The sequence below is a fragment of the Trachurus japonicus genome, chromosome 20 (assembly GCF_045865225.1).
Source record: "Trachurus japonicus isolate A0001 chromosome 20, Traja_1.0".
NCBI lineage: Eukaryota > Metazoa > Chordata > Actinopteri > Carangiformes > Carangidae > Trachurus > Trachurus japonicus.
The window spans coordinates 19089202-19161290 of NC_140926.1; the positions used below are offsets into that span (position 1 = coordinate 19089202).

At 40.0% G+C, this 72089-nt stretch overlaps 1 protein-coding gene across 2 annotated transcripts; it reads left to right on the top strand.

Annotated features, from left to right (window-relative positions):
* Positions 1-10150: 10150 nt before the first annotated feature.
* LOC146966811 (cadherin-10-like) lies at positions 10151-39971 on the top strand. Of its 2 annotated transcripts, XM_085763122.1 has the most exons (12): positions 10151-10363; positions 16147-16489; positions 23269-23563; positions 27477-27596; positions 28670-28837; positions 28988-29169; positions 30306-30559; positions 31687-31823; positions 31932-32053; positions 33604-33712; positions 34766-35017; positions 38668-39971. In XM_085763122.1, the coding sequence occupies exons 2-12, from the start codon at positions 16280-16282 to the stop codon at positions 39156-39158; spliced, it is 2340 nt and encodes a 779-aa protein (XP_085619248.1). In that variant the 5' UTR covers positions 10151-10363; positions 16147-16279; the 3' UTR covers positions 39159-39971. The 2 variants fall into 2 exon arrangements, with proteins under 2 accessions (XP_085619248.1, XP_085619249.1); XM_085763123.1 differs by lacking the exon at positions 10151-10363 and having other exon boundaries at positions 16106-16489.
* Positions 39972-72089: the final 32118 nt, after the last annotated feature.

Sequence of the window (72089 nt, forward strand, 5' to 3'; positions counted from 1 at the left end):
TGTAGATGTTCCTGTTGCATTACTGTAGAAGTCATTCTTAAGATCCAGAATTTCCCTGATATGAATAGAATCCATATATAAAACTACATCTACTCATGGGATTGTGGTGTTGAGAATAGTATCAGGATATGTGTTGCACTGTAATGGAGTGTAATGCTATGTCTCTACTTTGTTGTGAATGTTGCGAGGCATATGATGTTCAATTTTTGGTGAAATGTGTCAGAGAGCTATTGATCTTCCCACTTCCCAGCAGTTATCCAGGACCTTGCCGTGCCTTCTCCCCAGCCACCCTTCTAGCCCGTCTTGGAGATCCTGCTGTATTTGTGGGCTGGATGGGATATGCAATAAAATCCATCCAGTATGTTCTGGGCTTTTAACATCTCTTCCTATCCGGACACTTAGAATACCTCCACAGGGAGGTTGGCAGCTATTTCAACTGGCTCCTTCAAAGTGGAGGGATACCTATCAGAGGGAGAGCTCTTATTTTCCATTACAATTACAACTATATTGAGCTAGATCATAAAACACCCATTCACACCTTAAGATAAAACAAAACATTGGATGGGTAAAATTTATCTGAATAGTGTATCATAGTGTAATACATCATAGTATAGTAAAAGGACTCTCTAATATGTTAGACCTCATCCCAATTTACTGTAATGATGTCTCAATACAGAATAGTGAATAGCAGAACAGCATCTTACACTGGTGCATTCGAGCTGTCCCCCACTGCCTTACAAAGTATGTGTAATAAACTTATGTGCTATAGGACACCATCCACACCACTCTCCAGTTTACTGCATGTGTTACAACACTTGGCATGTTTATTCATGGTGGATGTGGAAGAGAAAAGAAAGCAGTCATGACGAGACCTCTGGGGAGCATGGAGTTGTCAGCCTGTAACAGTGACTCAAATACACCATGTATAGACACTCAGACAACACACTGCAACATTAGTCAGCCTCTCTACCACCAACTGATTGGTGCTAAAGACCTTTAGGGGGACTTGGGGCTCTCCGCTGGGATGGCTGAGGCAGTATTTCTTGCTGAGCTTACCCCTTAGGCCTACATGCTCAATTATAATTTGCTGCTTGAATGGTATTTGGATGTCTGTCTTTATGGTGTGTGAACCTGTAACCGACAACACTATCACACGGTGATGCTGGAAAGAAATTGAGCTTTTTTTGTGCTTTCCAATCACATAATGAGGCATTAAACCTTTACAGATAGACGCAAGTTACATGGCTGAAAACATTGTTTTTGTTTGTTACACTCATATCTTATGACCTGTTTCCAAGCAGTTCTCTTTATTATGTGTAGCAACAAGTGAACAACCAACTCTGACTCATATAAAGGAAGAAAAAAAACAAAAAACACATCATGATTGAGACAATTTTGCTGGTGGTCTTGGTGGAGACTGGGTCTCTTTTTAGTCCCTATTTTCAAGAATGACTGGTACACAGCTCACAGCTCAGAGACAGGCAAGGGGTGTGTGATGTAACAGCGGCACAGCTGGAAACACCGAGGAGGGATACATTATCAGTAGGTGCTGTAGAAGCTGGTATCAGTCATGACCAATTAAATCACCTCTTTCTCTTCCCTTTAAAAAAACACTACTTACAGCTTCAGCAATCTGACTCAATTTTGGTCGAGAGTGGATTTGCCACAAAGGCGTCTTCCAAGACAAAAACGCTGTGCTTGGTGGGAGGTGTAAAATCACTGCAACGATTACAAAGCACATTCCATTAAATTATATTGGAAGAAAGGATAACACATTTGTTTACCACTGCTCAACGCAAGGAACAGTTCAATAATGAAATAAGGCAAAGAGCCAGCAAAGGACTGGCGGTGGACTCCGCAGACAGTTTGGCTGGAGAAAGGTGGGTAATCGCCAGTATTTGTCACCTATCATTAGCGTCTATATGGGATGGAGCCGCCTCCATAGTCCCCTGTATGCATCATGACGCATATTAAAACCGAAACACCACAATTAATCCTACGCATAACCTGCAGACTTACCTTTCTCATTACACCTACAAAACCTCTGAAATCTTTGAAAAGCTATGCTTTCTGGAAACTCTGTTGGATATTGTGTTGCACAAGCAGTGGGTACTGTCGACTCATCTTTTTTCTGGTACGCATGTACTATTTACGAGGACTGATATAATATGCTTTATATATTCTAGCCTTGTTTTCACGATGAGGGCCTTTGGCTCTTTGTTTTTGCTGTCCTTTTTTTCTCCTGTTTTCTTACAGTACATATATGTGTTTAACATATTCAAAAAATAAAATAAATAAATGTAAAATAAATGTCTTCACAAAGGTCAGAAGATCAGACACAGCTTGAGGGCATCAATCAGGTACTTCCAATGAGTAGTTGATTAGCTCATGAAATGTGAATGGTATAAAAAGACCTGGAACAAAAATGCTGTTTAAAATGTATTGAGAGCTGCTGGTTGATCGAAATATTGGGGCAGCAGCTACTCCAGGGAGTAGAATTATGTTTGTGGGGGAGTATGTACTGTATGAATTTTGACAGCTTATTTGAGGGAGAACTCCAACAATTTTATACATGAAGTGGTGTTTACTCATCACAAGGAGTACTACTCTGCCTGTGAAAATAGTTGTATAATGCCTTTTTGTGGCTTTTGGAGGGAAAGTTCTAAATCTCTATCTTGGTTTGGTCTTTGGACCTGAAGCCTGAATTACAAACTGGACGTGTGGGCTTTGAAAGAGGTGGGCATTTTGGAGGAAGATGGTGTCTAATAGAAGACATCACCGTGTTGCAATATGGAAAATTCAGTGGTTTTTCTGGACATATCCCCTGCCGCGTTCCTCCCACTTCTCTTTGTTCGTCTTCAAACTAAACTGCACAAATAGGAATTGTTTGCAGGCAAGTAAAGAGACACAAGAGAGACGCCTCAAGAATATAGCAATAGTAGAAACAAACCTTCAAAATGTTCCCACATATTTAAAAAAAAAAAGACAAGTTTAACTCTCCACTCATTCTCAGGCAGCTTCTGTTGCTGCAGCAAGTTCACAGAGTCTTTTTCTAATGTAAACTTTAAGGCTTACCCTGCAAACTGTTAACGCGACCAGCAGATTTGTATATTTTGACAGGGAACTGTTTCCTCTCTTCTCGAGAAAAGTTACGTCCAGGCAAAGCAAGGCTCTGCTTTCTAGCACAAGGTGCTGCAGCAAACAAGAAGCAAGCAGCAAGTTAACAAAATCATGTTAACATGGTAAAGACATATTCCATTAACAGTACATCATCAAATGTTTCTCCACAACTGTTGCTCCCTGTTTTCATGTGTTTTATTAAAGTCATGCGAGTCCACTTTTCTTCACTACAATTTTATAATCCCAACATAATATTTTTGTTTTATTTAAGCACTTACTTTTCACTATTACATGTGCTGGAAAAAATATTAAAACAAAGATTTATTACTCAAACAGACAGACTCTCAGCATAATTATTTCTGTAGTAATAAATTGGTTATTTCCCCTGCTGAGTGCTGCGCTACAAAATCTGTTAAATGCCTGTGAGGGGTGGGGGTGGACTGTGAAATTTTTATGATGGTGGCAATTTAGTCAATAAAAGCAGATGTATCGCCTGCTGAGCACATCCATGAGTAAGTGTGCACAGACTGAGTGAGGTGTCATCACTTTGGTTGGGACAGGAGACAGGAGCATCCTTAGGGCTTTTCTTGTAAACCACCATCCAGCACTTCTTTCCACACCTTACTCCACACAAATGTCATTGTACATTACTGGGGATTCGTGCCCACCAGTGATGGAGGTTTGGTGCTACCTAACCTCCTGTTCAACAATTTTGCAGAGCAGTAATTGCAGCTGCAGACTTTTTGGTTAGTCACTCACCTTTGAAATAAATAAATGTTCTATCCAATGAAATGGAGAATGATTTTCTAACTGAGCAAGAGCAATTTAGTAAGCAACGGAGTCACAAGTAATCTGTACTACAGTAGCCCCTATAGACAAAGCACATATGAGACAGGACACACAAACATTAAGGAAAGCATGATTTGAGTATAGCAAGGCCATAAATACCAAAGCACATTCTTGAAATTCTCAAAACCAATTGAAATGCGTTTAAGATATTTTTTGGGGAGAAAAAGTAAACTTTCATTTGAAAATGTGGTTCAAGCAAATAACATCTGTTTGGAAACGTGTTAAGACAGTTTCAGATAGCTTTACCACTGGCTCTCTGGTCTGTAGCATTTTGAAATAAAACTCAGTTTTAAAAAATCAAATTTGGCATCTCCTAGTTGAAATACAACATTTGTTGCTGCTGGTTTGTCTGAAAAAAATAATAAAGGGGAAAAAAGAGGTTTTTTCATGCAGGCTACCACAGTCCTGTCACTGTGGATTTTGGCTCTTACTTGCACAGCTACTTTGCAGCACCCCAACAAAAATATGAGAATATTATATTTAATATTGCAACAAGATGGTTAAAATGTTCAGCTAAAGGTAAATAAACCAGATGGAAGCACAAAGAACCTCTTAAGTTTGTGTAGTCAGTCTTCTAGATAGCCAAACCATAGTAGATTAAGTCGACCTGCTTTGCTGCCACGCTAGCATGCCAACTGTGCTGAAGGAGGGACACCCTGCAACACATCCTCATCTGTTGCCTGAGGTTTATTGGTGGAAGGGTGGCACTGCTAGCACAAGTTCTAGTGGTCTACGTTCTATGGTCAAAACAGCAACCATAAGCATGCCCCTAAACCATCACCCTGAGAGACAACATCAAGCTGGGACCTCAAAAGGGCTGGTTGCCCTTGTACTGTATGATACTAGAAGCTTCAGGCCAACCCAGGAGGGAAACGTACATTTTCAGGGAACATTACAACCACTTTGCTCGGTGAAGTTTTTAGATCAGAACTTACTCGTGGGAAGGCTGATTGAAGAAGCCAACATACAGTTCAGCAGGAGCAATTGGTTGGAGAGCTCACTGCCAACCAGTGGAGGTTGTGTGCCAGGGCTTCCCCCTGCCACTCATTGGTCCAAACATGTAAACTCCCCAGGGTGCAATGACTGAAGCATACAAGAGCCATGGATAACATTCTGGAGGCTTCTGAGAAAGCCTTGTGGTGGCTGTGGATCCAGAGGGGGGATTGGTGGAGCAGCACACCACAACACAAGCTGGGTGCTGATCACCTCTGGCTAGATCATCACAACACTCACATTCAATCTGTCTTTTTTCTTTTTTCCTGGTAACATTGCTGCTTAAACAAATTACTCACCCTACGACTCTTGGCCACTTCTGGTATATCACATCTTGCATGTGTTTTATCCATCTGTGTCTATTGTTGTCGGTCAGTCAACCAGTTTCCCCTCTACTCTCGTATATAATTTGGAGTTTTTTTTATTTTACTTTATGTGGACCACATTGTCCTTTATGTTTGTGCTTTCTCTCCATGTGCTCTGTCTTTAGGGGCCACCTACTATGGTAATGCTGACTATTGACGTGTAGGGCCTATGTATTGACTATGGAAGACACCCTATAATGATTTTACTAAAAACCATGGCAAATGCTGCAGTGTCTGTGACCAGTAACACTGAAGAGGAATTGCAGTTCAGTGAATTTGGATCAAATTAAACATTTCTTTTTTCATCAGAGCTTGGTAGATAGTGAAATACTACGCACAAATCTAACACCTGCAGTGGTGATGACTTCTGAATAACCTCTATTAAAAAAGAAAGTACTGGGCTGGGATGGTGGTCAAAGACCCAGGATGCTTGCATGCTCAGTCCCTGTAATAGCTAACATGTGTCCATTATCAGCCATTGAAACTGTCAATGTGTCCTTGAGCAAGGACCTGAACCTTTAGCGTACACCCTCACCCAGAGGGTGTCAGTCTCGGTAAGAGCCTCAGCTGCAGTAAATGTGTGAAATGTATGTAAATGAAACTCAGTCATTATGGGTCAGACTCTACCCTCCAATTCTGCCAACCTTGTGAGTGTAATTATGGAATAATTTCAGGGAAAGAATCTTATGAAGAGACGGTCCACAGGTACTGGCCGATTCCTCAAACCTTTGATGTTGACGCTGACACACTGAATAACTACTTCTAATTCCAGCTCAAGATAAGATAGGTTTGACTCTTGAGTCAAATGTGAAATGCAGCTACAGAGGAACCACGGCACTGTGTTTGCTAAATCAAATGGTGGTCGAAGTTATAGTGTTTACATGCTCTGCAGATTGTAATCAGAGGAAATCTTTTGACATTTCCAATATAATAACCCTGAACACCACCATCAGAGAGCTTCTGAAACCGATGGAGCTCTATCAAACACTCGGCGTCATTATTAATTTACTGCTGTACTTTCTAGTGAGGTACAAGTTTTGTCAGAATATTCTACACCTGGAGTTATTAAACTGTAGAAACAAGACACCCACTGCACTCTACAATAAGCACAAGCATCTTCTAGAAAACAGGGTAATGCCACTTTATTCTCTATACACTCTATTATTTGATTTGTAAGACCAAAGAAAGCTAAGTCATTTGCCCACTCAGTTCTGCCCTTGACAAAGCTATTTTCTGCTGGCAGTCAATCTGTATTTGTCTCAGTGATTCCAACGATACGCTGCTTTTAAAGAGAATGATGCTATCAAAGATGAAGCGAACCCAAACCCACAGCTGGTATTCCTGGAATAGTGGTTCCAACTGCACAGATTGTCTTCACAGTTTGGGTTATTCAGCAGCATCCAGTGAACCTGCAGCAGCTTGCATCATTCAGCCAAGAACTGGGTGTATGTTGTCGAAGCTTCCATGTCCAGAAGTGGATTGGATTCATTCCCTAATATGCCTAATTCCACAGCAGCCACTTGAGCTTGAAAGTTTCCCATTAACTTTTCCGACTTTCTTACGGAATATTTTTAATTGATTTCCCTTGTAATTATTGGAGCTTGCATGCAAATTTATTTTATTATAGTTAGAATTTGAGTCAACATTTGGCTACAGTTTGAAAAAAAGTTAAAAACTAATGAAGACAGTTGGCTTCTGTATTTATGCAAGAATAACTTCATTTTTATTGGTAATGGTCAAATAAATTATGTTAAACAAAGATTAATTACACTGAAATTGAATGAACACCTGAAATGGAATTTTTGTGAAGGGAAATAGATAATATTCACACATAATGGAAACCAACCGGAAATTATAATTTAAATAAATAAAATCAACATTGGTAAACATAATGACTCATTGATTTGTGTGTTGATCCACCATGTGTTTTTCACTTCCATATATTATTTACAGCACGGAAGTCTAGGGGAATACATACTGAGTAAAACTGAAACATAAATTAATCAAAGAATGTATTAATACTTCAAAAGACAGCTGTAGAAAATCAAATCTGAAGCAATTTTGATTATTCATTTTCAAGTTAATATCAACCAGCTCTCCAGACACAAAGATTTTCCTGTGAGTAAAATATTCAGCTTGAGACTGTTGGTCCAACTAAACAACATGTTCAAAGATGTCACCTTGGATTATGAAGAACTGTGATGGGTGTACTACTTTTTGACATTTCATTTTAATCTCCTTTATTACTTATTATTCTTATCTTTTATTATCTATTTACTTATTTCTAGAGCCAATAACATCAAAATGAGACCAGAAAGTTATTTTAAAAACAAGTAATGTGAGCAGAGGAGATGAAAAAAAAAGTTACAATTGTAAATTTCCCCAGGGGATAAATAAAGTGCATCCATACATCTGTAAGTTTTTAGAAGTAAAAACTATTCCAAGTATCTAAAAGGAAATGAGTGAGTTTGATATTCTGGAGTTCATATTGAAGGGACAGGGTATTAGATTTTAGTCTGGCATTAGTTTTTAAATGTGCTGCCTATTATAAAAAAAAGGTTGACAACTGTCAGCCTGCACCTTCTGCTGCTCTGGAAAGCATCTACATGTGACTGCTAAAAGGATAGGATTTGGGTTTTCAGCAGTCAGCTAATGCGGTTTTGTCATTGCCATACGCAGGGCTATATCAATACCCTATCTCCAGCTGCAGTTGTTATGCTAGCACAGCAAACAGTGGGCAGACAGCCGCACTTGAGTGTTCCTTTGGGAAGGAAAGGGAAATCAGAGAACTAATCAGCAGCAGCTAGGACTGTGGAGGTGAATGCAAGTGCAACAAGCTAGTGATGCTGATGGGAGCTGACACTGAGAATTGGGAGAGGATCAAGAGACACCCTTACTTATGGAAGCTGTTTCCTCAGCCTGGAAAACTTTGATTTAATGTAATGGAGTCCTCATCAGTGAGGGGTGGGTGATGTAATAGGAATCTGGACACGGTTCGTCTTGAAGGCCTGTGACATGAAAATGAGAGGCTGGAAATTGTGTATATGAGGGGTATACGTGAACTTTGGCTCTGAAAACATGTTTCTATATTTCCAGAAACAGTTGGGAACAACGTTTGTTCTTGTTCTCTGATGTTTGCACAGAGTTGTTTGGGCTGCGTAACAACAGAGTAATTAACATCCCAGGGGTGTAAATAGCAAGTAAATTAATACTAATTCTATGCAGAGATGTACAAAATAGCCTTCTTTTTCTTTTTTTTTCCACAGTGGCTTATTAGTGAGGAACGCCACACACACATCTGCACGCGCACACAAACTCACACAGACACACATGCGCATCCATCCCCTACACACATGGGTATAAGTGAACATGACACACCTCTCCTCCCCCAGTCATACAAACAAATACACTACACACGCCAACATGCGCACACATGAGCAAATACAAACACACACCTACTTCTTAATCTCACAGCGCCATAAACACAACGAGGGAGTGAATTATGAAGTGTGAGGACTTGGCTTGGTATCAGAGGGAGGCTACCTCGCTGCTTGTTTGGATGTTAATTAGTTTGGCCTGTTTGCATTTTTATTTATCTGGTGCAAAGACTTTGAGCTGATAATCTATTCACACTGATATTGGAAGATAAAACTTGAGCACAGATGAGGTTGGCCAGTGAAACTGCCGCTTTTCTTCAATTATTCATCAACAGAGCAGCTCTGAGTGGCATCCCATGCATTTCAAAGTCACTTCATGCAACCATTTATCCGCTCAAGGTACATGTTGGGGACGAATATCGGCATCTAATGATGTATCGCTCCCCGTCCCTCTCTGTCTCACCCCTCAGCATCAAACACCTCTGTGATATATCACCCCCCTTCTCCATTCCCTTCACTTGGAATAAAATGTTATATCACCCTCAATACCGCACACTGTATGGAGACGTATGGATATGCATCCAACATGAGACATGTAATGAGAAGAGATGACAGAGTGCTTGGACTGCATGTGCACCTGCCACATACTGCCGGCCAAGTCAGCAGGACGAGAGGGAGACGAAGATGAAGATGAACAGAGCAAAAAAGCAGCCACCCCACACCCCTCGCTGCGTGGCTGATTTACAAGTTATGGCCTTTTTCTCCTTCATTCCACTGTCATTGAAAGAAGATTAGATGGGGCCGATTGCTTTAGACATCAAACATCATACAGTCGATCCATCAGAGCAGTCGCTTTCAGCGCAGCCTCTTATGTAGTGAGCTTTCTGGATGCATTCACAGTGAGGAGGGGGGAAGAAAAGGGAAAACACACTGTGTGCCTTCCCAGAGTCCACCCTCTTCTTCAGCCTCTAACCTCCCCAGTTTCTCCATTCCACAGTCAACTGATGCTCACTGGGATGTAAGGGCACTATTTTCTCACTAACCCCCTACCCCTCCTCCTCCCCTCTCTGCTTTTCTTCTCGTTTTTCTCCCTCCCTTTTCTTTATCGCTAACTTGTGAATGGCAGCCAATCAGGGGCAGAGTCGCCTCAGCTTCAGCCTGGGTGACATCCACCGCCAGAAGTGATGCACTGCTAGAGAAAGAGAGAGGAAGGGAGTGTGAGAGAGAGAGAGAGAGAGAGAGCAAAGGGAGAGAGGTGGAGGAGGAGGAGGGAGGAGGAAAGAGGGAGGGAGAAACAGAGACATAGAGAGAGAGAGAGGAGATGATAGAAAGAAAGTGTAGAGGAGGAAAGGGGAGAGAAGCCAGAGAGCAGGGAGGAGAAATGGAGCGAGGGAGGGCAGAGAGAAAGAGCGAAGCATAGAGCGAGGGAGGAAAGCAGGCGGGAGACTCACTCTCTCTCTCTCTCTCTCGCACACATACACACACACACACACACACACTCCCATACACATTCGCACCAGCTGTGCTGTTGTCAGTCTTGGAATGTAAGCTCTGCCGTGAGGAGTCAGATTCTCCACCGCTAAGCACTGCTCAGGAGTAGGGACACAGCAGCGTGCACTCAGTGACACAGATGGATGCTAAGCTGTGAAAATCACAAAGGTAAGGGCTTTTTCTTCTCTTTCTGATGAATGTTTAAGGATATATTTGTATTTTGTCTGCCTCCAGACCCCAGGGGATGATCTGCTCCTTACACTGTGACAGGGCTAGACTAATGCAGCAGCATCTCAAGAAAAGAAGTGTTGCAACTTCAAAGAGCTTGATAACAGCTAAAGCGACTCAAGTGTGGGATGATCAGATTTGTTTTTTTGTTTTTTATGTATTCTCTGATCTGAATTTATTTCTCATTTACTCCTGTCCGAGGTGTTTGCAATGAGAGAGAAACTGCACATAGTACCACCAGAGTAGATTCTCAATATCTTCTCCTCTGGCAAATTTGAACTTAAGCCCATTAATGATTCATGATGAATCAAACCTTAAAATTAATACCACTGAGTATTTTTAGAGTCGGTTCATTGCCTTTAAATGCTCTAATACTCATGACACCTGTCAGCGCATATGTAACTGAAAGGTAGGCGTTATAGCCCGGGGTCATACTGTGCTTTCATAAAGGCTAACATTAACTTTGTCACTCAATACAAAGTGCTACATTCAAGTAAGTGCTGTTCTGACTCCACACTGTGCACCAGTGTGTGCCCAAATGCCATATGTGTGTGTAGATTTGCACCATGGAGGTGCCTGCCTGTTACCATGACATATAATGTCGCAAAGTGTGTGTGTTCAGGGTCATTTGTGTGTGCACCTGTTCAAGTGTCCATGCCAAGCTCAATGTATGTGAGTGTGTGTGTGTGTGAGAGAGAGACAGAGAAAGAGTGTGTGTGTCTGTCTGCTGAGAGGCAGTGCGGGCGAATCATGGGCATGATGGAGAGGCACTGTGCCATTCATATCTCTAAAAAGAAAATAAAAAAAACCCATGGAGGTGTTTATCGTGGCGCTGGAGCGGTGCAACGAGAGCAGCCGACAGTGTTGCCGAGTACGTACATGTGCATATCCTCCACAGCACAAACTTAATCCACCCCTCACTCTCTTTTTTTCCGCTCTTTTCCCTGCCGCCCAGTCGACTGCATGCTGCCTCACGCGCAGACAGCCTTACAGTTTACCAAAGTGATATATTAGAGTATAGCGGTGTGCAGCAGGTCATCCATGTAATGCCATTATTGTTTAGTGCAAATTAGCCACTAACATGCTCCTTGAATTATTGTCAGATATGAAGTGACCTTTCAGTGTTGAAATGAAAAGAGGTGGAAATCTGTTCTCCCACACAGGCAGAGAGGCTCTCATGAGCTTTCACACAGCTGGTTTTAAAGGATTAAACATGAATATTTATTTGATAAACACTAGAAAATGTCAGCGAGGAAATGGTAAACTGGGGGAAGGAGATCAGGATATTTTCTTCTCAAAGTAGAGGAACTAATATGGTCATTTTAATCTGTTTTTATTAAATCTAAGCATTTTTAATCAGGATCATTTACTGGTGTGTATTTCCTTCTTTTCTATTTTTCTTGGCCCTAGACTCTCCTCCGTCGCAATTTATTCTTTAGCCAGACAGATTTTTATATGAATTGGTTACTATTGTTACTTTTAAAATACATACACCATTCTAAAGGCACCCCACAATAAGCAAGGTGCAGTTAGGTGAATTTATTAATTTATTTTATTTTAGCTAATAGTGCATTTTATATTGTTCTTTCACTGTCAACAGACCCTTTTCAAGAAAGAAGGCCCTCCCTCCCTTTCGGAGTAGTTTTTCAACGATGAAGTGTGCACTGTATCACAAAATTGCTTAGAGGATTTGAAAACATGAGTAAAGCTTGCTGAGGTTTGCCAAAGACTGCAGCCAGCCACGGCAGACTTGGGAAGGTCTAGGGCTCCACCAAGTGGAGGTTTGCACAGGTGCTGCGTCTTGGTGCATCAACGCCCCTCATGCTAGATTTACACTCTTGTCTGAGCTGCTCTGTCAATACCACCAAGCAATCACTGGAGCTACTCAAACTGACAATCACACGGCACTAGTTTCTTGCAGCATGACTCCCATATATGGTTAATATTGGTGTGCTGCTGCAAAAAATAAAAAAAATACTGCATCATTTACCAGCTGTAAATCTTGTAATTGGAGAAAAAAAAAGTGCTGGTACAAATAATCATAGAGATTAATCATGACACCAGTTTGATGACCTTGCAACCTTCCCCTGCCCTCTCTCCATCTTTGTCTTTCCCATCTCCAATCACTGGGTTTATTTATGGTTCTCATATATCGTCACTTGTTGAATCCCTTAATGATATAACCCATAACACAGAGCTATGATTTAAATGCTGTTTGAATGGCAGCAGTCTCAAATTCAGTTGATGTCACTGTAGTAGATAGGAGGTTTTGGTTGTTAGACATTTAATCATGTGGTCCCTCCCCCACGTAAATCTCTGTGTGTTCATTTGGCTGGTTCCAGGGCTGTGTGGTTATATGATAAGGTTCAGTACCAGACAAGTGAGATATGTATTTGTGGTTATGCACTGTGGCTCTGAATTAGCTTCTTTTTTACCCGTTGAAGCTTTATGGACATTTTTTTGAACTACTTCTCCAGGAAATTTCATCTCTCTTTAGTTGGCATATTCACTACTTTTGGATTTTGTAAGTGTCGTGATGAATAACAAGTGTTGTCATATGGAGGAGGAGCACAGTGTTAAAGTAAAACCACGCTGAGTGGTGTGTCGACATTATTCCTGGTAGCAAAGGTTGCAAGTAACAAACAGAGCAGATGGTCAATTTAGGGGTTTATATCCTCCCATGTATTGAGTAGTATCAATGTATTATGCATGCAAGACCTCTTAAAAAGGTTTAGCAACCAGACCTCTGCTGCACACTGCTGCACCTATGATTACTGTCCTACTGAAATCAGAGAAGCAGTAAAAATGCTTACTTGCAGGACTCGGTTTAATGTGTGTGGGGAAGCCTGCATGTTAAATTTTTGGGATGCATGTGCATACAAATTTATACAGACCAATGTGCAAGGCTGTGCTTTTCTAGGAAGCATATCCTGATGAACAGCTAGTTTATGTATCTGATCAAAGATATTCTTATTCAGCAAAACAAAAATGGATAATTTTGCAGATTACAGAAATGGGGCAGCATCAGAGCTCGAGCCAGAATCTGTCTTCGCCAAGATTAAGAATAACAACCCTAGACATCACTTTTAAAAGCACATTTTTGTCCCTTCACATCTCTGGGTTTTAATGCAAAGCCATAAGCTGCCTACATCTTAATCTAATCATAAACATTTTTTTTAATAAACCCACACTATTTAATAGGCTGGATAACTTGAGATAATTCAGCTTGAGTCTATAGGCTCTGGCATGGATTCAGCATGCTCACTCATCCTTTAATGGAGTGTTTGGAAGAATTCTGAAAAGATGCACTGGCCTAATGCTTAATAGGCGCACCACATCAAAGATTAATATCCAGAATGCTATTAAAACTCAAGGACAGGCTGGAATGATAATTAGAAAATGCAATCACAAGCATCAGACTAGATTAATTGCAAGGCGGCGTTTCCTGATTTCAGGAATGCATGTGTCACACTCCTGCCACATTATGGGCATGCACAAGAAAATAACATAAAGGCTCTATCAGCCGTTTGCAACACAATCTATATTTCATCTTTACTGCTGCAGCTATACATGTAGTTTGATAAAATCCCAATACTTCCAGCTCTTATTCATATTTACAGTGTCTGGTACAACATGTTTGCAGATGCTAATGCCAGTTCTACCTACAGTACAGTACAGTACAGTACAGAAGTCTTCCTGGCAGGCGTTCAACCACAATAATGTTTGAACACCACTCAAGTCTATTGTGGACTTGGGTGTTATTTGAACAGTATTTCTGATTAAACAAATTCAAGTGAATAATTAAGAATGGGCTTTTTTTTTTTTACATTGAGATCTCATTAGCTCAGTTATATGATTTTCTATTCACGGGATTACATTAATTCATTTATATTGCACACTTCAATATCATCAATGGAACCATAATACTAATTTGTTCATAGACAGTAACAGGGCTTTTGTTCATGTGAATACCCCCACTGACATCACACAGCTTATTTAAGAGCCTCAAACAAAAGCAAAGGAGTAGATAAACTAGCATGTGCTTTTATACAGCGGTCCCTGAGGTATCCAGTGAATGCCTGTCAGGATAACTCTAGTACTCTCGCCTTCATATGGGAACCCTGCTAAATGGGCTCTTTTAGAAAAGAGAGGCAAGATTTATTGGATTAACTTCCAAAAGACCATAAATTATGCATGCATATCCAAATTACCTATCAGGACCAGTCCTGGTGGGGACACTGCCTTGTAAAGTATCGAAGGTAGACTCCCCAATATCACAAAATACCTTATCACAGGCACAAAGCCTAACAGATACCTGGGCATAATTTAGGTGGTTTTGGCAATTCATCACATGTCCATATAGATTTTCTCCTTGTAGAGTAGTAGAGTACGTTGCAATGTCTTGGGGGAATAAAAAAATTAAGGCATTAACCATCACTAATGGATGCAAAGACAAAAAAGTGGAGTACAAATTTTGGAGATGGGGTGGGTAATAAGGCACAAGACAATTCATCTCTACGTGCGTTAGTGGAATTTGCCCTGTAGCTTTCGCAGTGTAACTGAATGAGCGTGAAGCCGAGCATGAGAATAAAAACTGAGTTTTTCAGTGCATTTTTACAGTGGCGGCTTTTGCTCGTGTCAGAAACGTTCTGCTCCCAGAGAAGCCTGTATAAAGCTATTCAAACATGCTCAGTGGCTTTGAAGCACTGTTTGCATTATCATCAGTAATGCAACTTATAATTAGAGAAGCGCGGCTCACCCCTTTACTCCCCAAACACAGGAAAAGGAGGAGATATGATAAGGGTGTTTGATTGAGAATTCCACTGGATTTACTAAACTACATGTAATTTCCATGCCAGTTTGGCATTGGAAATTGCCTGCCTGTAACAGACTGCACATTTCTATTGATAGATTATGCAGCTGCTGTGATCCAAGAAATAAGAGATAACTTATCAGTATTTATAAAGGACATTGATGTCAGTAAGTAAGAAAGAAAATGGGTCAGTGCCCCACATAAAAGAGTGTGCAGTACAATTTCACTATATATACACAACAATAAAGAAATAAAAGCTTTTTAGAAAACAAGGAAAGATGGGAGCAGAAAATGCTAATGCACAAATATGTCAGACTGACCAACTGTAACACAAAACAAAGAGCAGACAAGGATTTGATGTTGAATGCTTAAACCTAATTTGGATTTGCCATTCACTGAGTTGCTAATGCACTGGTATGATTGGTAAAACAATTGGCTGGATTCCCTTATGAGCAATCTGTCTTTTAATGTCAAATTCCAGTCGCTCTCAGCTCTCTAGAAGTTCACTGCATTCTTTTTGTCTATACTCTGCATATATATGAAAAAAAATCATCTTCTCAGATGGGGTACTTCTTCAATCAGCATTTCATCTTTTTAAAACTCATTTTAATTCACTGGTTTAAAACAGCTCTCACCACTGAATTATGACTTTTAAACTCTCCTTCATTCACATTGTACATAGAAGAAGTCCTGTGTGCACTGATTGCATAATTAGCTGCAGCCCTGGTGCAGCTCAAACTGAAAGAGACCAACAGCATAGACGAAATCTGCACTGAGCTTTTGTGCTGCATGAAGTGTTGCCCTCTTGTCGTGTGCATGCTATTTCAATGCTAGGATTTATAGTCTATTGTGAGAGAAATACATAAGTGCTATTAAAGTGCTTCTTGACTAAAGTTTCCTCTTTTCACAGGGATCTAAAGGACATCAAAGCAGAGGAATACAATGTCTGTTCTGATGACACTGCCTTCCAGTGTTCATCCCATCAGAAGCTTATTACCATAATTCAGAAGTCATCCAGGACATTTCCCAGCTGACTGGATACCATGATAACCAATCAGATCCTACTCCTCCTGATGCTCTCTATCCTGTGGCCCAGCACTGCCATGCCTTTCACACCTGGGAATATTGGGAATCTGTTTGGGATGGCAGAGAGTGATGGGAGGATTCTCCAGCGGTCCAAACGTGGATGGATGTGGAATCAATTCTTTCTGCTCGAGGAATACACAGGAAATGACTATCAATATGTCGGCAAGGTAACGTGCCCGAACACACTGTCTGCAGACTAATTATAGAAGGTTTAGCTTGTTGAAGTAGTGTTTGATGTAATTGGCTGAAGACGAATGGCCTGTCAGAAATCTGGCTGTTTCAGGCACAGCTAACTGGAGCTATCGGATACGCAGCGAGTGCACACAAACTGCTCGATTCCATCTAACTTGGAACTGTACTGTGTTTTATCACATTATTCTTTCTGTGAAAATATAGATTCCCTACTGCCAACAAATAATAATGTTTCATGAATGACGTCATTATTACTGTATGATGCCACAATACCAAATGTAAATGAGTCATTGTACTGCAACTTCCTGCTGGCCCAATTCAAAGCGACAGCAAACAAGACATTGGATTTTTTACTTATTTATTCCAGAGTGATCCCTCCAGAGGATTTATGGGCACTTGTGACAAACAAAAAATAAAGAAAGTATAGAAGTAGAAAGTGACACTCGCTGGTGGGTAATTGTTATGAAACACACTCAGAATGTAGATAAAAATGTTGTGTTTTTTTTTAGGACTGATATGTATTTGATTTTTTGGAGGGATCTCAGGGATATTATCTATGCACACTAGCATTTTTCTTCTTCCCATGAGTATCTTTCTTTTTTAAATACAGTACATCGACAGTATGCCTAGAAATTCAGTCCATCTTGTCAAGCACAGGCACACGACTGAATCCATCCTCAGAAGTCAGGAGAGTGCTTTGGAGACCAAATGCAAAGAAAAAAAAAAGAAGGCGGCTCTTGCAAGACACTTTTTCCTCCTGAGACTCACCCAAAAAAGTTGAGTTTCGGGACAATGCTGCTCCTCCCCACCCGCCCAGATCAGAGAGGTGCTTGTCAGCTCACCCGTGCTAGCACTATAAAGACAGGTGTGATGGGGAACGCTACAGTTATCAACTCGAGGGAGGGAAATGAGGTGACTGTCGACAGCCAATTTTCTCAGAGGAAGCTGGCTTTCATCACACACCTCATTCTCCGGAGTAAACAAGTGTCTTGTGCAAGGTTGAGTAGGGGGATATGACAACTTCTTTTGCAGAAACCATCATCCTGATGTAGGTGAAAAGAAGGAAACAGCAAAAATAAATTGAATAGAGGAATAAGGAAGAGGAAAACATATCAATCACAAAGGCCAATGAAATTCACCTTGCTGTGTTATATGATGAAGCAGCAAAGCAAATGCTAACTATAAATGGGGCCATCCGTTGATATATCAGTGACTGCTGGAATGTGGCTTTCTTCTCGTCTCTTTGATGCTTCCTAGCACCCAACTTCTGTGGTGTGACAGCAATCACATTCACCAGTTCTCCACTCTTTCTGTGTCCAATATCATTTGCTATTAAACTGTCAGAAAAACATGAGGCAGTAATAAATTACTGTGGGGGGGAGTGGTAGGGCAGCAACATACTGCCATTATGCCTTAGAGAAGAAGCTGTAGTGATCTGTCACTAATTCCATCAGTTTAAATTTGGAGTGTCACACATTGTCATATATTGATACAGAACAAGATACAGGATAGTTTTATAGTTGAAAACAAGTAGACCTGCCGCGATTAGTTGATTAATTAATTAGTTCATCATCAGAAACCTCACTGGTAACTATTTTAAATATATGCTTTGGGTCCAGCGTCTACATTTAAGCTGAATATCTTGAGGCTTTAGGAAAAAACAGAGGTTGTAAAAAAGGTGGATGAAGCCTGTATGACATGCTGCTCAGTTAGCTGCTCCACTGTCACCATCTTGTCTGTTCTCAACTGGCCTAACTCTACTCCACAAATGGGCAAAGAGGTGAGGTGTGTGTGGAGCCAAAATGCCATGTAAAATGGAAACGCCCTAATTTACAAAGACCTTTAGGATGAAAACATGAGTTAAGCCAGGTTCAGACTACACAATTTAGTAGGAGATGTCAGACTATTAAAACAATTCTAACATGCTAGACTTTACGTCGGGGTGTCGTACAGCGTGTTATAGCGTTGTAGACGCAAAACCGCTGGTCATCGATTATGTCACACTAAACATCTGTTTGTCGTTCCCGATGCTCATAATCTGGCACAATGCTGGAAATGTGTCTGCCATGACAAAATTGTGTCAAAATCGGCCAGAAACCGTGTAGTCTGAACCCGGCTTTAGTCACCTGCAGTCTGTCTTTTAAACTAGGCTGTCAACAAGTTTATATCTGCTGTAACAATTAGTATAGATGTCTGTAAGGATTGACTTGCTTTTGGAGCATTTGAAGAACTGCATTTTTTTTTTTTTTGGCACATCCATGTCGGTGTCATTTTTGTGGCACGGAGGTTGCAGCCTGGTAAGAAGCAAACTACATTTCACTGATCTAGTGGTGGAAAAAGAAAACAACTAAAAGAACAATAGGTTACAACAATTACAATTAATTGGCAGCTATTTTCGTAATTAAAAGAAAAAGGACAATCTTTGTTTGATTCCAGCTTCATTAATAGTAGGTGGCGGTGCTTGTTGCTGGTTCAAATATTTAGAAAACTCAACATCTTTGTGTTGTTGGCTGGTGGTCAGAAAAATAAATCTAGAAAAACATTGTGATGTTTTCCCAGACAAAAATATTCATTGATTCATCACCAACATAATTGGAATCAATAATGACAATTACTGTTATGTGCAGCCCCTATAGATAGAAAAACAGATAAACAGAGGGCAGACAGAACAAGATAGATTGATTGATAGACAGACGTAATGAAAGAGAGACATGTTCAGATGGAGATAGACGGTTGGAGATGCAGAGAGACAAACAGATAACGAAAAAGAGATAGAGGGAGACAGAAAGAGAGATGGCGAACCGAGACCAAATGCAAAAAAGCACTTTCATGCCCAGCACAAAGCCATCAAAGCCTTGATGGTCGCCCTCATAAAGATCATTTAATGGTCTTCACGGAGCACTGTGGGAGACCTTGTTTATTTCACATTCAATCAAACCTCTCCAATCAACCCACACACACTCACTAACTGTCACTTGAAGTTGATTTCTTGATTACGGCAATCAAATTTGATGTAAAGAACAGTCACACTCTGGTATGGCTCGCCTCTTAACTGCAAAGGAAGCGGCGCACAACTGCAGCTCCAATACATAATAAATGCAGCTCGTATTGCTTATCAAGGTGTTGAAAAGGCACGCTGCGCTGAGGTTTACATACTGAGTGCTGCTGACTGATACCTCACAGAATGATAAAAGAAATAACTGCACTAGTAAAAAGTAATGTTTGGAGCACTTATTCTGGCTCAGCAGCAATTGTCAACACTGAAAAAAAAGCCTAGTATACTTTATGACTGTAAATATACTATACAGTGGCTGTGCGTGTATGAAGCGTAAAACCCCCAAATCTCATTTTAACTGACTTTCACGGAGCCATTAATGAGTGTGAGCACTCAGTGTGTGCAGCTGTGGTGCCCTACTTCTTAAGCAGGGCTGTGAAGTGTGAACACTTGCAATGCTGAGCAATACAACCACAAACTTTGGATTCTGGAGCATTTGAGTGGTGTGTTTGAAGTGAACAAAATCCTATTAAATTTTTGGTACACTGCATTGTCTTGTGCCTTGTAAACAAAATGTGCTGCCCTAAATTTGAATATTCAAGGTAGCTCTCTTTGTTGTGTTAATATTTTTTGCCAATAAGTATCCTTGAGGTTTTTGCACAGCCTTGTTTTATACTTTCATGCATTAATTTTGTAGGACTTGAATGAGCCATAAAAATGTACAAAGTGCAAAACAGATAGTGTAAGCTGTAACTTTAACCTGCATAAGATATATTATGCTACATTGCTCCAATGGTAAAGAATTTCTGTCCATGTCTTAAGAGAAAGAGGGGGAGAGGGAGGAAGAGTAATTATTCTGTATCCGTTCTGCACTCTATTTTCCTATCTCCTCTTTGCAGCAGCGAGCAATGCTTACCAGAGACCTGACAAGAATTGCCAATGATTTTCCTGCTTTACTGACAATTCCTCAGTGTTTGTGCAAGGCGATTTAACTCATCAAGGCACTCTTCTGTGCTTCTGTTGTAAGGCCTTGAAAAGGCTGTGTTTGTGCTGCAAGGCCTTGGAAGGAGAGCCTCTAAATCTCTGCAAATATAGTGAGGTAGTGCTAACATTTGATTTTGTTAAGTCTGTGTGAAAAACACTTTGTGCCACACTTTTGAGTACACACAAGAGTATCAGTGCCATTTCTTTCCAGCTGGTAATACATGTACTGTGTTTACTCTGCCTGTCAGAAGCAGAGTTTAGTGAACTGCAGTGTAGGAGATCTCAAATGTAATGTTCCGTTTGGTTTATACAAATTGAAAATATATTTATATCATATCTGTCAGTATTTGCCTATACTTCATAATTATATACATGGAATTGGTGCTGTTTTCACTCCAGCTTAACTCAAATCCTAAACATTCATGTTGATGGCACAGTAATTAGTTAAAGCTAAGGGTTTGCAAGCTCATAAAGATCGACTGATTAAAAAATGTAAAGCACACAATTCTACAAAGACATGTGGACTTAGGCAGCTGGATACATAGGGTACAATCCCTTTTGATGACTCACTGTTATTTTTGTGTCCCGGTTCAGGTTTTTTTTCTTTTTGTCTCTCTTTTTGAGGATTAATAACCAAGACTGGGGAATTTGTTAATAACCATATAACCAAAAGGTTTAGATAAATGTCAATCCTGTGGTCTGGCATAATTTGAAATTGTGATGTCCTAATTATTACACCCTAAGCACAGTGGTGTGTTTGCACGGCCACAGTCCTGTAACGAAATACATTCCTCTTGTGTTGCAGGGGAGTTCAGTATCAAGTAGTGAGCATGTCCTAATGCACCCTACAGCTAACACGACACTACATAGACAATGCATTTCTAAGTAGAGGAAAGGTGACTGCGGCATTGAAGTTTTTTTCTTTTTTTTCTGAATAAATTGCACATACTGCAGATATAAAGCCCATTTCAATGCAAAAATGCACACAAACTCCCCCTTGCTTGCCAAAATTAGCCTGTCATTCATAGTCAATAGCAGTTGCAGCCTTCACATCCATAACATGTCATAAATCCTTGCTTCACTGGTCTCCAGCTCAGGAGAGAATTCATATTCACAAACAATGAATAGGCTGTCCCAGAACACAAATATATGTGAAAATTCAAGCTGACTGATATTCCTATTTAATAGACTTTGGATAATGGAGTTCATCTGCATGAAAATATTTTCAAACAACGCCAAATACTGTGCATATTGCTCATTTGAACTTGACAGCATCTTGTTTTCGCATGTGTCCCCGTTTTTTAATTCTGCCTGAGAATAGCTAGCACTCTGGCAATACATTTCTGATTTCCATCCAGAGTTGTACTGTTGACATCACTCTTCCAACTGCAGGAAAAATAATTAGTTTCCTCACAGCATGCAGACATTAATATTAATAAGTTACCGACGTATATTCTGTGTCCCTAACTACTTGTCATTTAAAATGTGAACCCATGAGATAGTGCTCTAAATATATCTGCTGACAGATCCAGTACAGTAATGAGCTTGAATCAAGTGTCTGTCACAGTACGCCACCATTACTCCTCCATGACACTTGGAGCCGCTTCAAGGTGATGGATAGGTCAGAGGTGACTAATTTTAGCAATTGTTGCTGTAGGTCAGGTTTTCATCATTTTTCAAAGGCACAATTTAGAAGAAAAATCTAAGACTAATTTGATCTGGAGTAATGGAGTATGTCACACTTGACACTACGGGTGCCAAGGCACTGCTCTGTACTGAGACAGAAGCAGATAGATTACTCAGTGGGTTTACACCATTATCTCACTGTTCACAAGAGTGTCAAATCTTTTCAGGCATCCAGACTGTGGTTTAAATGTATCTGAAGTCCTCTTAGCTGGGATGTGTATTTAATGTGTCTGTTCCCTGGAAACCCATGTGGCATGTAATGTTTATTTACTGCATGTTCAGCAAGTGAACTTGAGAAAATGTGTTGATAAGTTTGGTCCTTAGATATTTCAAATAAAATATGAAGCAAAACACAAGGCCAGTCAAGTCAAGTCAATTATGTTTTCAGAGCTCACAAATTGGACTCTGAGGACTTCTCCGGAAAGCGTACAACATCTTCGATCCTCAGAGAGACAACATTAATAAATAAATAAAAGTAAAGAGAGAGCTTATCGGGCCAACCTCAGAGATGTGTACAGAGGGTAGGGACTTGAAGGTTCACAAATGTTACCTCTGCTTGTGCCGGTAATAGTTTATTTATCTATTCATTTATTCATTTGAATGAAAAAAAATAGGACAGAGAGGTGCAACCAGGTCATGAAGCTAAAACTGGGGAGTTGTGGAGAAGCAGTGCCTCAGAGAAATGCCCCCGAAGAAGGGGATCGTTTTACATGTATTTCATTCTATGTGTTTATACTGTTCAAATTTTCAGCCACAGCCAAAAACAGCACAAAGGTACAGGAAACAGTGTTGTTGTTGGGAAGCAGTGTTTTGTTATTGTGTGGAGTGGTGCTCAAGGGCAATGATTAGTGCACGTAAATACTGCTTTTTTTTTCTTTCTGCCTTTTCTTTCAGTTGAATTTCACTTCAGAAATGCAGTGTTGCCAATGGTTACACGAAACATTGTAGCGCTGTGTTTTCTTAAAAGCCTGAAGTGGATAAGAGAAGAAGTGTGCATTATCTCTCGTAGCGTGCGTCATCATATTTCCGACAGGTTTCACTTATATGTATAAAATGCTAAAATATGTAATCCTTCTGTCTGATTTGCAGCTGCACTCCAACATGGACAAAGGTGAGGGCAACGTGAAGTACGTGCTGACTGGAGATGGGGCGGGCTCCCTGTTCCTGATTGATGAGAAGTCCGGGGATATTCACGCCACCAAGAGGCTGGACAGGGAAGAGAAAGCTATGTACACGCTGCACGCCAAGGTTCTCGATCGAAACACCAACGCCGAGCTGGAGCCAGACACTGAATTCAATATTAAAATTCATGACATCAATGACAATGAACCAAAGTTTGCAAAGGACATCTACTTTGCCAGTGTCCCTGAAATGTCTGAAGTTGGTAAGTTATGGTTTGCTTTTATTTTCCACCTGAACTGTTTTGTGGACTTATCAAGACTATTTTGGCCTCTATGTCAAATATGTGTTGCCTTTCAACATGAAGTGAGATTTTATACACTATTATATCATGCTAAACTATACAGCATTCAATTTGAAGAAGTTATTTGTTTCCCCTACATTGCTAGACATAAGGCTTTAACATTCAACTAAAGATAATGAGAAGAACGCTTGTTTCTCATATATTTACTTCTTTAAGAATTTGTGTAATTATATACTGAATGCAATTTTGCAAGACACACTTTCTGGGCAATGTAGTGAACACGCAACAGTGCCATTCATCAGTCAGCTGGGCTGGCCTAATGTGACACTGTATTCACTTCAAAGTTATTTGTTGCTTTTGTGATTATTATTCGTTCAGTCAGGCTCATTGGGCATTCATAAGGAGTAATGCCATTTGCCATTTTTAATAGGCGGTAGAAATATTGAAAGTTTAGATTGTCACAGTCTTTCCAATTAAGGATTTGCTTCATTGCACTCCACTTCATTCCATTCAAGTAATATAAATAAACCGATTGGCATGAATATAAACAAAGCTTATGAAAATAATGCATGCAACTCGAAATCAATCCTCAATTATGCAACCGCAAATTAATACACAGGAGCAATCAAGGGTAAATCAAAACCCAATTGTCTATATGACAAATAACAATGTCCTATTTGGAATTCATAATGCACTGCTCTTAGATTTTCTCAGCTGCATGGATAATGGCCAAAGGTGGGTCAGGGTCACCACTGCTCGTCTCCGGACTAATAAACTGCCTTATATGTTCAGACTGAACACATTGGTTAATCAAGCCAGCCAGCCATGAAGAATCAGCAGCTCCCTTTTATGCTATCAGTGCCGGGGCTAAGTGGGACAGATGTTCAAGGGTTCATTAGTATGCACGGAGAGAGTCATACGCAAACAGGACACAGCAGAGGTCCCCTGAATGCCAAGGACAGTATTTGCAATGTGGCATCATTGAAACGCTTGGGTTGATTGGGTTGCAGGACATAAAATGGGAGCGACTGAAATGACAGTGTAGAAGAAGAAAGCTCTTTCTAAGCTTAAATGTTTACTCATTTTACAAATGAAACACATCCAATAACACATTACCTAATTGTGAAAGCTGGGCATTTGTATTTTTTGCATACAGTATATGGAGTGCACAACATGTAATGTGTTGTTATGGTCTCTGTGATAGTTTTACAATGCAGAATATAATGTGGACATACAGACCACAGCATTCAGATAGGTACACATGCTCTTATTCTCCAGGCTCTGTGCTTCAACACATCTGATTTGTGGTAAATGTATACATGCTACAAGTGTCGGCTTTAGTTTGAGCAGGTTTTCATCATTATTAACTGGGTCCAAGGTGTAGCCTTTTGAACACATCATGCTCACACTGCACATTTGCTGTATGTAGAATTTTAAAAAAGAAATCGGACATTTGGCAACTAATGCCATGATACCAGCTCGACTCGACTAAACTCATCCTGTTTGCATTAAGTACCTGGAATCTAGTACCTGGTACTACTTTTCTGGTACCACCCCGGCCGAGGTCCCAAAACGGGAAAAGGTGATGTGAGAACATTGAAAGCCACTTATTGGTCGAGAACCATCAGTGTGTCACTGCATCATCAATGTGCTGCATGCAAGAATATCCTCCACGGATAAAAGCTGTTTTAATTCTTGCTGTAGGGCTGTTAATATGTCACTTTATTAAGTTTTACAGTAACTGTTTAGATCCCCAATATGTGGTCAGCCTATGGGACCAGCTGGCTGGGACCAGCGGCTCTATGTACAGACATTTCAATAAATTAACTGTTTTAAAATTAACAAATAAGTCTATAGTACATTTTATTTTATTCCATTAAGCAGCGCTGCTTTGACGACCAGCTACTCTAAAGGCTGTACTATCCTGTAATGGAAACAACCTCCAGAATAGTACCTGGTACCAAGCCGAGTTGAGTTAAGTCGAGTCGAGTCGAGTCGGTACCACATAGTGGAAACACAGCCTAAGTGCTTCATGGGAAGTTGTGTGGTGTTCAAATGTTAGCTTGTGCCCAAAACACTCCGATTTGGCTCGGGTTTGTCTGAGAGTTGCCATTCAGATTGAGACATTTGTCTGTCAATGAGGACTGAACAGGTGGCCATGTAATTGAAGACGATAATGAGGAGGCTTAAACCAAGGATCTATTTCAAAAGTAGCTTTTTTTTACAAAATCAAAAACTCGGTAAATTCTAAAGAGAAAAAAAGTGTGTATTGGAAAAGTATAAAAATGGCAACTGACCTTGTTGACTGTGGAGCAAATGTCTTGTGGCTGAGATGAAAACTATTTGCATGGTGCAGAAAAACAACCCTATGTCTGCACAGCATGTCAAGAACGCTCACCAGTAAGTAGGTGTACGTGTTTCTTTGTCAACAATAAAGAGAAGACTTTGTGACCGTCACCTCAGAGGAATCACCATGGGATGCAAACCACCGATAAACCTCAAAGACAGAAAGGCCAGGCATCAGTTCACAGAAACACACAAATAGAAACCAACACAAACATATGCACTGATGAAACAAAAATCAACCTATATCAAAATGATGGAGGGGGGAAATTGTGAAGAAAAAAAAAAGGAGTAGCCTGTGACCCAAAGCCACCATCTCATCTGTCAAACATGGCGGTGGTTCTGTTATAGTCTGGGCACAAACTGTATGACTCCAATGGAACAGACATTCTGGCATTTATTGATGATTCCACTGCAGTGGCAGGAAGCAGCAGGATGAATACAGAGGTGTACAGGAGCGTTCAGCCAAATGCATCAAAACTCATTGGACGGCATTTCATCATTCAGCACGACAACGATCCTAAACATACAGCCAAAACAACCAAAGAGCTTTTCAGACTGGCAGGGTCAACCGTCTGGTTTCAACCCGATGGAGCTTTATTCCTAAAAGCAGAGAGATCCCATAAAGCTGGCAGCAGCTGAAGGAGGCTGCTCATCAACAAGGGGTGTATACGGGTCAGAGAGTTCACACAGTGATAGACTCCAAATGATTTACCACAAAATAAAAATGTTTCACTTCAGATGCATCTCTTCAATTACTTTGGAAACCCTAAACTTTGAGCACTATTTGCTAAAAGCCCTATATCTGACACACTCTTACACACTCTCAAATTAAAGTTGAGTCTTGGCACTTTAACAATAGATTCCATCATTTCGTTTTCAATTCGATGTGCTGAAGCACTGAGCCTGAAGAATAAAGAAAGTATAACTGTCCAAACACTTGCAGGAGTATAATACAGCTACATGAGCTCAGTAATTATATTTCAGCTCCTCAGCTCATCAGCAGAAGCCTGTCAGTATTTGCCTAATGTTGCCACACCTCTGATTCTGACAACATATGTCAAAAAGAAGAGAAAACAAACAGGAGCTTTCAGTCTCACTGATATTTAAAAGAGATTCAACTGCTAAGACACTGTGGTTTAATGAAAGCTATAATTTTCACTGAGGTAGAGGCAGCTGTGGCAAGTACCTTGTTGTTTCTTTAAAGAAAGGTGAAAATGACAAGCGATCCTGGGTTCCTGATTGAGTTTAGTAGAGACGTCAGTAGTCCAATAATGTGACTTCCTCCTGAGGCCTGCGGTTTGACATGAATATTAGCTGGCTACCACTAAAAGACAAATACTATCAGGGCAGCTGGTATTAAAGCTGCCACCAGGATTGCATTGTGCAGGGAGCATTAGAACAGCATCTCTTCATATGACGAAGAAGCAAATAAAAATATGTTGAGTCAGTCATTTGATCATGCCTCAACTCGATGTGTGCGGCATCATTGCTTTGGCTTTAAAATTGACTCTGCATGTTCTATTTGCAGGTACATCTGTTGCCACTGTTACTGCCACTGATGCCGATGATCAAACATATGGGAACAGTGCCAAGCTTGTGTATAGCATCCTTCAGGGACAACCGTATTTCTCGGTGGATTCTGAAAATGGTAAGCCAAACCCGGCAGGATCAGGATGCAGTTTCTAATGTTATGCGAGTCTATAAACAGATCTTTCTCACGGCTCGGGTAAGTGTTTGTGAGAATTAAACAAGCTGAATAAGGATCTGCCTGTGTTACTAATGTTAAACATCAAATGTGAGATTTTAGTCTCAGCTACTACAGTAAATTCCCTTCAGTAAAAAGGAAAATCAATGAGATGACTCGTTTCGGCTTGAATTTAAAATCCAGTTGTTTCCCCCCACGTTTAACTAAATAAAATAAGACATAAAAGTAAGATATTATTAAAAAGTAATTCACTTTGATGACACTTTGGTGCCTAGGCTGAAAAAGGCAAACCCCTTCAGAGCCATTATTCACGTTATTTATTTACAGCACATCTTTGTAATATCTAACACATTTGTGAAATAAGATTACAGTATTTGCCAATTCACCAAGAGGTAAAGCTGATTCATAATGTCAGATTGATCCTGTTATACGAGTGATCAGAACAGAGGTGCTTCTGTTGCATTCTCGATACAACACTATACCATACTTGTACTACTAGTACTAGTAGTTTTCTCTGATTTCAACAGTGGTTGTTTAATTGGGAACCTCTTTTTTCACTCAGATGAGGTAAGTTTCTTAGTTTGATATGTAAAAAGAAAAAAAAGTGATTATATTCCTTTAAAAATGATACAGGCTTTATTTTATCAATATCAATTAGGTGCTTTTGTTGTTTAAACCTAACCAGACACAGGACTTAGGATGTCCTGCACTTTGTACATTCACCATCCACCCAGACCAACCCCCGACAGCATTCATGTTGTAACATTGTAGCACTTCTGACAGAAGAAAAACATTGCCAGGGAACATAAACCAGGCAGCTATTACATTTTCCCCCCAAAATACAATTGACAAACCAAATTTGTAGTATATAAATGTAATTTCCCACGAGATATGGTTGAGAACAGAGCTGGAACTGATCTTAATCTTATCAAATTTTCAGGAAGGCAGCAAATAAATTTTCCAGTTTTCCTGGCAAATGTGGTAGAAATAATGTTGTGTTGTTGTTTTTTTTCCAGGCACCATCAAAACAGCCCTGCCTGGCATGGACAGAGAAGTCAAGGAAAACTACCAGGTTGTGATCCAGGCAAAAGACATGGCTGGACAGATGGGCGGCCTTTCAGGAACCACTACAGTCAGCATCACTCTCTCTGATGTGAACGACAGCCCGCCACGCTTCGCTAACCGTAAGAGACCAGTCCTCCATATTTCACAGTGACTCTTGATAAGCTTCTAAATAATGAGTGAACTTTTGTTCAATCTTTGAGGTAAGATAAATCTCATGACACAACCATTATACAATATTTATTTATTTTTACACTGACTGTCATGTGCAGATTCCTTTCGGGTGACTGCTGTGGAGTCCACAGAGATCGGAGGCGCGGTTGGCCGTATTAAGGCTGATGATCCAGATATTGGGCGTAATGCTGAGATGGAGTACAGTATTGTTGGTGGTCATGACATATTCAACATCATCACTGACCAGACCACACAGGAGGGAGTCATCATAATCAAAAAGGTGAACTATTTTATTTATTCTTTCCGTCTTCCTTTTCCTCTGAGGTGCTTTATAACTTTTGTTTAATGCATTTAAAGGAGCTAATTGTTAGTTGTGCTAATGCTGCGTAACTAGTGTTAGCATTAACAGCTTTTTACAAACCAGTCTGGTGATAAGGATTAGTCATCATGGTGTTTACAACATAAGAAGTTATACAAAATACCCCCCCTCCCCCTTAGCAGAGCTAATCTTTCAGATGGTACTGTACACTGACTCGGTATTGGAAAGTGATAGGGTGTTGCTATGGTGTTGCTTTCCACCGCTGGTCACATTTCTTAGCGAGTGAAGCTTAATTCTGAACAACAACATTTCTGCTACACTGGTAAGCAGTTGTTAATGTTAGCATTAGCTTTGTAGCAAAATAACAAATGGCTCATCAAACCACTTCATGCTGCAACTGTAACAATTACTTGACTGATAATGGCTGTGCAATCAGATAAACACTTCTTCTGATAAGTGACATGTCACTTAGCTGTAATGACCAGCCTGGTCACCAAGAAATACACAACTGTTCATGGAAAACCTCATGTTACCACATCAGATAATAGCTACATGATCTGTTCCATATAGAACTTAGACAAAAAAGTAAAGATGTATATCCATCAGAAGATTGAAAGTTGAACTCCTAAAAGGTTAAAGAATTAGCTTTTACAAGCTTCTCTTGACTGTTCCAAGTTTAACGGTGTGTTTAATTTAAATTAAATTTGAGCTCTCTTTTTTTCATCTAATTTTAATATGTACGTTTCACTTCAGTGAAAAGACAGAAAAGTACAGTTTGAGATTAGAAACCACCCGATAACGTTTATTCATGTAAGAAAGACGACAGAATTTATTTTTGAACTGCAGTGTAAAATCAGATACCCTAAGCCTGTGAAATGAATAATATAAAACAGTCTTTTGCTAGAAACTCCTTTTAGTTTTCCCCTAAGACCTTCCAGATCAGTATTCCTCACATGGATTTGTAACTTAGAATTTAGAGTACGAAAAAGATAAAGGCAGACAAATGAAATGCAATAAATTGCCTATCAAAATCCTGGAGGCTGACTGTTTTTATGGAAAAGTCTACAGCTTGACTTCTGATGCTCTTTCATCTCCAGGCACTGGATTATGAAAGTAAGAGGGACTACGAGTTCAGAGTGGAGGTGAAAAATACCTACTTAGATGTAAAGTTCATCCACGGTTTGCAATTCAAAGACTACGCCACGGTCAAGGTAACCGTAGAGGACGTGGATGAGCCCCCGGTTTTCACCAGGAACCCTTACATCATCGAGGTGCATGAGGACACGGCTGCTGGCAGCTTCGTCGGTGTGGTGTCAGCCAGGGACCCCGATGCTGACAACAAGCCAGTCAGGTACGCAACAAGAGACAGCGAGACGTGTTTAGACCCCAAACAGAGTCAGACTGTTATAGCCACATGTCAGCTCCCTTTTCTACCTTCTCACAACAAGTTCATCCCCCTCTGGGATTGAAATACATGATTAAGTCAACTTAGAAATGAATCGATGGAGCTTTTAAGAAAATATTTCCTCACAAACCAAGTGAGTTCATCGCTTTATTGTGCTAATTTCATTACTTCAAAACTCATTGTTCCAGCTTTAATTAAACTAGCATAAAATCAATAAGAAAACAGGCAACACATGGTAGAAATACAAAGTCTCCTCTTATCACTTTCTCAGAGTGAGGATAAAAATGTGCCCACTTGGCTAAATCTAATCCATCAGCCTAGCCATGTGTCAGTGTGGAGGGGGGGAAGAAAAGAATATTATTCATGGGTCCCTCCTGGTGATTTCCCAGTGGAAAATGGCGGCGGCCCTGTGAAGTGAATACAGACACTGTTTATTTCCCAGAATTATGTAAGCCCTCTGTGGCACTGCACAAAGTCAAAGTGAAAGAGCCTAATTTGCTGTATCGATTCACACAGCTCAGCGCCGCCATTCCACACATATGGCGCCTGCTCGTCTCTGACACAGAGATATGCCACTCTCGGCCCATGCCACATGGCGTATTGTGTTGCATATTCAAATTTGAGTGGAATATGAAAGTTGACGATGACAAATGAGGATGCACGAGGACAGATGAATCATCTCTTTACAACAGAAAGAAAAGAATACATTGTCTGTACTGTGCAAAAAACATTTTTATGAAGTTAAGAAGTTCTGTGCAAGAAGAAAGAGTCAAAACTGCAGTCATGGTGTTGAGGCTACTAACAGTCCTCACTGCAGGTGGCCCCGGTTCGAATCCTGCATCGGGCAGCCCTTTCCTGCATGTCATTCCCCCTCTCTGCCTCCCCATGTCCTGTCTCTCTCTCTATGTGCTTTAAATTAAAGGCAATAAAAAGCCCCAAAAAATACTTAAAAAAAAAAAAAACTGCAGTCAATTTTTGAGCTATATAACATGTAATCAAATGCCCTAAGGTAGTCATGGATAAACCATGTGTGGTATCAATTAATATTTTGTTTGCTTTTTGTTTGCTTTCAGATACAATATTGATCGACACACAGATCTCGAGAGGTTGTTCAACGTCGACTCTGTAAATGGCACCATCACAACACTGAAAGCTCTGGACAGAGAGATGTCCAAATGGCACAACATTTCTGTGATGGCCACTGAAATAAGTAACTGAAGCTTCAATTCATATCATAGTTTTATACCTAGTTACAGTCAGTGATGTTGTGACTCATCATGCTTACTGCAACTATTTATTTTTCTTAATTCTTTTCCAGATAACCCAGGTCAGACGAACCGAGTGCCTGTGTTCATCAAGGTGTTAGATGTAAATGACAACGCCCCGGAGTTTGCGATGTCCTACGACACATTTGTCTGTGAGAATGTCAAAGCAGGACAGGTGCTTACGACTTATGATCACATGGCTTGAAATATCTCATTTACTAAATTAATAATTGCCATTGAAGCATACATTCAGTTTTATCTACATGACAAATCCACGCAGTGCGATACAGTTAATATTTGTCAACATATCTACACAGACCGTTACTTATCATGCTGATTAATTATAAGCCTGGAAAACATTTTGGTTATATTAAGATTTTATAGGCACTCTGTTTCATACACTAATTACACTAATGTTCTGCACAGTTATTCTTGTTGCAATAACAGTAATAATCATATATCTGTCAAGTGATGTTACATGAATCAATATAAATGATCCAAAGTAAAGTCAATTGCGTAGGGACTGTGTAAACAGGGTACATGCAGCACAGTGCCTGACATCGCCGTGTGCAATAAACCAGAAATGAATATGTACTGACATTTATGTATTTAACATGGCACATATGGTTCATGATACTCTGCTTCAGCAGGAGGCTTCTAGCAGATATGTCTGACATTTCCAGAGGTTCAGAAGTCCGTCTGTCCACAAAGCTCACACTCGTGTGCTCAGTGCAGACTTATAGTATAGGGAGCCATCACTCACACTACAGTATAGCCACACGTGTTTGTTGTAAAGTTTCAAGAGACAGCAAATCTTTTAATTATCTAAACACTTCATGCTAATTACTGATTAGTCTAGTATGTATCTGATTGGCCTGAATGAATGTTTCTTTTTTTGTTTTTTTCCTGTACCGTTGATGTTAAACTGTGAAGTCTTGCTTTGCAAAGAAATGAATTATGACGAAGAAAATTGATTTGAATGCAATCAGAAATACTACAGAAAACCAATGTGCTTCGTCAGCCCATTTGAAGAGAACATTTACAAACACTGAGTGAAGTGGTTTACAGAGGGATTACAGTATGGGATCATTTGACTGTTGATTACAATCAAAGAAACCATAGCAATGATCAAATATCAAAAATGAAAATGGATACAGGCTAAATCCAAAAGAACATAATATCTGAATAACATCATTAGAACAGCAGCATTGCACATAGAAAAGTCCGCCCCCCCCCAAAAAAAAAAAAAAAAAAAAGTGTGGTGAGTAACGTCTTCAGGATGACTCATTGAAAGGCTAAATATAACATATGGGTCTTTAGATGAGTTTCAAAGCCATTAGTGGAGGACGATCTAATAGTGAGTAGTAAACTGTTCCACACTTCAGGGCCAATAATATAAAATGCTCGTTCACCTTTGGATTTTAACTGGGAGCCTGAAAGGAGAGCAGTGATTGGTCAGCAGATGTGAGGGGTATGGAGGTGGAATAGAGGACAAACGGTTCACAGATGTAACCCGGTGCCACTCCATTCAAGGCTTTAAAAGAAAATCAAAAGGATCTGAACATCTTTTTCTGCACTTCACTGGTAACTGGTGGGAAGTGCAGGAGAGATATGGTCTCTCTTGTTGGAACCAGCATCATGTTTTTAGATCAGATACTTGATGTCTCCCCTACAAATAAGACTTATTAGCATTTTGTTTCTCATACTTTGTTCTCTCCTTTGCAGCTGATTCAGACAATAAGTGCTGTTGACACAGACGAGCCCCTTGTTGGACACAAGTTTTTGTTCAGTATAAGTGCCAGCAACCCAAACTTCACCATCGAGGACAGAGAAGGTAACCTGTGATTTTTATTTTACCCGACAAATAGAAGAAAATGCTTCTCTTTGTCTCCATGTTAAGATAAAACAGCCCTATTTCATTCGGTGTATTCAACAAATACGGAAATGCAGTTTGATAAGATGTAGGTAAGTGTTAAGGACTATAACCTTGATGTGACACAGAAGAGAATAGACTGGAGCAGAATGTATTCGACATTTGCAATATATGATTGTAGTCATCTTATTGAATTTGTCATGTTAGTATCCTTTCCTCTTGGGCTGTTTGGCAAATTTAATTTGCAGTAAAGCCGTTGTAAACGTGAGGCTTCAGGCAGTCATCCCACATCTATCATGTATTGTGTTACAGATGGATTTTTGTTTTTCTTTCATACAACAGAAAATATTTGTCATTGAAAAATGTGTTGTTGTTTTTTTCCTTTTTCTTTTTTGGTTTCTCAAAGATAGAAATAAATACAGTGGTAGCTTTAGAAGCTCGCAGTAACAGTTTGGACAACTTTGACTGCAGAGTCTGTTTATTCCTAACTGCAGCAGTGTGCCTGGTCCTCGTTTGAGCATTGACTGAGTAAATTGTGACTGAAACTCTTCAACGGCTGGGATGCATTGCAGTAGATAAAGTGAAAAGACTGCAGCAGAGACTTAAGATGGAGACTGAGGGGAATTATGACAAACAAACTTTGGACTTTAATTAGTTTATTGATAGAGTGTTGCCATGCGCAGCAATGCTATTGTTGTTTTTTTGTTGTATTTTTTTTCCAGAATGACGACTACTATATGATTACTAATCAAGCCATGTTTGTATTTATTTATTAAGAATGAAGATTTGTATTCAATGAATAGCAGTGATTATTATTAATGTGCTTGACGTTTTGTTTGAATTGCTGCTTAGACACCTTAGTCAATTTCAATAGGCCTGCAAAGTTATTATGAGCTGCCTGTCACTGGAGAGACAAAGAAGGAAATAAAGACTGCAGTTCTTTCCTGTAGGATCATCTAGCTAACTGAAATATCTCATCCCTGACAAGCTTTGCCCATTTGCATCTTTCCGCAGATAACACTGCCAATATCCTGACGCGTCGGGAAGGTTTCAGCCGACGTGAGATGAGCATGTACTTCCTGCCCGTAGTGATCTCCGACAACGACTACCCCATTCAGAGCAGCACCAGCACACTCATCGTGCGCGTGTGCGCCTGTGACAGCCGTGGAAACATGCAGACCTGTAACCCCGAGGTCCTGCCCTTCTCAGATGGTCTCACAACTGGAGCTCTGGTGGCCATACTGCTCTGTGTCATCATTCTCCTCAGTAAGTCCCCTCGTGTATGAACATGTGTATGTACAGTATCTTTTTTTGTGATTGCTGTGATGCTTGATTCTTTATTGAGCAACAGTTACAACTGTAGTTTCTCAGGTCTTCTGCTCAAGTCTTGTATATTTCATTTATGTAACCAGCAACAAAAAAAAAGATAGAAAGAAAAATCACAAACTGGCTTCAGAGTGCTTTAAAATCTACACAATTTACAGCACCCTCTATCCTGAAGACACCCCAATAAGCCTCTCACTATATCTCACCCCACTTAGTTTCTGTTGCTATGCCTGCCAAGCTTTTCATTCTAGCTTTGCTGTACAGTTTACAGTGATAACAACAAGAAATTCAAACACCTCCAGTTACTAATGAAATAATGGACCAGTGATTTCACACTGAAGTAAATAAAAGCAGTCGTCTCATTTCCAGGTAACACCTGTTCATCCCTGTGTCAACTCCATCTCCGACTGGTTTCTGTCTTACAACAACAACCCTGTAAAAAAGGTGTTAAGCTTCCACTTCAAGGGAAACAGTCAGCATCACCGCCTGCCGAGGTTCCACAAAGAAGGCATGTAAATAAGGAGCAGTGCCGTTCTTCTGTGGCATGGTAGCTGTAGTGTAAATAACACTGTGAGAAGCCAGTGGCCTGGTTATGGCCAGTTAGCAGATGGCAAACAGAGATAAGATAGAAGGTGTATTGTGCACATTTCCAGAAAGTTTGTGTTGTTTATAATACAATAACCTTCTGTATGAGCACTAAAAACTGCAAAACATAACCCTTGGTCAAGAAACAAGGCCATGGCTACAGTTCCCACCAAAGAGCAGGACACAGCATTACCCTAAACTTGGATATAATAGCTTCTAGTCTCCCACACAACAAATATGTCAGTCCTTTACAGGCTTTTTGTAACATAACCTGTGGCCTCACATAATAATGTGGTTCGATAAAAGATATGCTCTTTGGCTTCATGGGCAACAGTGGGTTTCTAATGTAGGTGGTAAATTAGGAAGCTGGACATGCTGATATTTGCAACTTACATAAGAGCCGACAAACTCAGTGTTGAAGCCATTTCTTGTACTTTTGCTGGTTGAGCTCCTGAGCTCTCAACAGGACAGGACTGAATGACCTTGCCACAGCATTAAGTGGTTGTCAAGCAAGTGGTTTGCAAGTGGGTCCATGGTGTGGGCACATGCCTCACAAAAAGGAGCCAGCCAGGCCTAATGTTCATATGCTCCACGCTGCAGCCAAGTCGGTGTCCTGAAGTCAATAACATTCCCAGAGTGAGTTGCTTGCTCAAGAACATGCTGCTGAGTGCCCATATGGAGGGAAAAAAGATCACATGGTCTATAGTTAGCAACATGACATGATCGATTGAAAGCTTGGACTCCCAACTCTCTTAAATCCATAATATGTTTCTGAAATTATGACATTCTGCCAGTGGTCCCCATTTCAGATGGCAGCATCCCAGCAGCTCAACATATTAGGACAACGGCCATGGCAACATTAATGACAGAAAAATATCTGATTTGCTTTTTTGAATGAAAGTGTCCTAATAGTATTATTACACTGACACAAATCATACTAATTTGAATCATATCAGCAACTGAACACCACATTTTGAAATCCACAATATTCATTTCCAATGTGTGTAATTAAAAAAATAAATATTTAATTAAGCATCAAAATCAAGAAAAAACAAAGAAAAAAAAAATCACCCGCCTAATGCCTAAGCTACAGGGAAGGGAACGCCGATCTAAAAATTAAAGTTGAGTAAAAAAAAATAAAAAAATTTAAAAAAAGGAAGAAAGAAAGAAAGAGTCCAAGAGAAAGTGATCAAGCCTGAGTGGGATTTTGGCAGGGCCTCCCACAATGATCCATATGGTCATTATAAAAAGACACAAATGAGCACTTAACACTTCATATTTGAAACATCATAATTATCATTAAAAGAAAACGGCTCTGGCTCTTGGTATAGGATGGGATGTAAACCTTAGACACCATCCACCTTGATGGACAGTCATTATTCACATGACCACATGAGGTCTTTTATCAGGAAACTGCAAGAGACCACTTAAGGCAACATTTTTTTTCTTAAATAATACAGCTTGGGGCGAAAAGCTATAGAGGAACCTGTTTAGTTCCTTTTTTTCCCCAAACGAATGAGTGCTCATTAGAAATTAAAGTTGGTCTAATCAATGACAGATTGCTTTGAATATTGTTTATATTCAGCTGTTCTCTCTCTATGTGCTCTATGTTCAAACCATTGGCAAATAAATACACCCAGCACTGTGTATGTCTCTGGTGATGCAGGTTGCATTTTGCTTCTTGACATTGTGAACCACTGCTGCTGCTGCTGATGCTGTATGTAATAGCATACAGGACCTGCAGCGACAGTGCCTATCGTTTTACCCAGCAAAAAGCAGAAATGTGTTGTGCTTATGGTCAAGGGCATATCAATAAGTAATGGGTTTCAACTGTCAATGAGTCTCACCTTGTTTGGCAGAGTACTTGATAGGAGCATTTCTGGCTGCACTTTGTGAGTGTTGAGGTCCTTGCAGACTCTTGTAGCCAATACAATCACTAGAAATTGACTAAGCTGCCCTGAATATGAGACCTTAACCAATTCCATGTGGTGAAGTTGAACCCTCTTCCTCCTGACATATTTTCTTGCTTTAGTGTCTGGTGTGTTGGTTGATCTGCACCCTGACTAAACTACTCTTACAAGCAAATTAGTGTTGACCAGCTTTTCTTCCATCTGCTTGTCTTCATTCCAAGTTTTAAATCCTGGTATCTGGTGGCGGGCAAATCTTCTCTCACATATCTTGCACACTGAAGGTTAAATTTCAAGCTCTCCTCTTGAGCAGAATATCATGACATCTGCTCATTATCTGACGCTTTTTCGCGCTTGAACCCTCCTGACAGACTGTCTCATTCACCTCTGCTTGACTCCGACAGCCAGGCGCTGAGCTGGAACGCCTCTCCCTATCTGGTCCTGCTCGTTGCGGTCGTCCACTGCCTATAAACGTGGCACTGGTCACTCACAAATGTCCGCAAAGAACCTTTTAAACAGCCACCCCCACCCAACCCATGTTGAAGGGATTGTAATTAACACCCAGGTGGGAGGCAAGCAGGCAACTACATTACCTGCTGATAGGACAAAAAAAGGCAAAGGGGAGAAGGATGGGAGCACAGGTGGAGGAGGATTTTGTGTTAGTCCTAAATGAAAGATTGCTTCCTCTTTTTCTGAAGACTTATGAGTTTATTTAAAAACTTGCTGCCACACACTGCCACTCTCTGGAAACATGCTCACTCTGCAATCTCTGATTGTCTTTTACTGCTGAAATAGAATGAGGGAGATGAGATATGAGGTTGTGTGCTGGAGAGCATAAAAAAGGATCTTCCAACCACAGTGCATTTTATACATGGAATATGCCGTGAAAGGGAAAAAGAAAGAAAAAGCTTTTTTCACTGAATCTTTAATAATAGGAGGTGAATGCCTGAGGCAGTGTTGGGGATTTATCACTGGTAGCAAATGTGTCTCCCCTCTGTGCTTTTGCTCCCCTGCGCTCTTTAATGCATGACACATGTTAGGAGGCACACTTCTTATGCTGAGCTTTATCTCTCTGTATTTCCCACTGTTTTTGTGTAGTGATCGTGGTGCTGTTTGCTGCCCTGAGGAGACAGAGGAAGAAGGAGCCTCTGATCATCTCCAAAGAGGATGTCAGAGACAACGTTGTCAGCTACAACGATGAAGGGGGTGGAGAGGAGGACACTCAGGCCTTTGATATTGGCACGCTGCGCAACCCAGAGGTGATGGATGCTAACAAGCTGCGTAGGGACATCATACCCGAAATGCTGTTTCCCTTTCGGAGGACATCACCTATAAAGGATAACACGGATGTCAGAGACTTCATTAATGGGAGGCTTCAGGAGAACGATTCAGATCCCACAGCGCCCCCCTATGACTCCCTGGCCACATATGCTTATGAGGGCAGTGGGTCACTGGCAGAATCCCTCAGTTCACTGGAGTCTGGAGCCACTGAGGGGGACCAGGATTACGATTACCTCAGCAACTGGGGACCACAATTCAAAAAGCTGGCAGAGATGTACATAGGGAAGAGCCCCGATCGAGAGACCTAGAAGAAGCCATGACAGTCTCTCTTTTATTCAAGCCCATTTTTTTTCTGTCTGTTTATCTAGCTAGCTAGCCAGACAGTTGTTTGTCTAGTTAGTTAGCTAGCTAGCTAGTTGACTGTCTGTCTACCTATCTATCAAGCTATCTATCTGTTTATCTGTCTAGTTTGCTAGCTAGTGTGCTAGTTAACTAGTTGTCTATTTGAATTCTCATACACATGCGTGCGTGCACACAGGCGCTCAAACTAAAATTCCTGCAATCCACGTGTGGATGCTGAAATGGAAATTAAGACTTGAACTGAGTTTTGCATTTTCTCATTGATGGAGATACAGTATAATTCTCAAAGTTTTACTGTTTTTGGTCATAATCAGTAACGATGCCTTTGACTTTTAGGATTTTTTGTGAACAATGGTGTGGACAATGTGTTTTGTAATTGACCTGAGAGATAGTAGTATTGTATACTATCAATGTTTAATGGCACTGGACTGGGTTTGGGTGGGGGAGGGGAAGGAGTCAAAGCGGCTTTTCCAGCCAAACTCCATTAAAATGCTGTAAATGTACAAAGTGTTTTTAATGATGGACATCCTATATACTATTTGCTATCCTTGTTTGACAAGCAATGTTCATGTGAATGGTTGGTGCAGTTAATTTGTCAAACTATGAATTCATTTCATCATATAGGTGTAATATGTAATGGAAAGTGTATGTTGTAGGAAAACCGTCATACACTGAATTCATGCTGTTTGAATGCTGAGTCATATTGTTTTATATTTATATTTTTATACTTATTTTCTTAATAAAATGATGTACAAAAGAAACAGATACATTTCCAGTACTTTGCCTGCTTTTTAAATGAAGTTTCTGGTTATGTAGAGTGTTGCTTCTTTTTTCCTTTTTTTTTCAAATTTTTGTTTTGTTTTCTTACACAAGCATACGTTCCCTCGTGGGAAGATGTGGTTCATTAAAACATATAATTATCTGTAAACAGGATGATAAAAGAGGCCAGTTTGAGAGCAAGCAAAACTCCATATAAAAGAATGTTATTCTCTAGTCAGAGTACTGGGTCAAGATTTCATAACAGGGTTGAATTTGTCTGTTGCTTCTTTGTTTCAAATGCTTCAAAAAGTTAGATCAATATCATGTGAAGAGGTGTTTTAAGTATTTCTCATAATAATACTCTGTTATGTATACTTGGGGACTTGGGGACAGTTGAATTATAAGTGCATGCAAATTCAGATGAATCTAATCTGTATTTCTGACAGTGTCTAAGGCACAGGACACGCTACATTGTTCCTGAAATCTCACTGACTTTCAATTACATGATGAAGCAAAAGTTAATTTTTATTATAATTCTAATGTTCTTCAAGGTTGTTTGATTTATTTCTTGATGACTTTTTCCCCCTTACTTCAAGAAGACGGCTTTCTTGAGTGTTTGTCGTTTTGCCTACTTATTTAGACATTATGAATGACAACTGAAGAGTGACAGTTAATTTGGAGAGGAGCAATGATTGAATAACTCTTGATGTTGCACCTTGCACAATGTTCTGCATATCCAACCAAACAAAACTAGTTACAAGATGAAAACAGTGTTTCCCAACTGACAGTAACTCCGAACTCCATGTGTTTAATTACGCACTCATCTGCAAATGTTCTGTTATTCGACAGTACTTGCTGATTAGTGGGCAGCTGTGGAGGGGACAATACCTCAAATCAATATCCTGCTCACGTTGATGCACTTGGTTCCAAATCTTAACAGCTGCCAGCACAGTCGCAGTGTATAGCTGCTCTAATATTTTCATGTATGATGTGTAGTATACCCAGAGGAGCTCTTTGCAAAGTTAAATTGTAGTTCTTTTGTTAAATGTACGTCTATATAGTGATTTCTCTCCCCCCTGTGTCCATGAAAGTTTTTAGCTTGGACCAATTATTTTTTTTCAGGGGGGAAAATTGTGGAAAACACATCACTTTGTGCTTTACAATGTTCACAGAGGACTGAAAACCAGAGAGGTTAAACCATAATGGCCAACTTCTCAAAGAGAAAATCAAAGGAGAGCTTCACTGAAAGAACTAATAGCAGTTATATTGCTGAATAAAGCGGAACAACCACGGTGGCTGAGACCACAATATAAATAATGCAGCAAGACACAGTTTTTTGTTAAGTTTGGTAAGTTTTGCAAAACCTAATGGCACATCTAACTCCTTCTCTACAAGAAATCCATCATTGTTAAAAAGGAGGTGGCACTTGATTTGCGAAGTTGAGTCAGAACTCACCAAATTGCAAATTAGTGAGTTAAGTGGTGATTAGGTACACCTGTACAATCTGATGTGAGCCAATGTAACAGCCAAGCAATAAATCCCATTTCTCTAGGCCTTTAATGCCCAGACATCACACTGAGCGGTGGACCAAACCCTGTAGTGAAGCCTCAGTGGGAGTGCACGGCGTGGATACAGTAGGTGTTTCTACTGTGTGGTTTCCAAACACTACAAGACTCATCTCTGAAACTAACAAAGTCCAACATTTGTTACAATCCAACGCAAGGTGTCACTATAGTTTTAATCACTTCACAATATCAATTTCGTTGTCAGCATCCGATCATAACATCCATCCTTAAAGAATATGGATTAACTAATCAATAATATAACCTCTGTCAGTCAATATTGTTTCCATTACAAGAGCTAAAATGAATGGAGTTTGATCCCTGGGGATATTTTTTTGAATGTGTATGATGGATTTATTTTGAAACAAATAATATTCTAATCTTAAACATATTGAATAAATAGATATAAAACATTAATGTGAAATAATTTTGTCATAAAATAATTTAGTTTTGTGTCTAGTGGGATGGATCAAAGGAAATGCTCTGTCTTTGACCTCCTGTCCAGGGATTCATGCGCCCAGTGAGAAGCGATTATTCCTCCATCATTTAATTAATGCCGTATTCCCATTACGGTCCATGTCTTGCAGCTGATTTGACCACAGTGACCTGTGTTGAGGCCGGAACACAGGACGGGGGCCTCTGTTCTTCTCCGGGGTCTCTAGTGGCTTTCTAGGCAGAAAGAGAGAATTTCCTCTGCTCACCCAACTCGCATGTGACTGCATGATTAGAGCTTAAGTAGAACATATCCTGTTTGATGTAAGAAAGGCATTTGCATGTCAGATGGAATAATACATGACTGATAACTCCTGACGGTAAACCAAGTGTGGGCTACTGCAACTTTATTAGTTCAAGTGAGGTCCATAAAAGGAGACAAGGCCTGCTGATATCTTCCTCAGCTGAACATGGTGCTGGGTGTGACTGCAGCTGCTTATGGTTCAGATTGTGTGCTGTTGTGCTACAGTTATTCATTTATATTTCTTTATGACATGGCTGATTTGGTGATGTTTTACTGACACAGGTCATGAAATAGTGACATTGGCGGCGATCGGACGATGTCCCAGCAGCAAAAGAGATGTGACCATGAGCTTCCTCCAGCTCTGCTATACTGTAGATGGTCCGTGTGCAGCTGCTGTGAGATCAGCACAGACACGACAGCAGACAGCAGGTTGATGCCATAACTTCAAGACTTTAATTTTTAGGATGTTTTTGTGCCCCCTGCAAGGCTCATAAGAAACAGGCCTCATGTCATTATTCATAATACATGATGTTTTTTATGGGTCTATTGTGGCTAGAGAAGACTAAAAGATGCAAAGTACTGCAATCAATAATGCAGGTGAAATATTGTTATGCAGACGAGATGTGACAGCACTGGTGGACCACCTGAGGCTTTTTTTTCCTGCTCTGTGCCTGGACTACTTAAAATAGTCCTTTCCCGTACACCGCTTTCCCAGAACAGGTTACACGCCAATACCCAATTTCTCTCATTCCCTGCTTAATGTGGCTAAAATGTAAGTGAAAGGCCGTTATTTTTAACACATATTGATTACATAAATGTCCATTTGACTACTTGTGAAGCCTCAGCTGCCCCACTTGAGTAGAGAATTGATTTTTCCATTAACTGACCTTTAGCGACTGAAACCCCGGTGCGCCAATAGAGGCAAGCTACAGAAATATGATGTAAAATAAAATCAGCTTTAAAATAAATCAAAGAGCATTGTTATTTGAAACCACACAGTTATAGTTATAGATGACAGAGAGCTATCAGGATATAGTACTTTTATTAATATGACCAAAAAGTTGGCAAGCTCTACTTGTTTCACAATTCTTCGTATATTCATTTGTTTTCTAATCACCCACAATCCACCTCTCAAGTGTGAAGCATTTCACCTTGAACCGTTTCATCTTAGATATGACTCAGTGACCGTCTGCGTTGGGCACAGCTTGGTCAGTTTTAACCAGGTTGTACACCTTAGGACAGACTGTCGCACGCTCATGAGCCAGACAAAGTCACAGCATGGCCAGGCGCGGGTTAATGAAGAGAGCAGAACATGGTGAAGCTTAGCTGAAACCTGGGGTCCTGACATGTGATGACACCTGCTTTGACTCATACACCTTGTATAATGAGATGGTTGCGTTTGAAGGAATGGGCAATTTACAAGGCATGAGAGTGCATTAGCCAGAATACCAACTAAATTCAAATTCATCTCTCACTGCTGCTCGGCCACACATCATATTAACATTGTGTGATATCACACCTCATGTAATTACACTAGTGATGTAAATATTATTTTCCTGTGGTGTAAATATTTTTTAATGATTGATTTATTTTTCTTTCTCTCTCAATTATGCTTGATAGGATACCTACCCTCATCTACATCCTGCTGCTGCTGTGACACAGATTTCATCTTATCTTATCTCAGAGACACAGACTGTCATCTATGATACTTTGGAGCTGCATCAGTCGGAATCAGCATGTTTAATCACGGTTTAAACAGTTTTCGCTATGTTTAATCACAGATACATTCAAGATCAGGATTCAAGCTGAGAGGGTCTGTTGTATATTTTTGGACCAACTGACTGAAATGATGAGCTGTTGTGACATTAAACAAAAGACTTGAATCAGCTGATGATAACTAAAGCACAATTGCATTTACATCATTACTTTTATGGTAGTTATTTTTTTCTTCTTTCAAACATTTCAATATTAGAAAATAGTTATTATCTTTTGTTTACAAAGACATTTGTAACACAAGAAATTCATCAATTTCATTCATGCTTTTTTTGTAGCTGTTGCAATATTGGAGCCAGGCTTCAGGTTTAAAGTGATTCCAGTGCTTTGCTGGCTAGTACTGTAGTTATGGACGTGGGTTGAACATTAAAAAAACACAAGACAGCTTTTTTCCCCTTAGGAAAAGAAAATTACTTCTGAGCACAAAGGGAATGCATCAGTGACATGGCATACTGCCTAGTTTGTTATAATTACAAGCAAAAGCAGTTCTGAATAGGCATCATAATGACGAAACAAATTATTGCGTATTTCAAACCCATCTGGATAATTTTCTTAGAGGGAATGTAATTGCCGTTCAGAAATGGTGAATAGTATCTTTGTTGTAGTGAGCGCATATGCACACATACAAATACACATACAACACCTGAGATGATGTATTATACCACTCAGTTCCCATGCTGCCAGAGGAATGTGATGCTGACAGGTTTCATATAACACAGGTGCACACGCCTGTCTGCTGCCTGTCTGTCAATTAGAGCTGTAATAGGCTTTTAGAGCAGGTTTGAGAGCTAACGTTACTTGTACGTGTAAAATGAACATTGTGCAGTTTTCCTATTGGGAATCAATGTAAAAATTATCAAAGTGTGTATGTTCAACATGTTTCAACACTACATTGAACTGTGGAGGTTTGTCAGCTGGCTACATCCAATATGTTATGTCATTGTGTGTTTCAAGTCTGTGAAACCCAGCCTCAGATTTCTTTCATGAGTATTTGGCTCCATCTTCTGGAAATCTAAAAGCACAGCAACAGGACAATGTAATATTTGATTTTTTATTTTGTTTTTTTGTTTTTTCTTCAGCATTCATCAGCATGATAAATGTTGGTCTTTAACAAACTACATTAAGATTTCTGGATAAAAAGAAATATAGAGATTGCAAGATCTAGGAATATATACATATTGTGTATGATACAAAATACAGAGTGCACATACTGTACACTTGTTTTATGTGCTGGCATCCTTTTCTAGATATAAGGAAACTTTATGGTATCTCAGCATGTGAGTTCTAGAGTATTTATGGATCGCAGCTTCAGTCCTGAGTGCTGACATAATGTGGGTTGTTGGGTTTGATATCTAGGGTGGATTGGCATCAGCAGAGGGCAGCAGAGGTCTTTGAACAGCTGCCTGGGAGCTCTATGAAATGTTTTGCTCATACACTCAGACTCCCAATGAAGCAACTTACAGCACATGTCAAATAGCAGCTCTTATCTAATTTCATAAAAAAACTGGCTTGGGCAGAGGTTGTGCTCTGCTGAACACCAAACACCCCATCACATGTCTGTCAGACTCAGATTGTCATCTGGATCTCCACCAACCTGGACAAACCTACAGATCTCAGCACCATATGATAATATGTTAGATTGTCTATATCAAAATGCACATTTACCTCTGAAATTGACTAAAAAAATGCCATATAAAAAAAGTACTGGCTCCAAAATGTAATGGGTCCTTTCCTGGTCCTTGTCCCATATACTCACTTAGTTTGATGAAAATGAGTTTAATACAACAACTAGTAATGCAGACCTCTCTAAAGAAGGTAATGATCTGAAAAATATATAGTATGCAACATAAAAAAAGGTCAAAATAAAATAGAAAAGAAATGCCACTGCATTCACAACTGTTTGGGAATTCAATTTGACAATTTTTGACACAAGGAAGCACCTGTCTTTTTCTAGAATCTAAGCCTGTGTAGAACAATAGTTAAAGGCTGTGGCAATATAGATTTTCATCTTAATCCACTCTGTCCCTGATGGGACATAAGCTTCGACAAAGCAATGTAGATCACTTATCTGTAATGAATGAATGGACTATGAATGAAATCCAGCCATTCCATTCATTGTCTGATGGTGAAAATGGTTGTATGTAGTGAAGAGTCACGCTGCAGCTCCACTCAGCTCGACGGGGTATTTTAGCTTCTTTCAACTCATCTTTTTGGTCTTAAAGCGCCAAAACTAGTCTGTAGCCTGAAGCAGGAACCTCCCGGTCCCATCCAAGAAACAAGCGTAAAATGGGTTCTTGTCATTTTTACACTTCAGTAATTGTACAGATTAAGCAGACGAGATACAGCATGTTAATTAGTGCGCTTTAAAGGTCCTGGTAAGCAGATTTTGCTACTCTCTGACAGAATCGGGCTGGCTGTTTCTCCCCGTTTCCACTCTATATGTTGAGCTTACTGTCTCCTGGAGGCAGCTACATAAAGTATATACATGGACGTGGAATTGATCTTCTTATCCAACTAAAAGCAAGACAGAAAATAGTCTTACTTTCTGCAGAAATTACAGCTTATTGGTCACACCAGGTAAGTGATGTTATTTTCATGTCTCACAGTTGAAAATGCCTACTTTTGCTTAACCCTGCCTGTGAAAATAAACAAAAAGACGTGTACCAGCTAGTGATTTCATAAATGCGGGACCTGCTGGTTGGAAAAAATCCCAGCCGTACATCACTAGTACCCGCCATCATCACAGAACATGTGCACGGTAATTTTAAGACATGTCAACTTTTTTCCAACTTCTCAACTGCCTGGAGAACAATCCCTGCCTACTGCTTGATTTAACTTTTAAAAAATCTAATCAGATTGAGTCAGATATTCAGTCTTTTCATCCAACATTCCCTGAAACTAGATAATATCATGAAAAATACAGTGGTTCTGCATAGAACATAGTATATTAAGAATGGCCACTGGGTTTCCTTAGTGTATTTTGCAGTGCCAGCACTTGACAGATTACAAAATGTTCATACCACCCCCTTTAAATAATCTCTGTGACTGCAGCTTCTGGCTTTTGTGTATGGAGTGTGTTCCAGAGGTCAGCTCTGATCTAATCTTCTATTTTCTACGTTCGTTAAGCTCCATTCTGCTAAGCGTGTCCAAATAGGGTAATTCTGTGTTCAATTAAGCAGGGCAGACACAGGACATTCAACACAATGTCAATGAGGTGCCACTATGAGTGAGCTATCAATTTGATAGACAGTCAGAGAGGTGGATAATAAGCTGTTGTATGTCCCCTGATTCTGCACCACCCAAGGCCATCCCTACAATTGAATTACACCGTTGCCGTGGTAAGTCACAGCTGATAGGGACTCATGCATTGCAAAGAGCCACCTTGCAGTGACTGACTGACTCACTGACTGCGTTGTATAATTGTGTGGTTGTCTGTAGCTATCATGGCACTGTCTTCCTACCAGCCATGGCCATGAAGCCAGTATAAAGAGACCCACTAGGCCACACAAAGCACTGCAGTTGTCCTTAGGCAAGTGGCCAGTGAGAGAGGGACAGAGACAGAGAAAGTGAGGGAGAGAGGGAGGGGGGGCAGGAGGGGTGGGGTGATTCTGCCATGCACAGCGAGCCAAATATCCCTGGGCTACAAGCCAAGTGGCCAGTCACAAGGATGGCGTGCCAAGAGAATGCCATCCGGCCGGGTTGCACAGCCAGATAAAAAGCTCTGCGGGTTGCCTGTAGCTCAACACAGACATCCCATAATACAACAGTCTCTTCACTTCTCACTAACTAGCATCTTTCCACAGGCCGGTTAAACATGTGCTGCGATCTCTGAAAGCAAATCAAGAAGAGAATATTCCAATGGTCTCGAGGTTACTCTGTCCAGGTGTAGAAAATGCAACTTTATCCCAAGTTTGGAAAAAAGAGAGGGAAGATTCAAGGCTTTGATTTTGTTTCGACACAAAGCCCAAAGCTGATGCTCTGACATTCCTGTTGTTGGGCTTAGCTCGTAAGCTTCTGAACAGAAGTTCCTTGGGGTGTATCTACCTGCTGTACTTTCTGAGATACAGTTGGAAGATGAAATACTTTGGAGAAAGTTTCAGTAGCGCTCAAGGTTCATGAGTCCATAGGCTGATGACTGCAGACTGCAGTCATTAGCAGTAATGGCGCGCAAGTTGTTTCCTCATCCAGCATCCCACTAGGATAAGTGTATGACTTCAGCTAACATTTTTAGTATTGATCAATGTGAAACTATCTGTGCTGTTTATTTAAGTAATTATTTAGTCTATTGAAAACCACATAATTTCTCAAAGCTAAAGATCATGTCCTCAAATTTCTTATTTGGGCGACCCACAGTGCAAAACCTACAGAAATGTCCAAAGATTCCACCATTAGACATATTTTTAACCACTTATGTAATGAGTATAGATACTGCGAGTGACACTATACTATAACTATAGATTGTACCACATCCCACAGGTCTGACTCATTCAGATACTTCAGTCTTCAACTTTCATTACAGGGTTATATAAAAAATAAAAAAAACGGCAAGCTACAGTGAGCATTTTACAAGGACAACGTGAAGACAGTAGGGGATGTGTGAGTGTTTTAATTACTTTAATCAAAATAGTAATTATATGAAAAAGGTCTAATAAGATGATGGACCATCTCAAGACAGTGCTACCAGTATTACCATCATTGTGTCAGTATTACCATCATTGTGTCAAGGACTTTACCAACAGGTAGAAATTCATGTAATGAGCCTGATGTTTTGCAGAAACCTTGAGCACCCAATTTCCAAATAAGTCTGCCTTCTGTTTGACATTGCTTTTATTGTGCACTTTCAATTTAATGCAGACAAGTCCATTTACCTGCATTTACCCATTTACCAATATTATTACAGTGCTGACAGGGCTAACCTTGCAGCATTATGCCACAGCTCTGACCTCAAAGGATAAGAGTGATCACACAAGTACAATTAGATCTTGGTTTTTGTTACAGTAGTGTTTTTCCCATCTCTTTTTATCTTGCCGTCATGCAGTCAAAAGGGCAAACATGTTTAATCTTTTTCACCACCGATTAATCTTTTGCACCACCGATTTAAAAGGCTGTTCCTCTAGCCAGGATATTTAGCCAGGTCATTTACAAAAGAGCATTTTCCTTTTTTTCTTTTTTTTCATGCTTGGAGTCCTTGGAGTGAGAAAAGGTGGCGGATGAGTGCCAGAGCCATGTCAAGAAAGTAGCTGGAGGATAGCAAGAGAGCAGCAGGAGGGTGTGATGACAAAATTGGGGATGACAGAGAAGTGACAAAAGCTTGACAGCAGGGTCACAGAATTAGGAAAAGAGGGGGCAGAGGAACAACCCACCTTTTCTTTCTTTCTTTTTTAAAAGAAGAAAACCAACATTTGCTGGTCATGCCATGGTACATGTGCACAGAGTGAAAACAGCACATTTTCTCCCTGTGAGGCTTATGCAAAGGAGGTATGACGAGAAACAGAGGAAAGCTCATCTGAGTTGCAGCCTGGAAAAGTAAGAGGATAGGAGTTCACATGAGTCTCCTCCGTAGCTGACTCATATATTGTGGGACTACATATTTCATGTGTGTGTGTATGTGTGTGTTCCCCATGTGTGGACATTGTTTAAAGGGATAGTTCAGCATTTTGGCAAAATGGACCATTGCCATGATCCCTATAGTTTTAGGAGTAGGTTTGTTGCCTTTAGTTGTCGGTGCATGCTATTTTTAGAACGGCGGAGCAGAGCTGCGAGCTGCTCAGAGCTACGCTACGGAGGCTCATGGGATTTCTTGGTTTCCCCCATCAAACTCATCAAATACACAATCCAACAACTCCACAACGCTCTGGTGGACAAGTTGTGACCTGCACATTCACCACGCTATGAGATAATAACGAAACGCTATGAGACAGAGTTGTTTTCTGGTTAAATTCATGCAAAACCGTCAGGTGCAGTTTTTCGGCAAGAAGTCTCTGCATTTGCCTCGGAAACATCTTACCAACAATTAAAGGTAACAAATCTACTCCTAAAACTATAGGGATTATGGCAATGGGCCAATTTGCCAAAATGTTGAACTACCCCTTTAGGTCAAGACAGACACACAGTTTACCTTTTAAAATACAATATAGACCAGTCGGGGTTGCAGGCAGAAGTGCACACGCTATAATTAGAGTAGAAACCACATGGATTGATCAAAAAGGTTCAGACAAAATTGTTCCTTCTCTATGTTAGTAATCAAATAGTCCCTTCACAGTGTTCACTCTGGGTGTCCTACACTCCTGCATGCTCTCATATGCTGCCGCTCTCTTCTAACTTATTTGTACAAGGTTTGTGGACTGCCACAGTGGGTAACAACCGGTAACGACCATCCCCGCCTGCTCTCCCAACACAGCTTCACTGCGTGTGGGAGCGTGTGAGCTTGTGTGTGTGTACATGCACTTGCTGTGCGCACACATCATGCGCCATGTGATATCTTCACCTACGTGCTTCACTAAGCTTTTTTTTTTGCCCTCCTGCTCCTGCTCTGCTCACGTTTTGGGACTTTTACACTGACTAATTATTGCCCTGCTCACTCATATAACGTACCTGCTGCTGTGAGAAGAGTGCAATGCTTCCACTTTAGCCATTCTTGGTTTGGTGTAGGAGAAGCCCTTAGCGCATTTTATCTCATTTTATTTTTAAACTAGTGAAGTCTCCATTTCATTATTATGATGGATATACAGGTGTCAGATGAAAATCATGAAATCAGTAATAAGGAGAATTTGCTTACAATTGACAACCTACACGGTGACTGGGATTTTGATCAGCATAGAGACTTTCTTCCCATGAAAGCATGGCTGCAGACGTTGTTTCCGTGAGAGCACTATAACAGTATATACAGCATACATTAGAGTCAAGGTCACTAATAGGCAGGACCCAGACCTATACATTATTGAACATTATTAAATTTTGACGGAGCATTTCTATTTTAATCGTTGAAGCTTTTCTAGCCTTTGGGCACTGATTTAGTGGCCCAGGAAAGTCACGGGCCAACTGCACATGTTTAAAACTCACTCACACTCAGTGAATGACACACATACACGTGCAAGAGATAGGACAAAAGATGCCAGTCATTGAGGTACTGTAAGTGGGAACAAAGTAGGGATATAGGAGGGGAAAAGTTAAGACATGTCTGCAGTGATTATTATAAGATAGTCAGAACTGGGTGCACAAGATGCAGTTGACAAAAACAAAAAAGGGAAACTAAGGGTATTTGCACACTGAGTCAGTTTTTTTTTCCTATGCATTTTTTTAATCCGTCACCCGACAAAAATTGTTACGCACAGACACCTTACAGTACACACTGAGTCCGATGCGTTTTATTACCATGCGTTTGTATTTTCTGTTCCAAACATCGGAAAGGGAGACAAAAGTTGCCACGCAGTGAGGATGACTTTGTGGTCCTCTCAATTATCAAGAAATAAAGTGAGAAAAAGAAAATATTGTCCATCCAATCCTGAGAGGAAGTCAAGAGTGAGGGAACCTACATGTAAATGAGCTGCAGATTCAGAATTATCATGATCACTTAGTTTATTTCAGGATGTCAGTGGTCCAGTCTGATTATTAGCGCTACAGTGGAGCCACACATTAAAAAGAAGATGACCAATTTCCATGAGCAGCGGCTGGCACACACACACACAGGCATCTCAGCGGGATCTAACAGCCTCAAAACACTGATGTGGGTGGTCAGAAAGCATTTTAAAGGATGCAAAATGTATATGAATGTATAAACATGACTGACACAACACGAGGTTGATTTTATTTTTTAACGTGCAGCAATTTCGGACAAAAAATGGACTCAGTGTGCAAGGGTTTTGGGCTTTTTTTCTTTTTTTTTTCGAAAATTAAGCCACATTATTTCAAGATGTGTCAAAAGCTCTCTTTGATGTACTTACTACAGCCCTTATTTTCCTTGAAATGGGAAAAGAACATTTAATTATCATTAAAGTACGTATTAGTTATAATCCCTCTAGTTCCCTCCATAAAATCTGCAAGTTAAATGAGCAACATGCCTCACAATAGAACAATATGAAAGAGTAATGTAAACCTCCTCACACATCTGCACTTGTGGGGACCGTGCAGTGTGGGTATCCTACTGTATGTGGCTGACGGTGGTGAAAAACATTACTGTCTTGTATGCTGGCTCTGACATCTGAGTGACCAGAAATCACTTAAAGTAACTGCTGATGTCCAGTGAAAGAGCTCAAATTGCATGCTGCCTCGGGTTTGACACTGAACTCCCACGTCAAACATGTCAATCTGCCGCTTACTGAGAACTTTCTAAATGACCCATAAGAAAGCAAATCTTTCATTTTCCATTAGACTCAAGCTCCTTTGTGGGTGGCAACTTTTCTTCTCCCCTTTCTTCTCTGTTGATATACTCAGAGAAGTGCTATGGAAGTGCAGGCAGGTGTGGAGTGAACACTTAATCACTCAATGGCAGGATACCCACCAATGCAAAATCTGGATAGAATATACTGTATGTTGTAGAATGCACCTATCACTGCAGGGTTCGTATGAGTTAGACCACTTGCCATTAGTTTGTAAAACTGATCTTGGCAAACAATACAAAATGTTTCTAGGCAATTTCAAACTCTAAAGTAATAGTTTTCCTCATATGACAAAGGCATGTTGTTTTGACAGCTCTGTTTTGTTTGCAAAGCATCTGAGAGATGGCTCTTTGTAAACAGTGCACTGTAAATAAAGATAATTAATTCATTTCTCCCCTGTCTGTGCAATCAATACCATTCTTAAAGTGTTTTGTCATCAATTATTTTGCCAATATTTGTCAAACACGGAAGACAACCCCACGCGCATTTGGCAGCACTAAACCTCTCAGCTCAGCATGCACACACACACTCACGCTCACACACATTCATATAGAGCAAGTCGTGATTGGACTGATACAGACGGATAGGCCAGTTTCTCTAACATCAGGCCTTCACTGTTTAGAAGCTGAGGCTAGTGATCGTAAAAATGTACACGCAGCGAATTGCAACTTGTCGAAGTGACGTTAGAATCTAAAATTAGTAGCCAGCTGGACTTGAATGAGTAGTCGGCTGTTTGGCCGGCAGCCGGCACTTATGGACAGCTCATGAGTAAGGCAACTCTTTGCCAGCGTGACAGATCACAAATCATCCGGGCAAAGGAATGAAATATCATCAATCTGGATAACAATTATGTTTTTAAGTTGGCTCAAAAATCATGGCAGCTCCACGAATCCAAATAAAGAGTTCTATTCCCTTTTCATTAAAAAACATATTGGACACACAGCCTAATACTGTTTTTGTTGTTTTTCATCATTTGCAAGTGATAATTAGAGAAAATAAAGAGGCTAGAGCTGTTTACTGTATCACAGGCACGAGTTAAACTTATCCACACACTCCACTTGAGCAGCCATGTCTCAGGATGTCCAAATCAAATTGAGATGACTTGTTTTATTCATTTATTCTGTTGCTATTTCTTTGTATTATTTGGAACGGGAAGAAACAATGCAATCCTTTTACAGTAATTACGGTAAGCAATATTCAGCAAGAGCCCAACATGAGCAGAATTCACCTTCACAAAATATGTGTACGAACGCGACCTCCCGAAATCCAATAAAGGGCAAAGATGTTAGAGGACTCTTGTCTGCTGTATCAGTGCAAGCTCTCCTGGTGACGGGTGCCAGCTTGGCTAGGCCTTGTCAATACAACTCATATGTTTCATATTTATAACCTCCTCTCCTTTTTACCCTAAGAGCCTGTAATGCATTATTTATGCTGCCAAGACGATATATTGAATTTTTGCTCCGACACTTCAATAAGGTATTGTCTGTCCAACTTCAAAGGGGATACGGCAAATCATAACATTTGTTTCGTAGCATCAGAATGTATGGTGTTATAGTGTAGTAAGTACTTAACCCTCATTCTAACAAAGGTAGACTGTCAGGTTGTTTTGTTTGTTGTCTTCACACTAATCAACCAAAGCAGTGTGTCCCAAACCTCGACTGCCCTATTGTCCTTTGTCATGTTTAACATTAAAGGTCCATGAATATTTAATCATGGACACGGTAACAGTTGGGCCTGTGCACAGGCCGAGAGCTATCTTTAGCACGCAGCTCAGTCAGAGAGGCAGAAGGGGTTGGAGGGAAGTAATATGACCTTAATGTGTCAGACCCAAAGACCTAGCCTGGCTCAGCGCCTGTCAATATTACATCAGGATCAGCACTTTTGAAACAGCACAGTCTCCCCAACGTGAATCTCTGCAGCACGAGGTGGAGAGCTGTCCTCGTTTACTGTTTACAAGCGGTGGGTTGCATTTTCCCCCGATGTGATGATGTTTCAAGTGTCTCTTTCAAGAATACTATGTGTGTCTCATGGTGCACTCGATAAAGACCATGTCAATAGAAGATTTACTGGAAACAGGATATAAGCAGTGTTGCAGCAAAGAAGTCAGATGATCCATCTTGACACATGCTATACATCATGTCCAACTTATCTCTGACCACGTTGAGCTGCTTGTGGGATATTAAAGTGCAGGTCCAGTTTTAGGATGGTTCTGTGCCATATATTTAAGGTGTGACCTTGGTGAAGTTTCAGGTATGTTCCTTTAATGCATATGTTATCACCTGAAGTAATCAGAACACAAGCAACCTGGTCACCTTATTCATAGAGGTGTGATGTCCCCCAGCTGGAGCGGTGTATTCATTTCCACGTCAAGTGATACACACATGGTTAGATTATGAATGCTAATGGTCTCATAGCCAAGGTCTCGGTAATGCACTGTGTTTTCTCGTGCTCCCATCAATCTAGCAGTATCTTTTTGTTAGCGAGCACCAAATGTCCTAGATGAAAATCTTGCTATATTTATGGGAATACAAAATGTCTGAGGATTTATACAGTGTCTACTGCAATATTGCTTTTGATCAACCAATGTGATAATGCTGCACTTGATTTTAGGTTCCAATGTGCCTTGAACAATTGAACAGATAATTGCTGATTTCTAAACGTCAAACTCAAGAATAGAGTGAAAAATAAAAAATAAAATCTGTCAACCAACTGAAGAGATATAAAATGGGAAATTCAAATCTCTTATAAAAACATGTACACTGAATAAACAGAGAAAAAACTATAGGAGGTAATACTGACTGGCTTCCCTTTTACATACACATCCAGTTTGGAGTCCAATAGTATGGTACCTGCCTGAGGATGTTCTGTTTCAGTCTGTAAATATGCATTAACTCATTTATTTGGGTAAGGCTACAATGTGAAAACAAATGAAAAAAGGATATAAGATCTTAGTCTGAGTTAATGAATATCTATACTGTAATTCAGCAGTGTTCTTCAGACACATGTACATTTACAGAGAAGGCTTATTGATAGAGATATAAAGGCTGTGTTGGAATAAAACAATAAGTCTCAGGCAAAAATGCCTGCAGCAGCATCAACCCCCCTCCTGCCAAGTATTAAAACAAATAACATCTGCTTCTGTTAACACCACCTTCACTGCAGCTGTGTTGATTCCTCATAATCCCCAAAGAATATAAACCCACACCGGTAATGCTCCCCCAACTGTCAGTACTGTTTCATCAACATGGAAAGCATTTGTTTGCACTCAGCCCATCCTTTTTATTGCAATAGACATCTAAAAAGCTTTATAGTCTGCAATGTGGCAACAAGTAAGTTGCCTTTTAAAATCACTGCAATGATGTGTCATATATTCCAACACAGCTGTTGTTTGGGCAGACGTGGAATAATAATCACAGTGGCAGACAAAAGATCAAGTCTAGAGATGGTGTCAAACAGACACATTTGTTGGTGACAGTTGTAGACCAACTTAATTTTATCAGTTGGCATCTTTTTTTTTTTTTAAAGGCAAATTTGCTAAGAATAGCTTGTTGCTCTAAAATTGCAATGTTAGTTATGTATTCACAGATGTGATGTCCTAGATATTCAAAGTAATAACCATGTGCAGAATTGCACTGTATACATGTCTTTATAGAATGAATTCCTCTTATCTGACAACAAATACTCTCATGTCCCTGTACAGGGAGATACAATATCAACCACATTTCCTTTCCCCTGTGTGCTGCCCTTAAATAAAATATCTTCACCATCAAAAAAGAAAGACTTCCGCACAAGGTTGTAAGTCTTGTCAAAAACCTCAGCAGGGGGGCACCTCAATGGTCCACCTGGTAGCGCGTGTACCATTAAAGCTCAGTCCTAAGTGAATTTCTCTGGCCCTTTACTGCATGTCCACCCCTCCCTCCCACACCGCTCATTCTCTGCTGCTATAAAGGCAAAAAAAGAAAGTTGGGAATAACTTCACAAAAAAGTAATTATGCAAACACAAAGTTTTATTTCTTCTTCCACAAAAACTATTGATTTCTTTGCAATCTTTTGAATCTCCTAGACTTATCATGGAACTAAAATTACAGGCAACAATAATTGAAAGGTCAACAACAAAGTAATTTACCACAACAGGAGTTTTATCTTTGAATAGAACTTAAAGTTATCTGGATTGTATTGCATTGCATGGATAAAAATAAATAATTATTTTTAAAAAAAATATGTAGTGTAGTGTTATTATAGGTCTAATGTCATTCTTTGGTTGACAATTGTTAGACAAATTGGTGTTAAATTAAAAGGACATGGCAAAACTAAGATTATCCAATTTACAAATGCAATATATTTGCTGAACAATACTACATTGTATACAGTCTAAAAATATCTGTCTATTACTCTTTTTAGATGACTGAGTTTTTAAGGCAATTTAAAACTATCTCTTACTATTTTACACAAACATTGAACTTGTCTATTACTCAAAGCACAGGTCAGTGTGTACAGTATTTTATCATACTGTGTTAACTGACATTTTATACACTAATGTGTGTCAGTATAGATCTTAGTCTTTCCTGCTGTAACTAGATTACACAGAGGAAGAACATACTGTATATATGATATCTGACTGCATCATAAAACTCTAGTTCTTAGGCTCAATCTTGGTTCACTTACCCGAGTCACCGGGGTTACTCGACTCTGACCTCCATTTATACAATCTCTAAAGAAGGTGGATATTGGCCCTGCCACCATCTGGCAGCAATAGCTTTCTATGGAATTCATTGTCACCCATGTTCAGCACTGAAATAATTCAATCTGTGTGAACCCCAGCAAAACTAATCTCTGATAAACTCACCTTTTCCATACCACCCTGTTAAGTGTGAAATATTCTGAGCATCAGATATGATAACCTATTCTGGCATTCTGCAACTTCCACCTCAGAATGCCACACAGCCATGTTTAAAAAGTAAGGCGGAACATATCCCTAGGTGTTGTTGATGCCCACCCCTGATTGCACCTCACTGAGCATTCACCTCATATTTGTGATGCACTTCCGTGCCTCAACAAGCAGTGGGATCCCAGAGCACTCTGTAAATTGGACAATCAGTAATGGTATTTGATGGCATTAAGAGTGGAGATGAAAGGGAGGACACTCCAGTTATCAACTGGATAATGGGACTGCTGCCTTGCACTTTGTGTCCAATGAAATGGGACTGGGTTCATTATCCTTGCCATTAATTAGACTACCCCATCAAGGAGAAAGGGGTTACTCTTCATTGACTATATAACGTAATATATTGAATTATTGGCTTCAAGAAATGTGCAGGGCTTTTCTGTTTGTTTTTCAATTTAAATAGCTTGGCTCTCAGAGTCAGAAACCAAATGAAAACACACATATGACACAAATGAAACCAAATAAATCAATACTTATTTTGTACATACACATGTCTGTACTGTAAACAACAAGGTGGTAGCAGAGTGAATCACTGGTTAATGAAGTAAACATATTCACCTCTAAAAAAACAAAAGCCTTTTATGCAAGACTTGATATGTAGCAATAGAAATCCTCCTCTTGATTTAGTTCCATACAGTTGCCTAACCTTTGATGTGCATGTTTGAAACAGCATTCTGTCATGCTGACTTGGCGTGGTCCATTGACATCATGTTGCAGCTCTTGCCTGCTGCATATTTAACTTTTTTATTTATTGTTGTCTTAGGGGTCACTTCCCTGCTGAAATTTCCCCATAGCCTCCTCCTGACAGCCATAAGCAGCTTAGTTGACTGTATGATGCTAAAGATCGTTGTGATGCCATTATAACTTCTCAAAATATTTTTTTCAGGATAGTAAGTTCATGTGGAAAAGGCTGTAAAAAAATATATGACACTGCACTGGTTCCATCTCAGTTTGCAAGCTAATCTGAATCTCCAGTTAAATGCATACAACAGATATGAGATGCTTTTGATGGACGTTGTGCTCATATGTCTATGGAAGACATATACTATCAAATATGAGCGACTGAGAACACACTCCAATTTGAGGAAAGGCTGCAGCAGTAAAAAGTTCAATAATGGCTTTTAGATCTAAAAGCATTAGGTTATTTCACTAAGAGTTAAGTAATAATCATCATTTTCACCTGTTTGAAGTGATTGCAGTGGAGTGGAGTCTTAAAAGGACATTTAGACAGAGGTCCCATAAAGTACGTGTGCTGCTGTAGGTGGGCAATTTTAGGGGATGCTGCTATGGGTGGTGTCAGAAGATAAATGTATATTTGGAAGTACAGTATATCACTGTTTAGGGTGGAGGACTGGTAGGATCAGAATGAATGTGAAAACAACAGTGAGTTCTCTGCTCGGTTAGAAAAACAGAGTGGTGGCTTAATTCCAGACATAAAGATTACGCTGGCAACAGCAATGACCTGCTAATCAACAGGTCATTCTTGTTGCCAGGCTGGATGAAGGTGTGTGACAGCTGCTGAGACAGATGCCAAGCTAATCAAGCAGCTGATTACTGAAATAAATAAAACAGAAAAAAATATATACTGTATATCTATATAAATATATGTTGGTGCTGTCAAACATATTTACACAATAACACAAATCAATTTTAATGGCGTAATTTTTTTAATCGCAAGATTAGTGTTCTTTGTGACCAAGTGAACTTGTAGTAAGCTGTTGCCACTGCTAGTCATAGATACTGAGTAGATGCTGCCTTCCGCTTCTCAGCGTACATCAAAGTGTCGGCATCTTGGAACGGTGGGTTGCACTATGATGTCACGCTGAAGTAGTTCAACCTCGGCCAGACATTAATGAATGTCTGCTGGACTTCTGAAGTCTGGTATGTCTAACTTTGTCAGCATGTACAGCATGCATGACCTAACAGCTGCAAAAAAGCTACGTCTACGAGGATATGTCTAAGACCAAGTTACATCCAATAACCTGTCTTCGATGACGGAAAGTAAATTCACTCGAGCTGTAATTTTTCCAATCGATCAGCTGTGTTTATAGTTTCAGGTGTCATAGTTCTGATGGTTAGACAGATGAATTAGTCCTCTGACACATCCTACAGTTTGATATGTCAGAGTTTTTCGGTATAAGTCAGGTTTAAGTGTCGGGAGTCACTGTTGGGACGAAAGTTAAAAGCTGTCATTTCTTCCCTCTGCAAAACTTTCAGTCTCTGAAGCACCGTCATCCACCTCACTGCTTCTATCTCTCTCCTAACGATTCTGCCGTTTCGGAGAGGCTGTTTTTGTGTCTAAGTATTTATTTTTTTGTCATCCGTTTATTGATACAGTGTGAGAGAGATTTTGCTTCAAATGTCAATGACTGCTCAAAGTGACAATATAACACTACACACTGTTTAAAAAAAAAAAAAAACATTTGCACAAAGCAAGCCCATCCACTTTTTTTCGTTGATAAGAGTATTACAATGATAATTAAAGGGACACTTATAATAGATAAAAATGAGAGATTAATTTGTGATTAATCGCAAGTTAACTATGGCATTCATGAGATTAATTGTGATTCATTGTGATTAATTGTGACAGCACTAACATATATATATATATATATATATATATATATATATATATATATATATATATATGAAGAGCTCTTTTCCAAAACGCGATAAACGCCAAATTAAAAAAAAATTAGTTTGTCACGCCATTTTGCTGTGTACTGAGCCTATTACACTGCTCCATAAATGTATCACGTCAAATCGCTACATTTCCCTGTTTAAAAGACACCGCAGGATGCAGTTTCGCTCCAAACCTCGATAAGCGCCAAATCTATTTTTAGCCAAAACGCGACATCTCCTCCCTCTCCTCAGAATTCTATTAGCAGCGCCCAATGCAGTCCAACATGGCGGTGCTCTGAACCCAGGTCTGTTTTCAGTCTTTCATTCAGTAGTTTCTGGGTTCTGTGTTAATTACTGTATCTGTTTATGTGGTGGACACTGTGCCGTTAAGTATACCCCCACAGCCCCCGCATACCGTAGCCCCCCCCACCCCCCCCGTAAATAAAAGAACAGTCCAATGTGTGTATTTGTATAATTTAAAAGTAGTATTCCTGTGCAGTTGAGAATGTTCTTAGCATAACGGACTAGGCATGTGAGGTAACGGGCTAGCTTAAACCTAAACAAAAATATCAACCAACAAATAATGGTAATGTTACTATGGGATGCAGCAGGTTTGCATGTTGTTTGTTATGATTGGTCACCTGCTTGTAAAAACATGAAAAAAAAGTATGAAATAACTTACAAGTTACATGTAATAATTCCAACCTCCCAAACTCCCCAAAAGAGCCTAATTCCTCTGAAAACCCTGCAGAGGGGAAGAATAAAGATGAATGCAAATCGTACATTTTCTTGTCAGTTAAACCAACATGAGTTGCACCAAAGCTGAATGTTAAATTTGAGTTGAGTGAATTTCCAGCATAATGTGACTCATGCTTCAAATTGAAATGTGCATATTTCCCATGTTAAGTCTCACATAGTTGTACTATGTGAGATAATGTTCTTTGGGGAGTGCCCATGTGATGGACAGACATGGCAATTATAATAATGAAAGACTCTTAAAGGACTCCAGTGCCTCCATTCTGAATCAACGAGCATGCAGATACGTAGTCCCACATGGTCTGCCAAACATGGGGGAATAATTTGATTTTTATTATCAGCTACCAAAAGGGGGTACTAAAGGTGTGTGCTTCAAAGACTCCCTTTATGCCTTTAGTTTATGAGATAACAGCACTGGCACACTGATACACAGTGTGATTAAGATAAAAATGCTAATGCAATGAAAGATAAACTTGAACTTGCTTACTTTGTCCACTGCAGAGGGAGACAATGAATTATGAATTACCTGACAAATTTCAACTTTGGAGTTGTATCAAAATAGCACCACAGCTGCTCCAAACAGATTAAAATTTAAATCCACTAGGAGTGTGCTGATTCAAACTTAAAACCTGACCTAAGAATCATCCAATGTATCTATATCTTAATATAGAGACATACATTTTTTTCCCGCAACAAGCCATTCTGCCAACCTCAGGTCACATTATATCTTAATTTGGCCTCATGACAGAATCACATTATTACTGAGAAAGATGAGAGCAGCCATGGGCTAAGAAAAAAAAAAAAAGTAAGGTAAGGGCAGGCAGACTGAAGCTTCACTGCTATATGTCAAGTTTATTATCTATTTTTTCTGGCTAAAACGATGGCTCAAAGGCCATAACATATTTCATCCATGATTGCATTTGTAAACTTCAAGTACTATTTTTTTTACCACCTAAATGACTGTAATGACACTGAAAATGGATGGTGCAGCTGAACTACCACACTAAACACAGTATGTGATATTTCTCTTATGGTAAAAGATGACCAGGTGCATATTTGTATTCATTTACTATGAGCCCTAAGTATGTGCATAATCTTAGATGTAGTTTCATTTTTTTATGCAATAGTAAGCGTGTATGAAATGATAGATTCACAGTGCATTCGCATACTGAAAGATGAGACGTATGTGCACTCAGTCAAATTCATTCTGCAGTTTTATTCTACAGTCAGACCTATGTAAATACAGGCTGGGAATGTGCTCCGTGTTGTAAGAGGAGATGGGTTATAGAAGTATCTATGTCAGAGCACTTGCACTTTAATGAGAATGTTCTGCTTTTAGAAAACTGTAAAAGTGAAAACTTCTCTTCAGTAATACTGACCTTTCAGTATTTTTACCGTACAAAGAAATGCCAATTTGTGGTGTCCCTCAAAAAGATATGCGTGATACTTCAATCTGCAATGCCGGAAATGTCAATTTTTCACGTATATGCATAGTTATATAGTTATGCATATATATCACAAAATGGATAGGGTTCTGATGCATATAATTAAAAAAAGAAGTAACAAGGTAACAGAAGACGCCAATGACAAAAGACTAGAGGAAGCTTTCAAAAACTCATTGGACATGTATTGTTTAGAGCACAGGCATTACCATTCCTTGTGATAATAATTAATTATTATTATTAGCCATTCATTTGAAGGTGATCTCGGCTCTGTGGCTCCCTCGTTGTTGATCAGCTGCCTTAATTACCAGACGCGACAGCAGGTCTGCTATTGTTTATTTCACCTTGTGATTGTGTGTGATTGTGTGTGTTTGTGTGTGCATGCGGCAAATACCACAGAAGGTGTTTTGAGTATTGTGGCAGGTGTTTATGTCTGTGTACAGATTTTATCACAGAGATAGCATCAAGGCTTGCCCAGATACAGTCCCAAAAATTATACAGATGTGCAGTTGAGATCAAAATGAAGGCAGAGCTTGAAGAGGGTGTGAGCATAGAATAATGTAGGAATACCAACTACTGAAAACTCAAGGGTTGGAATGTGAACGTGGTGACATCATGTTTGGTGTGATCGTATTACAATATGGCCACTAGTTTGATCTATGGAGAATGCACTGGTGTTGGGCTACATGATCATTAATATCTAGTTTCCCCAATTTTGTGTGTGAAGAAAATAAAGTCATTAATGGCATAGTGGCAGCTGTTTCACATGGTCATCCACTTATGATAGAGTTGTGGTTTAGTCTCCAGCTCCTCCTTTCCACATGTCAAAGTGTCCTTAAACAAAACATCAACCCCCAAATTGCTCCCTATAGACGGGCCAGCACCTTGCTTGTTACTGTAGCTCTCTTGCATCACTGTGTGCGTGCGTGCGCCTGTGTGTGTGTGTGAATGAGTGAATAAAAGGCAAATTGTTCAGCACTTTGGATAAAAGTGTTTTTTAAATGCAGCCATTTTCTATTTGACATATTGCAAGCGAAACACATCTAAAGAGCGGCTGTTTCTTGAAAACTTGTTCTTGCTTGAGATGAAGAGAGGCAGTTCAAATTTGGTCTGTGCCTTCCTTCCACAACAGATTCAAACCGACACGTCCCTGTCCTCAGTTATTACCAAGAGGACTACAGGAAACGATGCTGAACTCAACAGGAAACCATCAAAGGATAATTGCAGCTTCCATTTTCTTAATTCTTAACTCTTCAAATATTAATGTTGGAAGACAGTTGATATCTGAGGACACTGCTTAACATGGGAACATACGCCACGACCCAGACATCTATCACCCAGATATCATTAAGCGTCACACTCGTGGTGTTTGATATTAACATTCTTAACTTCATGTCTCTGTTAGAACCCCGTGCCACCCATTTCCATGGTCCCAGTTTGCAACAATAATTATGATGATGGCAAATTTGCAGATTCACTGAAATTTACTACCTAATATGTCACTAGCAGTGAGCATTCATAAAACATAAAACACTCTCTAAACGCCCGTATAAACACTAAAACCTGTGACCTCTCCGTTTTAGAACAGTGCTCTGATTATTAAACCATCCGAAGGCACCAACCCATCTGGCATGGATCACTGTAGCAGAGTATTGAAATGGCCCTAACTTTTGCAGCTGGAGACCACTCACATGGCTTCATATTATCTTCTTGGTCTCAATGTATCCTAAGGGCAACATACCAGTATGTTTTTTTTTGTTTATTTATTTTTTGCTGGCAGTCAGTTCTAGCATGGTTGTGTTCCTGCTGCTCTTGTCAAAAGCACTGAATTGTAGAATACATCCACAACTATGACCCCTCTGTCAGTTTTGCTGCTACATTTATTCCACTAAAATGGTGGTGAATGAATGCACCATCCCACTTTTTCTCCCTTTCTCTGTACTATTTTAGGCTCTTTGTGAGAACTGTGTGCCAGCGGGGTGAAGCGGTTAAAACTGTCCCAGTTGTTCTGTACACTGTGCAGCCTTGCACCCACCTGAGCAACATCTGCCACTGTCTATAAAAAGAATGTCACATTTGACACTTTAAATGCTCCCCCATACCCCTGTAATGTAAAATAATTTGCTTCCTCCCAGGGACAGGTGTGTGGACCTTTGCATAAGGTATCTGCCAATGGCCTGACATCACTATCCTTAGATAGGTTGAAATTAATGTTGAAATTGTTCTGGGGGGGAAAAAAAGAAAGAGTGAATGACAAAACTGGGAATAGTTCACAAATGAACCCAACTGCAGTCCTGACCATCTATCCATCTCATTGCAGCCTTGCAAAGTGTGTGTGTGTGCACGTGTAATGAATCATCCACAGCTGCAACTTGCAAGGCCATTGTGTGGATAGAACTTCAAATGTGCTGTTTTGAAATATAATGCAGACAAAGGGATAGGCAGTGGCAGAGCAGCATGTAAAGCAAAGGCGCAAAGTCTATATGGATAAATAGCTTTTATGAATGCAACATGTATTGTGTGCTATGTATTACTATTATTTTTGTTGATTACATTATTACATATTGATAATTTGAATCAATGTTGCCTCCTTTAGTGATATTTCAAAGATGCACAGACATGTGGTGCCATTAGTCATCATATTCTTTGCCTGATAAGTTACTATTAGGCTCTTAACGATACATAATTACCCATGGTATTTTTCATATAGAGTCTGGAATACAAATCAAACACAATTTACGCTTTTTGTCACAGTAATTAGATTGTTTCTCAAGTTATTTTCTCACTTTAATTTCTAAATGCCCAGTTGGGTGATAAACATTGTTTAATAGACAATAATGTACATCCATGTTTGTTCAACAGAGAGACTGTTGAGAAGATACAGTTCTGGTTGCATACATGTTTCACTGGCACACCGATGAAGCTTAATATATAAATAAGTCATTAGCGCACCAATCTGTGAGTGAACATGTGAGGTGTGATTCCAAACCAAGTAAAGGGCCATTTTTTTCAGAAAGCGCAGAGGGAGACTGATGCATCCTTAGCTCAGTCAAGAACCAGCCATTCGTAGCAGTTCAATTCTCTGCGGGTGAAGATGATAAGGTATTTTTGCTGGTTATTTATATGAAAGGTCATGTTCTGAGCATGTTTGTTTATAGAAGAAGGATGTGTGTTGCTTCATGCCCAGCAAATGAGAAAAAACAACAACAGAACATTCATACATCTAAACCTGATGGACGGTACCATAAGGCTGCTTCCGATTTTGTTTCCTCTCTTGGCTTAGTGTGTTTTTTCACCACAATAACTGATGTGGGAATATTAACTTGACACTCAGAGAGGGTGTACACACACCTGCACTTGTCTTGGTGTACTGAGATGTGCAAGGCAGACAATGTACAGACAGACAGGCTCCAAAGGGCCACGGAAGGTCGTCCAATCCATCCAAACTTTTGCCTTTCCTTCCCACTGGTCTCCATACATTGGATCAACTTTGTCTCCCTTGTCCTCCGGTGCCATTGATCGAGGAGGACATTTGAGGGAAGGGCATCTTTAATTGTACACAAAATAAAGCTCCCTGGACTGTTTTCTCCCTAGCCCGTTGGTGGTTGGGAAGGGATTAATTAAGTACATCTACAACAGGCAGAGTTTGACTGTGCAAGCAGTCAGTGATTATCTGTGATGGGTCTTGAGAGCCAGGGGGGGAAATGCCTGCATTACTGTGAGGCTGACAAAATGCTAGCAATTTTTAAGAATCATTGTGTTAGTGGAAAATGGGCCAAACTTAGAATTGCACTTATTCCAAAGCAAACCAAAACGTCAGTCTGACTTTTAAAGTTCATAAAGCAGCTCCTTGAAAGTTTTCATGTCAGTGGTGGCTGGTGGGGTTTGTCACTTGACAAAAGCTTCTGCCGTTGCTTTTTCTTTATAACACAAGGAGTTAGAATATGCTCTCTAAGCAGTGCTACTGTTTCAAGGAAAATTACAGGCTACAGTGAGTCACTATTGGAAATTGATCAAATGGGTTTGGGTTAGCTTTTTAGCATGCTAACTTCAGTAGAACAAAAAAGCGAGATAGAGAAAAGAGCCAGTTTCAACAACAGGCAGGCTGGTAAGTAAATAGCTGTTAATGCCCCTGTTGGATTTGCAGCAATAGCAAAACTTACAAATAGCTCCCTTAAGATAATCGCCATGCCTATAGGAAAACAGATATTTTACTAACCTAACAAGCTACAACACACTTGCCTTGTCTGTAGATGGCAGGAAATACACATATAAAAAGTTACCAATGAACAAGGATAATCTTCAATCGTTTGACAAGTTCTACATGTTCTTTATCTTCTGTTCTATTATTTTAAAGGTTGTAAAATTCTGTCCTTTGACATGATGTTAATTTCATGACATGACAGTCTGTCCTAATAAAACAGACAGAAACCAGACACTACCGCTGAGTGCTTCTGTTAATGTCTGCCCAGCATGATTCATAACAAATCATTGTATTCCAACAGCTTTGATTCTCCAGGTGCCTGTCAATCTGAATTTGCTCAAAAATATTTCATTTCTCTCTTGGCACCAGAATGACGGCCTTGAAAAACGGTATTGTGCACTCTGAATGTTTGCAGTAATTCAAATCTCTGCATAAACTAATGTTGTTTGACAAGTTATGTGATAAGATTCACTTTATTTCATTTCCCTACTTTTCCCCTAGTTTTAATCTCAGAACATTATGCCTGTGGCAATATCACAATATTTCACCTTGAGAGAGACATTCTGAAAAAGACAAAAATGAAATTTCAGAAGATGGACGATTTTGGCCTGCAAACCACCTCAAAGTCACATACCTTAACATGAACAAATGAGGATGGTACCCTATCAGTGGAGGATGACTTATTGCTGCGAGGCAGCCTATAGACAATCTGTCCCGTGGTATAATGTGTGTGTAAATGATAATGTTAAAGGTTATTGTCATGCTTCGCTGATGACTCAAAATACATTGCCTCTCTGGAAGCTGGCTGATCATTAACTCAAGGTGTCAGGAGACACGCATTTGCTCAGTGGCATTCTCCAAAGCCGAACGGTATGTAATGCTTTCCCTCTAGAGGAGAGCACAGAAAAAGATGCTCTAGTTGTCTGATGTGTATCACTGCTGAATATCTCAGAACTAATCTCTTGAATATTTTAGGACTTTGCTTTAACCTTGAGAAGTGTGTGTGTGTTTTTTCCTTGTCATTTCTTTAACTAATTCTAACTCTCACTAACAGCCATTCATCAAGCGGGGGTCCAGTGGACTATTTCACCTCACTATGCCTTACTATCATTGATTTAGTAGTAATCGACATCCAAACACAGGACTCAGACAAGGATGTATTTGTCTAAATCAAAGGCAGTAATAGAACATAACTGACAGAAACAGGGACTTGTAATTACAGAACAGAATGTAGCTTTGAGCTTGACCTTACAGGGGTGATGAATGGTTCAAGTCCTATCCATGACATACAAGCACAGAGTCATCAATGTTTGTGGGCAACTGCAAGGTATGAGGTAATTAATCATGCAACATCGGCCCAGTCCTGATTTTAATTAACAGAAAAACACATGTTCTTGCCAGTCTTTGGGGAAGAGGGAAAGGACTGGTCTCGGCCGAAGTCTCTCTACGTTTGCAATATTTATGATCTGACCATTGCAGCTCTTTGGCTGCAATCTGTTATACTTTACTGAGAAATGTCTACATAGTCCTAACATGAGAATCACTTGTTTGCAGCTTTTCCACACAGAATGATCAGGAAGTGCTGGCTGGTGTAGAATAATAATTGCAAGGCAAAATAATAAAAGCATGTAGCAAATACATTCAAGCAGCTAAATGGCAGCAGTTATTTGCTTCATCCCAGGGTAGAACTAAGCCGACCTTAAAGACAACATAACATCAATGTCACCCCGCACATTATTTATATGGCGCTATATAGAGGGAAAGCCATGAATATGAATTAAGGACCTGTAACCACGGTGTGCATTCACATGTGAACCGGCTAGCATACAATGCATCATTATTTTTGTTAAAGTGGTAACAGCTGCATCACATGTAAATATGGCCATAAATAATAAATAATCAACAAATCATCTAATTTGCGCCAGCAGCAATTCCCACTGGTGCAACAGTCTGCAGCTCTTTGGCGTTGCCCGAGGGTCTAAGGTTCTGGCACAACTCAATACCCTGCTCGTGTTATTTTGGATTTAAATTGAATTAGGGTGAAAGGTGTTAACAATTAGTGGCATATAATATATAATTGAATGTTTAGATATGCCCTGTGCAGCTGCTCTGATGGTGCATGATCTATACACCAGCAAAACCCTCTCTGCATAAAGATGGGGGCCTACTTAACACATTGATTTATCACAGTGGAGCTCCAGTCGACGGTGCACTTCAGAAAGAGGGCTACATTACGGTGGGTCAACTCATCACATTTATATAATCATTCATGTCATAGTATTCCGGCTCCGACTCCTGAGCATTCCTGGAAACACTGGCCTCCCAGCCATGTTGTAGGTTAAGTTACAGAGCCAGGGGGATAATTGTATCAAGAATTAAGGTGTTTCACATAGCCACTCTGACACCTGTCTCAAATACGGGCAGCTCGGCAGCTGGAGGAACAGAAGGCCTTGATATGAAGAGAAAGTAGATGCTCCTCGGTTGGATGACCCCAAAGCTTGAGCCAAATTATTTACAATCAAAGCTCCATGTCATATCTATTTAACATTCAGGATAGGAGTTATATGCAGCACTGGTGTTGAATGTCAATGGGGAAAGACATTCTGTTCCAAGAGCAATGAGGAAAATTCTGGCAAAGTTGAAAGTTGTGAAAGATGTGAAAAATAATAGAAGGCAACAGATGTAGTACTTTCACAGGGCACACGGGTGCCAAGATGAAATGTCTTGACCTCTGTTGTCAAGATGCAAATGTTATTTTTTTATCATCTCACCTGGCACTGATATTACATATGAGCTAATCAGCCTTGGGGGGTTTGTTTATTAACCATACAGCCCTACATATAATGATGCACATGCGCAAATAACACCAGAGCCCCCCCTTTGGCATCAAGTTATTTGCTTCATGCACTAAATGATCGCATCCGTGATTCATGCACATGCTCAAGTTAAGACTAGGGGGGGAATGGCAAAAAGAAAAGGAGGGGGAAGGATATACACACAGGGAGAGAGAGAGGAGAAGAGATTATGTTCCCTTAAACCAAACTAGTCAGGCAGCACAGTAGAGAGTCCCATGATAACACCAAGAGTGACGACCTCAGGGCCTTAAGCTGCTTGTCCACGCTCCCATGAGTTAAATCAGACAAAGACAAGACAGTGAGTGCAGAGAGAAGTATCCAAATATTTTTCTAATTTGTTATTCAGAGATTAAGATTAAAAAGAAAAAAAAAGCTTATTGCCATTCACTCATCCTTGCTCTTTGCTACCATCTTTTTTTTTGTTTTTGAAAAATATTGTAGCAATTTTGTAATTAATGCAGTCGCACCTTCTACTTGAAAGGCTGAAAACCTGCTTCTAAAATCATTTTATCTAGTTATTTGATGGTGTTAATGATCAGGTCTGTATATGTGGAGGTATAACTTTTAACCATATTTCTGTGATTTGCTGAAAGTGCTTCAACCAGCAAATGGTTTTGATGAGTGAGATACAGCGAAATGAGAAGCCTTTCTTTGTGGCCAGGAAATCTCCACTGCAGGCAGAGTCTCAAATGGAGCGCACAGATTCCATGGAGATCCATTAAGACTTTATAGCTTAAATTCACGACTAATGAAATAATAGCCCGGTGAGTTGATGATGTTTTGTGTAGGTTTCTATTAAAACTGGGCTAAAAAGAGCTCAGAAGTCATGATGTCATTGTCTGGCTTTGTTCCATGAGCGTCTGTGACTCAGTGCAGTCTCTCGTTCTCTGAAAGAGTGAAGTAAGTTGAAACTTTTGTGGTGATAGCAAAGCTAAACAATAGCAACATCTCTTCCTACTTCTGATTATTCTATAGGTTTATAGAACACTGGGATTTCTGAGCAGTATAGGTACATATAATACTTTTCTTCCCCCAAAATGGGCCACTGAATGTCATGCTGTACCAACACATGCATGCTACATGCACATTTCTTCTAGCTGCAGACGAATGTACCTTTTCAGTTCTGTTGTTGCACCCATGAGACTTGAGGCATGAGATTAGTCTCCTCATTTGGGGCCTCAGCTGTTTTGCTCCAGACAGCTCTGTCTGCAGAGGTACACATGCCAGCGACAGGAGAATGTGGCAGAATCATTTCCATTCTTGTACAGAGTTGTTTGGCCGTCCTTGTTCAGCTACAGAGCTGAGGGCAGCAGGTGGTGGATGAAATTGGTGAAAGAAGACAGTTAACAGCACTAAAAACCCTAATGTAAACATAGGGGAGCCCCTTTCCTGGTGAACAAAGCCGAAGGTGGGAAGAGGATTTTATTCAGCAAATTGATTTCACTTTAAAGGGGGGGAAGTGAAATAAATACAGGATGATGGAAATAATGACTGTGCCTGAAATACAACCACACAAAGAAGACTTTAAACTAGTCAAAACCCAAACTCAAATCATTGCAACAAGGCTTTTTGAACACTTTCTGGGAAAATGGTCTCATTCAACGTGTACTTTCAACCTTAATGAGCAACTAAACATCAGGCTGTCTTAAAAGTTGAACCTCTAGTTGGATGTGTTAGTCAGTGGTGTGTGTACTTGAACTGTTTTCTTACGTTAAAACATAGTCCTAATGAGGTTAAAAAGAGCTACAAAACAGTAAATATCCAAGTTTAGAAAACGCAGAAAAATCCTTATCATAAATTAATGTTTAAATTGCATGACAAGGAGCAGAGCCAGGACTCAATAACACCTTGAGCTGATTAGCAGAACTGGAATAACAATCATCAAAATCCAAATCCAGCCCTCTTACAGGGGTGTATGGTGCCACATCATTTACATAAATATTGTTGATTTTGAAAATGATTACCTATGATAAAATGGTAATGAGTGCATTGAACCATTAAATGTATTATCATGGGGAATGGCGTTTCCAAGTTGCTAAAATAAAGTCTTGCATCAGCGTTATAAATAAATTGCCACTTCTGATGACCTTACAGCTTGATCCATGGTGTTGGTTTGCTGCAGTGGGATAACTGTTTTGGATTTTCCCATTACCCTATGCAAAATTAGCCATTAGCGTTAACCACAATTCATTTTGCGGAACATATGAAAGGGGCTGTTGCAATTCATTAGCATAATATGGACACTCACCATGCATCACTCCGTGCCCATTCACACACGCACGCACACACACACACACACACACACACACACACACACACAGCCCCTCCCCAACCCACGCCAACTACCCCTCCCACCTCAGGACACTAAAGTGACCAACTGCGAGGACAAATACGATCGCTCTGCTCATCCAGTCTGAAACTGGAATGTTATGGCAGATGGTAGGGAAGGGGAGAGGAGCATGACCTGGCATACTGATGAAACTAAACAGGGTATAAGCAAGAGAGAAATATTGGCAGAGGGAGATGGAGTTAAAGGTGAGAACAACATTGGAAAAAAATAAATAAAATGAGTTGGAGATGGGGAGTGGGTGGAAAGAGGGTGCTCTGTCCAGCAACAATTTACATCAAGGCATACATCTTAACAGCACTGCCTTTATTCTACATTATCCGATTATCTAGATTAAATTTGTTAATCTGTGTCTGCAGTCTCGTACCATATCGGTTACATCCCTATCACATCTGGCCCGGTGCTGGCATCGGGGCCTGGTGAGAGACACCACTGCACAGATGAAATTCAATAATGTAGTTTTAGGGCTGGAGTAGGATCTAATTTCATGCTAGACCACT

What these genes read in the sequence shown, in the direction of transcription:
- LOC146966811 (XM_085763122.1), top strand. Translation starts at nt 16,280, where the DNA reads ATGATAACCAATCAGATCCTACTCCTCCTGATGCTCTCTATCCTGTGG. An exon ending in GCTGACAACAAGCCAGTCAG is followed by an intron (nt 30,560 to 31,686) that starts GTACGCAACAAG and finishes GTTTGCTTTCAG; the next exon opens with ATACAATATTGATCGACACA. An exon ending in TGTGATGGCCACTGAAATAA is followed by an intron (nt 31,824 to 31,931) that starts GTAACTGAAGCT and finishes ATTCTTTTCCAG; the next exon opens with ATAACCCAGGTCAGACGAAC.